Genomic DNA, 72,089 nt, shown 5'->3' with positions numbered 1-72,089 from the left:
CCTGCAGGTGAACGACATGTGGGGAGGACTCACTCTCTTCAGTCTTCCCATCTTCTTATTTCTCTGATAGCTTTGGATCAGCATAAAATTCTTGTCACACTGAGCATCTGCTGACCTCAGTGATCTGCTGAAGTCAATCAGCCTCTGCTGACCTCAGTGATGTCCCAAAGAACTATCATGTATATGGAGGCTTTCTTGTCCTTAAGACCCGTAGGTTAAGGGCCTGTCCCAAACCTCACTGAGTTTATGGCAAGCCTTTAACTGACCTAAATAGGCTTTAAATTTAGTCTTATTGCAGAATTTGCTAGTGGAATACTATGCGGATTTTGTGTCCTGGCATACTTTAAGTAGAAGTGCCTTTCTAATTCTGGACAAAGAGAGTAAAGCTTTATTCATGTGGGATGGGATCAGTGGGTCCAGGGAAGTACTTGTATGTAAGAGGCCATGACCAACTCTTCTGCAAGCACTAAGAATTGTTTAAAAAGCCACTTGACAGTTTTTAATCTAGTTACAAATATGTGTGCAAATCTTATTTCAAGATAAGTGGAAAAGAAAAAAATACTGAGCTATTAAATTTGATCTCTATCCAGAGCACCGTAATAAACAATGAAGGAAGAAAATACCTAACTGCCAAAGAACCATGCAAACATAAAAGGTCTTTGAAGTTCATGTTTGCCTGGACTACAACCAATGCTTGGTTGCACACTGTAAATTTGCAGGTTATATTTCTGTTTGATTTCATTCAACCTCCAAAGGTACCTCTTCTCTAGGTGGAAATGTGTGGAGGTGTTACTTTACTCAGCTATATGGGAAGGTCTTACACATGCACTTGGATGAGGTCTCGCTATAAAAGCAGTGATTATTTTGCCTTGTATGTATTGGTTGAGCGACAAGACCTATATAACAAGGTACTTTGCTCTTTTCGTTGTTATGGAGCAATTGCTGGCATGTTACAATGTGTTTCTATAGGAAGCCAAATTCTGATCTCATTTGTAAATTTACAGACTTTATAGAATATAAGATGCATGTAAATGAGAGCAGGAATTTACTTCATTTTCTAGAAATTTAAAGCAAAGCACAACCATACAAAAAAAGAGGTGAAAGGGTCCTCAACCTCAATTATCGGTGTGTAACAAAGCAGGACCAATTATGCCTGTGTCGTTCCTGTCAGCTGTTCATTTAACCTGTACTGGAAGGGAATTCAGTATGGGAAAATCCAGATTATATATTCCAATGATTCACAATTAGGTTTTTCTTAAAGCAAATCTGAATCTTCCCTACTGCAATCTTAACCCAGTTCCTTTTTATCCTGTGTACCATGCAATATCACATTCCTGATTTTTATATTGCTAGGAATATTTTCCTGTGTTGTCTACCTAGAGGTGTTCACAGACGTGTTTTCCAACAGAACAATTGTAATTTAATTAAGGTGCTATGAGGCAACAAGAATAGAAACTATTACATCTACTAGCAACAGTCATATCTCTGCTTATCAGCGTAATAGCAAAACAATTTAATTAAATGCATTGGCGTAGTCAAGTGGGTTTGCAGTCTGAATTTACCATTCCTGTTAATGGAGCCAAATTTGTTTATTTTTAGGGATTCCAGAAATTCATGTAACCATTTTCCAAGAATGGCTGTTGTCAGCAGACTGATAGTAACGGTGAATCATTTGTACTGGTTGTGACAAGGATTTCTATTCCTGAAGAGACAGCCACTGAAAGGCAGGAGTATGTACCGTTACAAACCATGATGGGCACATACAGTGCTGATGATGTGAAGAGGACAGAGGGGCTCTTAAAAGAACAGCCAGACAACAGAGAGAAGGGGATTCAAGGTAGGACACCCTGGACTTGGCAAAGGAGATGAAAACTTTGTCCCTGTAAAAGAAGCTTTCTAAAAATGCCTCGCTGTTGGCTCTGCTCCACTGACATTAGTGAAGTTGGAAGACATTGTAATAGACTAAAGGATCAAAAGCATGAGTGGGAGTTCTCTGCTGTGCCATACTGGTGGAGCTGAAGAAGTGTGCACCACAGTGGGAAATCCTTAGTGAATATCCTCAGTGTAGAAAAGACCCCATGGAGCTTTTAGGAGTTAAATCTGCAGGAAATAAAAAGATGGGGAGGGAGTGTGAGAGATGCAGCACAGACCATTCCTAACAGGAGTAAGACTGCACATAGCTCAAAATACAATATACGGAATATAATTGAAAAAGATGTTTCGAATGAACAATAACCTTTAAATTCTTTAGTGTGTGTTCTCTGAGCTGTAGAATATTCTGATTGTTAAGGCAATTAGCTTTTAAAAATAGTTATTTTTTTAGATTTTAATTACATGCTGCATTTTGCCTTTGTTATTAGATGAGGTCAGTAAGGTTACTGAAGTAATTATTGCGCTCTGCTTGGCACTGGTTAAAGCATAACTGGAGTAACTGCATTCAATTCTGTATGAAAAAACGTGGACAAATTGAAGAATTTAGAGTGGAAGAAAGATAGTAAGAAGTCTGGCATTCAGATTAAGAGGAAAGGTTAAGATAACTTGGCACCTTTAGCCTAAAGGCAAAAGTAAAGTGTGGGGAACATAACAACGGGAAACATAAAGGAATGTTATAAAGAGGACAAGGATCAATTATTCTCATTAGGCAACAAAGATGGGACAAATAATAATTGGCTGAAGCAGAAGGGAAGTTTTAGGTTAAATATTAGGCAAAACTGTAGAAGAACTGTTCGGCAATTGGACAAGCTGCCAAGAGCCGTTGGACATTCACTGTCGGAGTTATTCGAGGCCAGACACCCATCTGCAGGAACAGTTATAGAATAATTAGATCAATTCTGCCACAGACAGAAGGGTAGGCAAGGGGTCCTTCTGGCCTCAGTGACCAAGATTTTGTTATGGATCTACTTTTTCAGGATTCATGCCCACCCTCTATTTTGTAAACTATGGTGTCTACCACAACCTCCACTAAAGTTGAGGAGGAGAGCAACAGTTTAAAGCTGCTCTTCATAGGGTCAGAAAAAATGTGAGACATAAAATTATCCCTCGATCTGTGGCCATGTATTTCTTTTTATGGCTTCTTAGAATGAAACTTCCTCTCCTCTGGGCATCTCTGCTTTGTCTCTTTGAAAATGTGAGCTCTGGGATAATAAAGTAGTAACCAAAACAGAGTAAAATGGCTTTGGACTTAATCATTGCTATTCACTACTTTATGGCAGCTCTTAGAAGTTGAATTGTACATAACGTCTGCATTTTATTGACAATATACTCCTCATCTTCCCTACTACTTATATGGAAGAAACCAATCATGCCAAGCGCAGACTCTGCCTTCCTGGTATCAGCAGACCTCTTCCTGTGGATCTTTTGAGATGCTGAAAACAAAGCAAACCAGGAGTAACTCTACAAAAACTTCCTCTGCTATACAACATTTACCAGCTGGATTTGACCCAAAGATTGGCCTGGACAGGTTCTGCTTCCAACTACATGGTGAATGTCAAGGCGTGGCTCCATATACTGGTCACTCTGTTTGCAAGCAGAGCAGATAATTTTTAGAGGTACATCACACTGCTTCCAGCACATCCAAGATTAGAATCTGGCTGCATGATGGACAAAAAATGAGACGGCTTACGTGTGCTCTGAGAGGAACTGCAGAGATGATATAAAGGGCAGTGAGCTAATTTGTATTGCTAATAGTGGTCTTAAAGTAGTAAATACATATGCAATTATAAACCATGAGCCATATTTATTTTTCCCCTCTAGTGCAAATGAAAAACAAAGTAGTCTTAGGGTTTCACGAGACCCCAATGCAACGCAAGCAATCATTTGGCTGGCTAACTGGCAGGCAGAGGCACAGTATGACACCGGTTTTGTTAAAAAAAAGAAAAAAAGAAAAAAAAAGAAAAAAAAAAAGAAAAAAAGAGTGTCAGTGGCAAAGGTTTTAAATCCCCAGAATAATTGCAAAGTCATACATAATCCTTGTATTTGTTAAGCCTCGTAACAGTGAGCAACCCCTAGTGTCTGGAATGCCTTGGCCGGCTGTGCTGTGTCCACTTCTGGCTGGTTATGTTATCTCAGAGATACAGGGATATGTCTGCAGTGGAGATTATCCCTCTTTGCTGAATCAAGAGACTAGAAAACAGCCATAGAGCAGGAGATGCCATTGTAATGTGATGCATGAACCAATATGCAAAGTGAACAACATATGACTGTAACCACGAGATACCTTCACTGAACTTCATCGCTCTTTTTTCCCTCCCCATTAGCATTTCTCATGGCACAAAGCAAAAGGTGCTGAGATGCTTTGAGAGGGGTTGCATAGGAGGGCTCCCCTGTGATTTGAGGACCCTGGGAAGGCTTAGCAGGGAAAAGTCCCTCCCCAGGGAACCTGCAACGGGTCTGTGTGCTGGCTGGTTACTTCCAGTCAAAGGGTAGGAAGGGCTGATGGTCCCACAATTTGCTCCCCATCATGGCCCTAATACACCCAGAGGCTCCATGAGGACCCATGGCTGTCTCATCTCCAGGCTTCACTCTCCCTCACTCTGAGGGTGCTCATATCAGCTTCTGAAAAGCGTCTTAAGAGACAGCCTGTTTTATGCAGGCCTGGTTTTCTACCCTAGTAGTGTCGAAAGAGACCATTTCATAGCATTAACTCTGTATTTCTTTTCTAAAAGCAGATTGTACTTTTGATGAAAAACTAATATTTAACAACCATTAAAAACAAGCACACGATGGCCTTTGAATTTAGCTATCCTTGGAAAATATTATTGATACATATATATCTAACAGGTCGTGCATCTAAGAGGGGAGGAATGAACCATTTCTTCTGTAATGTCTATTAATGAGTCTACGTGCAAAACTTCATCCAATGGTTTTTGGAACTATAAACCCTTCCCTTCTTGGCTTAGTTCTTCAGGCTGTGTTAATGCCTTTTTTTTTTTTTTTTTGCTGCTGTGTTATCCTGGACTAATTCACATGCGAATGTGAGAGGCAAGAGTACCTTCACCACCCCTTCAGTGCTGAATTGAAGCAGTCTGGAGGGCCAAGAGGTCAGGCATTTCTACCTATAAAAGTGGCTGATGTAGTAGTATGGAGGGCAATGCACTCCTGACACTACCAGGACTTAGTAACTCAAAGCTGCTTGGTGTGGCCACCCCTTTTCTGCTTGTGGGTCTCCTTGTCTGCTAGAACAACTTTGTAAACTTAGGCACCCTTGAGACCCAACCCCCTCGCTTTTAATTCATTGGGGAACTTGTGACATAACAACATTAAGTCTCTGCCTACTCTGGCTTTTTCTGTGATGAGGGTGTTTTAAACAAGATTTTTGCCACAAAGTTGAAAGACTAGAGGAAGAAAATCTGACATGACTTAGGGATAGCGCAAACGAGTCATAGGAAACTCACTCTAGAGATATCTCCAGAGACTAGTCAAGACAAAAGTTACAGCACAAGCATTTGGAAGGAGGCCACTGCAAACAATTTGTCCTCATTCCAGTTGAGCAACTGTAAGCAGGGACATTTTCAACACAGGCCATTTAGGGACAGAAGGAAAGATTGGATGGCACTAAAAGAAACTACACAAATACGTGGTGATAGGATGACTCGGCCACCCGCCACACATACTCTGCTGCTTCGTTGTTCTTTCTCCTATCATCCCAACATCTGAACAGATTCCACCCCAGCACAGCAGCACAGCACAGTGAACAGCATAAATTAACTCCAGGTGACAAAATCACCTTCCTCATCTGTACTCTGTTTGCAAGAAGGGAGGGAAGGGGTCAGATGTGTGGCATGAGCTGAGGACAACGGGGTGAAAAAGGAGCTTGAGGACAATGGGGTGAAAAAGGATTTTGCTTGTCTAAGTGAGTAGTATATAAAATGTAGGGAGAAAAGATGTTTTGCTCTGCTGTGGCATATTTTACTCTCTGTGCTTTGGGTTTAAAGGTCTGCAGTCATCCTGTTTTTAGAGGAAATACTTGGATACCATTATTCCAATTTCTTTAATCCTTCTCTTCCCCCTAACTTACAAACTGTTCTTGCTCTACTATTTTCCCCAGCATGCCAAGGCACCATACCTTTCTGTGGAAAGTTTCTGATTTTGTATTCATTGCTGCATAAATAAGAACAAGACCTCCCTCCAGCACCTTGGCATGAGGTGGGGAGTTGGATGGGAGGATGGTGCGTGCTAGAAATATTATGTAAGCAAGGTCTGAATGTCTGTAGCTGTAGCTCTAGACAGTTGTTATCCACAGATATTTTAAAACTGGTTCTTTTTCTTTTATTCCCTTCTGAGCATCACATCACAATACACTTTCATTCAGTGAAGAGCTGGCATTCAGGGGCTGGATGGCATAGCTGGCCCAGATGGGGCGCCTTTCATCTGTAGGTCACTGCTTTGAATTCTGCCCACAATTTTGGCAACTAGGAGTCCTTCTCTTCTGATGGCAGCGCAGCAGCATATGCAAAATTGCTAGGAAGTCTCCGATCCTAGACACCGTGTCTAGATCATAAAAGCTACCATAACAATGAGTCTAAATGGCACCCCTCTTGGCAGCTGAAGCAGAGGCCAAGCAATAAAAGGGCTATGGAGAATGGGCTACTGTCTAGCATCTATAAGCTAAGAGTGAGTAACACTAGTGAGGGAGTGTGAGAAAGTATGCACAGCCCATGAAGGCTCTTTTGGGTGAAGAAAGAGAATTTCAGCCTCCTAGGCTGAAAGGCCCACACCTTTCAATAGCAGAAGACTCATTTACAAATGTGAGAACAAAACCATTGTTAGTCCTCGTGCCCTTAACAATGCTGCTTCCTGTTGGCATCTCCTGCTTACTAATAACAGAGTCCCACGATTTGTATCTTCATAGTTCTGCATGAGCACTAACTAATTAATCCTTTCTCACCCCTTTGAGGCAAGTAATTTTTTATTTTTAATGGTCTTTAGTAGAGACGTCTTCTTTAAAACGATTGCAGATATGTTTATAAAGGCTGCATTATACTGACTACACAGTGTACTCTAACCTTAGGATTTCTGCTTTTGATTCAGCTGTTCCAGTTCAGGTAGGCTACACCCAGTTATATGTTTTGTTAACTGAAGTCTTAATTAAAATAAATGAATACTAATTCTTGGGAAAAAAACCAAACAACTCAGACCAGGCCAGGGTTTCAGTATAATGACATGAAACAAACAAACAGCCCCTCCTTTCTGCCCCCCAAACAAATCAACTCCCCTTCGCTGGAATAATCTCTGGCTGTCTGACCTTATTTATTCAGATGCTGACATGAATCATCATCTGAGCAAGTATTCCCTCCTACACCTGCAGTTCTTGGGGTTATAGTTCTCCTTGGTTTTCTGCGGCAATAAGAGCTCAGTGTTACTTGGAGCCGTCTCCATCTGGCAGGCCATGGAGTCCACAAAAGCACAGAGGTCTTTCTGTAAAAATGGAGACAGCCCAGATTGCTTTCTCTTTACACAACATCTCAAGAGGACTCCAGGCTTCTCTCTTTTGCAGTTATAGTCAAGTGTGCAGTCTCTTTCTCTCCTATCTACTTTTTGTGTGATGACCTCTTCTTGGGGTAAAGAACTGCGTGGGTGAGTTTGGGGGGAGGGGTTGTTCTTCTCTGGAAAGCCAAATTGCAGGATGCAGCACATCTTGAGCTTGGCAGCCTTTCACGCTTCCCCAAGAGGCAGCTGAAGGGCCCAAGCAGGGGTGAGGCGTTATCAGCTCACTTCTACCCTGCCAGAGCATATCTTTGCACACAGATAGTGACACACTGCGTGCACCACAGTTGACCTTCAGGGACCAAAGGAGATCCTTCACTGGCAGCTAAGGGAATATCTCATGTCATCTATACGCTGTTACAAGGCTGAGTACAAACGAGTAGCTCTGCAGTGTTAGCCATAAATTGCATACAAAAGTGAAGGCAGAAGTTAAACATGTTATCTGCCAGTCATTCATTGTTTGGAGAGAATATCCCAAGAGCGTGGCTAAGCATTGGTGTCATAAAGATCTATATGTTGCTGTTGAAATGAGGTCATTTGTCACCATCTGGGATTATACCACTAGCAGTACATGAGTGTATTCAGCTCTATGTTTCAGCCATATGGAAAAAGTGTAATATAGTGAGAAATTCAATCCTTTAATGGAATCCAGAGCACCCTCCAGAATGTTTTCCTTAGTTTTATTTCTTTGCAATGCAGGTTTAATAACCACTGATGTAGCATTTAAATTGGAAGAGATGCGACATCTAGATAAGCTGGGAGATCTGCTGATACCAACTGCCTTCTGATAGGAAAATCCCTTGCTGTTTCAGTGGAAAAACCCACCAGGCTTACAAAAGCCAGAGGAAGGGTATGGCACAGCTGCTGCGTGCATTTACCTCTTTTGACTTTTGTCTCTGCTGACACCCAGAAGGGCTCCTTTATCACAAAAGAAATATTCTCGAGTAATTTTCACTCTGGAAATTGTCTTTGCACTCACCTCTTTCATGCATTAAACATGTAAAATTCTAAAAGTATAAAAAATAGTGACTTGTGACAGGATACTGATGGTACACAGGAAAATAGGAGTCCTTATCTCCTTCCTTATCATCTACCCCTCTTTGTATACTACATTTGTGGTAGAGTATTCATGTTGATGCAACCTCACTGCTTGTAGGAGACTAGGTTGGTATGTGCAAATCCATCAGCAGCTGCAAGACACCAAACTGGTCATAACTATGAACTCAAAAGCCAAAATTATTTTTCTATAGTCTTTTCTGGTGGTGCCAGCACAGCTTCCCCAATACGGGACAGAATATATGAAACTCGATGCTATCTTGTTAAGGGTTTGAAGTGATGGTTAAGCTGGGAGGAGTTCCTGTAAGCAACTAGCTCCATTGACTGAGCAACAATGATGTCTGGACCAAACTGTGCTGCTGGCTGAGCATCATCAGGATTGTCTGAAGGAATTTGGTATAATTCTGAGCTTGACATCTCCAAAAAGGCTGCTACTGAGATGTACCTGGCATGACATTGTAACCTAATACCAGAGAAATGCAAATGATCCCTGAAAGAAATGGTGGGGTTTTCTGAGGCGAGGAGCAAATAATACATTGTTGTCTGGGAAAGGTACAATTAGCTGCAGCTCAGTGCAAAAAACTACATTATGGCTATATCTGGCTTAAGTGCTACATAGCTCTGTGGGCTGTTAACAGATGTTGCCAGAGCAACTTGTTATGACAAGCTGTGTTGTATTTCTGAACCCAGTAATGTTACTGGCACCACCTCCTCCATCTGCCAGTGAATAGGAGTTACCTTTGGTTGAGATAGGTTCACAGCCCATCCCAAACAAATACCCTTGAAGCTTCCCATGTGGGTCTAGTGAGGCTCTGAGCTATGTTCGATGTGTGTGACAAATGATAGCCAAGTTTTCCTTGTTGTTGTACAGGTCCATGGAGGCAGTCAGGATATTTTATGAGCTACATATTTTTTAGATATAGCTAAAAAAGTCAGGATATTTTTTAGAGCTAGGCCAGGGGAGGAGCTGACAGTGAGGAGAGTGTATAGATTAGTAGAAAATGGGGAAAGAGGGATGGAAAGAGGTGGACAAGCTCTTCAATAAAGTAGTTGTGTGACAGCCCCACACCTACATCTATATTCTAAATCAGACAAAGGAAGCATCTGTACCCAGGTGGATAGCCAAGTTGCAATGCAATTAGATTTGGTTGAGTAGATCCCTTTGTCTCATTTTTTAAAGAAAAGTTTAAAACCATCACAATGAGTTTCAGGAAATCTTTTAGAAAATTCTAGGGTTTTTTGTTTGTTTGTTTGTTTTCTTTTTTTAAAAATCAATCCAATTACACTGTTTTAGCCAGGTTATTTTCTCACCTTATCAAAAGCCTGCAAGGAAGTTCTTTGGGAGGGTATATGAATCGTGCAGTACACGATGTGTCAGCTGTTCAGTCTAGTACAGGATGAGCTTTTCACACAGGGAAACAGATAAACCAGTGGCAATGATGTAGGGCAGCAGTAGTCTATGGGGAAAAAAATACTTAGCATTCTTTAAGTCAGAGGAGAAAAACCCTGTATTGTGTTGCTTAGTTTCTTTTCTTTCCTACTGATGCAGATCACCCTGCAGAAGATTCTCACTTTATTGGTCTTTCCTGGTGAGTAGCCAGAAGTGAGGAAAAATGAACAAGACTCCTTCCAAGGGACAGCAGTGGCAATGGGTGCAGCTCATGACAGCCATCATTGAGCCATCTTCCTTGATTTGTGTGAGTCAAAGTGAAGAGTAATTGTGATGTAGCCCTTCACTTTTTGATTTCTTGACAGAACAGTAACACTGAAAAGATAAACAAAGTGATAAAATAAACAAATACTCTAATACTTTTATTATCTGATTCTTTTCTCCCAGGCACAGTCTGTCCAGTAGCAAGATGGTGAATTGTAGTTTGTCAAAAGGAACAGTTTACTGGACCTGGAGAGACAAATGCTTTGAGCAAGACGAAACAAGCATTTCAATCACTTTGCAAAAACTGGGCATTTAGCCTCTCTGTGAATTTGATATGCTAAAAATAACTGTGTCACGTGGTCTGTGATCAAAAGCTGTGCTGGTCATGGCTGGCCAAAGCCAGCAAGAAATGGCATGGACCACTATTGCCAAGAGAAAAAGCTAATATAGACCACAACTGGCTTATTCCAAAAAGCAAACAACCTTGAGGATCTGATCTACAAAAGCGCTGAAGTAAATGGGAGTTGTGGTTGCTCAATACTTCCACGGGTCAGGCTGCTCTGTTCTCATTAGTCTTGCTGCTGCTAACTCCTCTAAACCCTGCCATTCCTTTTCATGCAGATAAACTATCGTGCAGGAGTATCCCAGTTCCCCCCACCTCGCCAAGTCCCACAGTCCTTCACCAAATGAAAGCCCCTGAAACACAGCACTGGTATTCATTTTTGGTAGCCTAACATCTGCAGATGCCTAATTTTACTAATTCTGCCTGTGACTAGCTCAGGCAGGCTGGCTGATGCATTTGCAGAAAGATGGAGCTCACATGTGCAAGGTCAGGAAAAAAGCCAAACCCTCAACAGATCTGCAAAGTCAAATAAGCAGGTTTCTGGGATATGGACATGTCATGTCTGCCATCTAGTTACTAGTCAGGGCTTGTTCCATGTGGAAAATGAAGAGTAAATAATCCAGTACCACATAAAAGAGGAATAAATTTACTGGGACTTTTGACAAATGAGAGAAAGACTTTCAATGGTATTTTATACGAGGTACTTGGAAAACAATTTAATTAATAATTAAAAATATATGAATTCCTGAACTTTTTTTTTTTGACTATAAAAATAGTCGTATATGCTAAACTAATAGGCAGAAATACAAGTGATGAAGTGTTACTGTAATAATGCAGTTGAAAGCTCCGGGTCTCACCCTCAAATGAGGTTGTTAGCATGAGGTCCCACTGGCATGAGATGTGATCTGGTAAAAGTTTGACCAGTGAAGTGGAAGCCAGGACATCATAAATTCTGGGCTATTTTGTTCTTTGATTGATTGGGAGAGGCACAAATTGGCACAAAGAATCACTTTCAGTCTTAATTTACCCATCTATAAATGAAGACATATATCACAGCGATGTTATCAGACAGTCTTAATTATTGTAATGTAATTAAAGCTGCTCAGGTGTAAGGTATTACAGAAAAATATAAAGTTTACTGTTTCTAATCTAAAGTACTATGTGAGATTTTCAGCTTTTATAATCTTCTGTATTCATATTTCATGGATAACTTCATCTGTGAATAATGTTTTCCTTTGTACGCACACACATGTTCTAGTTGAAAAATAACATTCTCTTTGCTTTCTAACAAAGTTTTCTGTAGTGTGGCTTGGCATTCAAGAATAAGGCTACGGTTCTGCTGAGCATTGATTTAATTTAAGTCTTCAATTTAGTTAATTTTTCTGAGCCATGTAAGATGCTGACTTGCAGATAGCTATAAAATAGCTAAAATACTGCTTAAAGATATACCACCGTGAATAGTTTAACCATGATGTAAAAGACCCCTTAACTTTACAAACCAGAGTTTTTCATTATAATGAATGCTAAATTTCTGCACAGGAACCATTCATCTTAATTTTAGCTCTTTTGTACATAGAGGATGCCCACAGCTATAGAAGCGCAAGTGTTTGCTGTGCATAAAGAGAAGAATGAGTTAAGGGTCTTCTGCTGAACATGCTACTGTTTTTGAAATAGTGTGGCTGTCTTGCTAGAACATGATATTGGGTTCATGTAAAAAGATATAAGAGAGCTGTATAGTAATACTTTCAGTGTCTCTCTGAGTTTAGAAGGTAGAAACAATCATTGAATAGGGTAGGGCATGGCTCTGTCAGCTGTAGAGTCTGGGTCATAGGTCAGTTTTCGGTTCCTGGTGTTAAATCAATGTTCCCTGACTTACTGTCAGATGGTGTCCTGGAGGGGATTTGTATGGTCACCTGTAGCCTTACTGTATGTCCTCTGCTACTCACAGCAGGAGGCCGTTATGAGGGGCTTTGTATTCCCCCCTGGACAAGCTGGGGACTCCTGGTAGCACCCTGCAATTAGGGTCAGGATCTTGGGTGAGCAAAAAAGGGGGACACAGCAGGGCAGTGCACAGAGCATTTGGTTGTGTCATAGTGGGGAATGTGACATTGCTAAGAAGGAGTGGAGCTGAATACTGGACTGAGACACATGCATTTCCACCAGAGGCTGAATAATTTATACGAGTAAGCTGTGTTAAAGCATTGGAGAAAAACTCGTCTGAATACCCTGCGCTAAATACTGGGAATTAGGAGCCAATGGCGGAAGCAGTCAATGCCTCTCCTCTGAGGGCAGCTGTGTTTATCACAGAGATAGGACAAGTGTCAAAAAGAGACCATATCTCCAGCATATTCATTGCAATCCGCATGTTAGCTCTACGGCCAGACAAACAGGCTCAGAACAGCCCTGTACCTTGGCCTGAGTCTGACCGAGGTGAGTTGGTGTCACAGTAAAATTCAAGTACCTGATCTTTCCTGTGGCTTCCTTTGGGGTGGTCCAATGTGCTCGGTTTGTCTCTGATCTCAAAACTCCCATTTTTTTTTTTGCCCTGAGCAAAGCTACCACAGACTGTATGACAGGAGGGCTGCTGCGGTCCCACCAGGGCTGGGGTCTCCGTGAGCAGCGCTGGTTGAGGTGGCCCTTGACTCAGATGGACAGTGCTGGGGACAGGTGACACCTTCTTCCCTTGCACTGCTTGGAGCAGTCCTTCTTAGGTCTAACTCTCCTCTCACTACTTTTAGTCTTATATAATTCAATTACTTTAGTGAGGTTGCGTCCTGATTTATGTTGGTGAGAGTGAAAGGAGTATCAGCCCTTCAGCCCTTCAGCCTTTTACTGAACACAGTATGGTGTTACACTATTTCTGGACATCATCATGTGGTGGTTGTGCAACGCTTGGTAAGCCATTAGTACTTCAGTTCAGTTTGTTCTAAAATAATCAGCTACATCCCATTTAGTTTCTAAAGCCTCCTCATTGTTGCTGCAAACATCAGATCCATGACCTGCTTTTCACTCTGTGAGAGAAGGATAAGTGAATTTAATGTTACAAAAAGTCTGCTGCTGTGCCCTTGAAATCAGGTGGTGTCTTATCATTGACTTCAGTGAAAGTAGGATCAGGTCCAAATTTCAAACGCTTAATTTTCCAGCAGAAGAGAGTCAAGCTTAAATTGCTGCACTTCATTGGCAAATCATGAATGGGACCTCATTATCTCCATTGGGACGTGACTTTACAGACGATTACATGCTGAAAGTATGCCACTGATAGACTGGCTCTGTCCTGAACTGTGAAGCTTGCTCAGAGAATCAGAGACTGCTGACTTTCAAGACACTTCATTCATTCTCATGTCACGAATGGTTTTGTCAATGAATGGGACTACTGACCTTGATGATCTAGTATTGGCATTTCCTGCTAGGTACAAGCACACAGTGATGCTGTGACTAATGAGCAATACTCCTGCATTCTTTTAAGATGAAAAGTCATCCACAATAGCATTTACCAGAATTTCTCTCCTTGTAAGGTATTATTGTGACCTTTTTGATTTCCAAAGATTTGATATCTCTTATGAAAACAGTATACAAATTATGAATCAAAGGAGTTACTCCACAAGTTTTACATAGAAAATCTTGGTCTGAGTTTCTAAACACATATTTGCTAAACTGTTATAAACCAAGAAATTAAAAAATTAATTTAATTAACTTTATCCTTATTGCATATTAAAGGTGAAATACAAATAGCACAGGAATAGAAAGGATTTGACCATGACAGATCTATTTGCTCCTGCCATGTGTTCCCTGAACTCTACTTTTTAGAGACACTATGGGGCTAAAATCAGTAGTCCATGTGTGCTTCTTAAAGTGTCTAAAATGGGTGCTGTGTAGAAAGCGTGTTGAGAGTACATAAAAGTCTTAATGATTTATGAATTTATTCTTACAAAACGTTTCTGAGTCAGATAAATACTGTTATTGCTGTTCTGCACATGGGTAAATTGAAGGACAGAAAGCTTAAGGAGCACACACGAGATCACCCAACAAGTCTAGAGAAAAAAGGCTGGAACCAGAACGTTTCATTTCTATTTTCATGTTCTGTAAGTGTTAGATCATCTTTCTCCCATGATTAGCTGCTATTCTGGCATGAACTCAGTACCATTATGATAGAGCTATTTTTCATACAATGGGATGAGACTGCCATGGCTTTAATTACAAGCATGTGTTCATTCTTTTATGGCATTGTGATTGTTATGTAAGGTGATGTGTAAAATTAATGAACTTTAAATTAGGAGTTTACATTGCAAAGCCTCTGGGGCAGGGAAAGTTTTCTTCCTCCTTGTTCATATAGCCCTCATTAACTTGGAGTGCTATTTAATGACTGGACCTTAGAACTGGTGCACCAATGCAAGACTAGAAGTAATTATCAGATTATTTTTATTCAAGATAGAAACTGCTTTACATAAATGAGGAGGAAATCCCACCTTCACAAATTTGCAGAAGAGTGCTTACTTCTGACTGAAAATACTTTTCACAGAATTCCCAGCTGGGATGGGACACATTCTCTTAAACTAGAGTTTAGTGGTAGGGGCATCCTACACATGTCCCACAACATATGCTCCTAAATTTTGTAAATTTAACCCGACTCTTTTGGAGAACAATGTGATGATTTCAGAAATGAATAAATGACGATACATTTATAGCTTCTTTTCAAAGAAAAGAAAGGTAGCCAATCCTTATGACTAATAACTATTATTTAAAGTACAATCTGAGACACTTGTAAAATTTCAGCCAGGGTCTTGGCATGACTTAGTGCCCAAGAAAAGGATATCTATATTGGGAATCAGCTGCTCTTACACAATCTTTTTGATGATTTGGAACCACATAAAAACAAGGAGTTGATGATATAATACATTCTTGGGATTTGGAGATGTTCGCCCTATTCCTGCTTTGAATTAAGAGAGTATATTGGTGGTTTAGTTAAATGTCTCTCAGTCAAAATTATCCGTCTTTCTTTATCATGCAGTTGAAGCCAGATCCAGCTCTTACTGTAAAAAGAAAAATACAGGTGTGAAGAATGTTCAGCTGCTCTAAGAGTGAGATTTCAGACATTGCAGTGGATTTCAAGCTGTGGTCTGTAGATCATCAAAGACCTGGGGAGTGTTTGCTGGAGGTCTGTGGAAGAGCTGGCTCACCAGATAGGATCCACTGCTTTTTTTTTTTGTTTGTTTGTTATTTTTGTTTGTTTATTTGGTTGTTTTTTTTTTCTTTTTGTCCCCAACAGCTTAATGGTGTTACAAGTAGCTAAAAATGCATTAAATATTTCCCAGTTAGCACTTTCAAATGTTAACAGTTGTACTTGCCTCAGGGTTGTTATTCAGCCACCAAAACCAGAAGGTTTCTGTGTGATCAGAAAGCAAGGGTGAGTCTCAATGATAAAATTTATGAAGATACTGTCTGTAGTCTGAAACTCTTCAAGGAATCTTTAGCATATATTATGCTTTAGAACCTGCTGGTAAATGCAAATATCTGACTTCACTAAGTGACTGAGATGTGCTTATATCATTGTAAGAGTGCAGATAGAGCTCTAATGCATTGTAGGTTTTTTTTCTGATCTGATACTGTCAGTATACAATTTTTTTGAGGACTTGCTGCTGGCAATATGCTCTACGGTAACTAATGATGACCAAATAATAAAATAAAGATATATTATTTCATCACTTAGTAGAACACATGGTCTAGATTTTTAATCTGAAAATCTTATAAAAGATACAAGATAACAAGTGCTATTTATAGAAGTGTAATTCATACTCTGCATTCGATCAATAACTGTAAAAACAAGATGAGTCAAAAGGTTAGGCTACATGTTGCTACTTTAAAACTCCATTCAGTGTGTGCCTTAGGTGGCAGAGAAATAAGCTGAAGCAAAATTTAGCCACCCATACATGTGGCATTTCCAGATCTGGTGTTCAGGAAAGACTTTGCTCTTGAAGGCGCTATTTTCCCACTAAATCTAGAAGAAAGAAAGCTGCTTCACTCATGTATTTTTCTGAGCCAGAGAGCTAGATACAGCAGGGAGAAGCATGGGTTATCAAAATATTTTTTGCTATGGAATATGCTTATAAATCACAGATTTCACAACGCTACTTATGCAGAGTTTATGATGGCAATAGTCTGTCTGTTACAAGTGGGACTACAAAAAGGATTTGTCACAGAAATTCTTGAGATGAGAATAATCTTTCTCCATTTTTGGGCTGATGCAACATAAAATTACAAACGAAAATAAAATACAGCTGGACCCTAGGCAAAGAAATAGACAGGACCTGGGGAGTCCACTCTAGGTGATTTGTTTAAAAGAAGAAACTGATTTCAGCAGCAATAGTAGATCAATCATTAATTGTTGAAACAATTAATTAAAGCCATTACTTGGGAATCAGTAGAAAAGAAAGTGTATCCATTTGCTCAATCCAGCAATTTAAATTTCTCAGGGTGCCATGAATAAACTGTGAAATGTATCTTTAAAATAAAGTTTTTAATTAGAACTGGTAGTTCTGAACCTGCTGTTGGCAGGAGCCAACCTACTAAATAGAGCCTGATGCAATAGACTGCAAAGTGTGTTTGCTTGCTGCTTTAGCATTTAACAATTAAAAGAGAAAGAAAAAAAGAAGTATCAATCATTAAAACTTAAAGCTGTGTTTCAGCATCAACATTAGAAGATTTTTTCCTCTGTGGTTGAAGCACTTTGGAATTTTCAACTATCTTTTCTTTTCAATAGGTAAAAATGTGCCAAATAGGTGCCAAATACAGCCAGTTTCCTGAAGGATGAAATTTGTTTTCCAGGAACACACATGAAAAAAAGAAAAAGTAAAAACAAAGGAAAAAACCTACTTGCTGTAGTAGATTCAGCAATCTAAGTGCCATCTAACAATCCACTGCTCAATTGCTGGTGTGGGTAATCCTTCCTCAGATGTGATCTGATTCAAGCAGTCATCCAAGCACATGCTGAATTACACTTTGCTTAAATTGCATTGTCTTTATTGGGACTTAAGCGTGTGTTTAAAGTTCAATATCTGAATTTTAAATAGGGATTATGCATGACACCTGCTTGGCAAAAATTACTCGGTTATTTTCAAATATGCCTCACTGCGTGTTCCTGAGAATAAGTGGTGCTAATGCTTTCAAAAATCCCATCCTAAGCTGAGGAAAATAGGTGAATTTGTTGTTTCTGTGAACAGTCATGGGGGAAGGGAAATAAAGGCTTATGTTAAGGGACAAAAGCTTAGGTGAATAAAAGGGCAAAGCGTCCCATGCCACCGGCCTCTGGTCATTCTTCTGAGGAGTATGAGTCCATCTGTGCTTCCCTTTCACCTCTGCTTTAGGGGCCTTGGTGGCTTCTGCATTCCTCTTCTTCTTTCATGTTGCTCTGTCTGTGATGCATTTAGAAAAATCCATTTTTTCTATAGTTGAAGCCCAGTAACCCTTGTCGCTGACCTCACCAGCCATGTGCTCAATGTGAGCATGACTCATGGTAGCGATGAGGAATCCTTATTCTCTCTAATTTGGCCTCCCCAAAGAAGGAAGGGGGGGTGGAGGTGGGGGAGGAGTGGTGGTGGCGGCGAGGGGATGGGGGAGATTCTGATATTTCCAAACTCACTTGCTGGAAGTGTTGTGTCAGTTATGATAATTTGGTGTAGCACATAAATCCTTAGGCTGACTTGCGATTCCCAGCACACCCCTTGTAGTCTAATTGAGAAATTGCTTTTCTGTCAGTTGCATACTGCGGTGGAAATGCAAGAATGCGAGAAACAATAGGAGTAGGCTCATACTGAGTCAAAACAGATAAAGCCAAATAGCTTGTTGGACTGAAAGATGGGAGCAAGCAAGTTGGTTAGAAACCCATTGCTGCCGCTGGTGGCTGTGCAAATGACACACTCCCCCAGTGTGGGGGCACAGCGGATGGACAGGCAAACCAGCAAGAAGGCGATGAATCTCCTCTTTATGAAAGAGGAAGGATAAGGGCATCAATACAGTACTGCGTGCTCCAGCCTGCAGGGCGAGGAGAGCACTCTACGGGTTTTTGTGGAGGTGAAAAGCAGCTGGGGTAAAACAAGCCCATGGACAGGTTGGGTGTGGGGTGAGCGGTGCGTGGACTGTGCGGGAGGGAGGAAGCCGGGCCGGCTGCGCTGCTCGCAGGCTGCAGGCCACGCTCGGGATCAGTTCAAGATGGCTGCCCAAGGGAGCACGTGGCAGGCTTCTCTCTCCTCTGGAGACTTTTGTTTGTTATTCCTTTTCTGGTGATTTCCTCTAATCTGAAGAACAAGATGTCCTTAATGAAAACAGATGTTTTGCTCCCTTGCATATGGAAAAAAAAAATAAAAAAATCACCCAAAATAGCATAAGCCCAAAGAATGCTGAAACCAGTGATGGGTTTCCATAAACCTCTTCATCAATGCCCTGATCTGGATGCTCATTTCCTACTGACAATCTGTGGAAGCTGTTGATGCAAAGGTCCAGGGTAAGACCTGGGTGTAGGAGTGGGTGAGCTGTGTGCCTCTGTAAAGTATAAACACCACACTGAGCTGGCTCACAGCTTTCCTCATCCATGGTCTCCCACTGCGAGATCCTGGTCAATGGCAGCTTTTGTCATTGGCTTCAGCATAACTAGGAATTGGTCCCAGTATTTAATTTAAAGCACAGCACACAAAACACCAAAATCATAACATCCCTGCTACATTTATAGAGCTGCATAAGCCACCGATTAACAAATGGATGAGATACTGAACTTTGCTTTACCATCTGTCTTTAATTACATAAAATAACTTGAAGCAATTAACAAGAAAGAAACACTGTGGCACAAATAAATAAATCCTATTGATAGAAACAGATGAGGGAATACTTAGGATATTTGAATATATGTATGAAAGTCACTAAAGCTGCATAATCCTCACCCAATAATATGACAAGTATTATCTAAAAGATTTACACTGACATTGCCAATTATTTTTGAAAAATAATAGTTACCTGTGGAGATGCAGAGAAACAAAAGGAAATCTATGCGTATGTGACTACAAAAGACAACATGTGGTCCATCCAACAGTCTAAGTTTTGTCTTTCACAGATAAGAGAAATTAATATCAACAGAAAAATATACAAAGCATGAGGTTTCATAACTGTGGACCTACAACCAGTCACATAAGTCTGCGTGTTTATAAGCGTTTAGGCTCCAGTAGGGATTAGGCTTTTTAACACTTTCCAGGATTTAAGTTCTGAATCCATTTTTTCAGCATTCAAATACACTTGTTTGCCTTTTCTGTTTAGGCACTTGGGAAAAGTGAGTGCTGTACAATAGTTATTGAGTGACTGCCGAGTGGATTAAGAACTGACTAACTGATAGATGTCAAAAAGCAGCTGTCAGCTCCAAATGAAAGCTCTGGAGTCAGTTTGCAGAAATGGGTGTTACGCTTGGCAGGCCACAGAATTGTCCTTAATGTTTGGGAGACAAGTACATCCCTAGTAAAACGATGCTTAGTAAATTAGGGAGGAAATTAAAATTGGTGGAATTACAAATAAATTGCGAAGATGGAGCAGCCCAAACTTGGTGAGAAGGACCTCTGCAGACAACATGAATTTTAAATCATGTGGTGTCTGCATTGATGCGATAGAAATCATATCCCAAGGGCAGTGCTTGAGAAGTCTTCGGTATCATCGTGGGAAAGCAACTGGACACAGGACTCAGTCTGATGGTATGAAAGAGGAATAATGTCCTCTTTGAATAAGTTAGCAGGGACATACAAGTTGACTATATGACTGTAGTGTGTTGCAGCGCAATGCGTGCTAGAAATCTGAGAAAGGGTGGGAGAAAAGGTGTAAGAACTGCCTGTAGGTTGGAAAGTATGTTTTGTTTCCCTTACCAAAATGAGACGAGTGGATTACACTGTATAATTACCTTCACAACAAGAAAAAAAGTCTTGCATCAGATTAATGTATTACAAGAATCAGTGGTTGGAAATGTAAGCCAAGTAAATTGAAGCAAGCATTGAGGCTTGGATCTGTAGCAGTAAGTGTGATGAACTGCTGAAACAAACTACCCAAGAAAGTGACTGTGCACATATCAAAACTGAATCCCTTTCTGGAAAACATGTGTCAGCCAAGCAGAAATTATTGGGCTCAGTATATGGGAAATGGGGTAATGTCTGTGACACAGAAGAGGTTAGATAGGATAGTTAATGGTCCTTTCTGACCTCAAAAGTCATAAATCAAGGTCAATGTTTTAAATATTTTAGGCCAAATTCTGTTTATTTCATGTAGCTAAGTCATCCAACTAATCCCAAGGAAACACTGAGGCAAATAATATCAGGAGCAGCAAGCGGTATGGTCTTGTAAAAGATAAAACATATTAAATGTGCCTTTCATGTTAATATGAAACATTATGAATTCTGTATATTACAGACTTGGGGGCCAAGGATGTGGGCTATGGTCAGGATGCTCCAAGCTGGCACTCAGCAAACAAGGTGGTATGCTCAGTGAGTGAGCTGATACACAGACTGGGTGGGAATGTGGGTGAGTGCCTATACAGAGCACTGAATATGTCACTTGACACTATTTCAGGTATTCATGTTGAGAGAAAGAACTTCAATTGTTTTGGCGGGGAACACTGCTGTGTAGACTGAAATGGGAGAAAGTATGTAAACAAAGAGCAATGGTCAATTGTTGTAGCTTGTAGAAATGTATTGTGGGTCATGGCAGGAACTTGTGACAGACATTGTTCTATTTAATGTCTCTATGGTAATCTCAAAGTAGAGGTAAACAGCACAATAGTGAAATGTGCTGATGATACTAAACCAGTAGTAGGAATGCAAACAGAAGACAGAAGACAAATGATATCAAAGGACTGGGAGATATTAGAAAGCTGAGTACAAAATCACCCAAACAACTCAAAGGAAGAAAGAAAGAATGTAAGAAAGAGTGTAAGAATGCAAGAAAGAAAGCAAGAAGGAAAGAAGGAAAGAAACAAAGAAAGAAGGAAAAAAAGAAAGAAAGAAAGAGAAAGAGAAAGAAAAAGAAAAAAGAAAGAAGGAAAGAAAGAAAGAAAGAAATGGCCATCACTATCGCTGATACAGTTTCAAGGTATAGGGGAGAGGAGACAAGATGGGAGAGAGTTATGCATTTATGTAATGATAAAGGCTGTGCACATAAAGACATATCACAATACAGGGTGGTGATAGTGGCCATGTAAAACTCTATGCAATTACATTCAACTCTGTGTTCAATATTGACAACCACTGACTGACTGGAAGGAGCTGGAAGAAATCCCATAACGATTCAAAGGCTGGAAAAAACACTTGGGGGAGAGAGTCAGGCTCAAACCAAACATCTCATTAAGCATAAACTTAACTTTAGGTGTATGAGCTGTGCTGCAGATTTACAACTCCCTTTACTGCCGTACTAGGTGGCTTTAACGAAGGAACTACATATCAAGCTAAACAGTGCGCATGTTAAAGCACTTCGTTACCCTGGAGCAGAAGGGATTTGGTTAGACCTGCAAGGAAACGTGACAAAAAGTCATATCTGTGAGCCCTTGGCCACTGAAAGGTGCACATTGGCTGCATTGAAATCAGCAGGCAGTCATTTATTTCCGTAAGGCTGGGCTGCTATATTCTTAGACATGGAACAAAGGTCTGCAAAATCCTAAAGCAGCAAACATTATATAATTGAGAGAGAGGAAGGCAACCAAATCATGCCTTTTGAGTATATTTCTTTTAAAGTGAAAATGGGAAGGCTGTTGCATGGTCTTTCAAGGGGAGCTCATATTGCTGGGGGTTTTAGGATAGATTTGAACAAAGCACTGGAGAATTTGTGTCTTTACTTTGGAAGGCTGGGAGTTCTTTCCTATCCCAAGATTTCCTGATCATATATGGTTGCCACAAAAGCTCCACAATTCAAGGTGGGAGGAATGGTTCCCTTCTGAGTTCTGAAATAATTTCTGTGACTGTTCATAAAAGAGTTCCTGTGAGGCTGAATTCCTGATGCTGATTTTCAAACCAAGAAAAATTAATCTTTAAAGAATAGGGCTGTGAAATGCTGAACTGGGAACACAGATATGGTTGAAATATCTCTTCTATGTAACCATTTATTGTACTTTTAACTGAGAATTGTATGAATTAGCAAGCAGTTTGTTCTCTAAGAATGGCATTTTGGGGGAGTTTGTACTCAATTCTTTTACAAAGTCAGTAGAGGTGAATACCCATCTCCTCAAACTCTTCATCATTGTCACAGATTGAAGTGGTTTCTTTTTGTAAATTTTACTCAGAAATAGTAGGAAAAAACCTGTCTTCTGGAAAAAATTAACACCTCAGTGTCTGCTTAAATAATTATTCTAGGCTTATAATGCAGTCTGTATCACACGATTTTATAGCTAGTATTAACAAATCACTGCATAAAAACACGCAATCTTTAATTTTATCGTTCAGAAATTTATTAGTGAAAAAAGTGTTAACTTCAGTAGGAATTTAGTCTTGGAAAATTAGCAGGCACTTTTCTGGGATTGACTACTCAATATCCATAAGAATTTAATAAAACCCCTGCGTAGATTATGAAATAAGTAACAGAGAAAGACCAAGTGAGTGACGATTAGGGCGGAGTTTCCCTTTACAAATCTTGATCGAACGAATACTTGAAAGTCGTGTTTGTCATCAGAAGATCAAAGCCAGGATATGGGATTAAATTATTCACGTGAGCGAGTACCTACAGATCCTTCTCCTTTTTCTTCTTTCTCATTAACCTTTATAACCCAGTTTTATATTGTACTACTCATTCATTCCCTAGTGCTTTTCTTCTCCTGACAGGATGTCTCCATAAGCTATTTAAGTGCCTAACTCACAACCTATTGCTCTCCTCATACATTTACTTAGTTCTACCATTCAGTACAGTCCCCTTTGGATGTTGAAGTGCTACAGCAGTTAAATATTTTATGTGTAGTACAATACAAAAGCTACCAAAAGAGGGCAACATATGAGCCAACAATAAGAAATACATTCTGACAAGTTTACGGTTGTGTATTTGTGACACCCTCCCCCCCCTTTTTTATTTTTAATAGAGAAAGAAATTTTAGCAGATCTGGTCAGTAAACAGAATTTCCATTCTATGGGAAATTCCAGCACTTGGGAAAAAAGTGAAGGTGCTGAATTTTTCAGGGATTGAAAATTCGAAGAAAATATATTTGGCATGGTGGAAGTGTTCCGTAAGTGTCAAATCATTCTCACACCAGAAAGCCCAAATTTATAATGACATTAAAATATTCAGTTTAGTAGGAGAAATGTTAAATGTATGAATGCTATATAAAGTTGAAAGCAGGATTAAAAGGAACCATGTTTTCACTTTATGGAAAACAATAATTTAAATATAATTTATTGTAAATAATATTTTAATTTGTCTCCATTTAAAATGTTTTCAAAATAAGTATGCTCTCAAAAAAGCAAACTGATTAAGATGAAGTTTTATTTCCTTAAAGAATGTTTCCTCTGAACATTGTTTAATTATGTTTTCTCTCCATGAAATGCCTGAGACAATTTCAAAATACTCTTAATAACCCTGCAACAGACTAAGGTAAGCTGGCCACGTTCCAGGACTGTCCCCAGCGCTCTGTTTGTGAAGTGAGAGAACGCCAAGTGCCCAAACGCCAGGCGTGTGAGCTCAGGAGGTACTATACCCTGGACAACATCGAATGTGCACTCATTGGCAAACAGTTTGTTATAAACAAAGTTCTCTTTTTTTTTTTTTTTAAACTATTCAATAGCACTCCAAGGAATTACACAGTCTTGAACACATGCCAGGATGGCAATGGGTACAATAAGCAAATATAATCTACCTCACTTAGGGTAAATATTTGGCTACAAATGTATTGGGAGCTCTTTAATTCTTTGTACACTTCTGTGATGAGAACCAGAGGAAAGGCAGTGGCGATGCAAGGACTGGAGGGTGATTTTTTCTTCTCTTATCAGCTGCCCAGATAGGCTAGCTGCCAGTCAAATTAAAAACCTCACTGGAGGAAATGAATGAAGACCTGTAGGTGTAGAAATCTGCTGTTTATACAGCTGCCCTAAGTTCTGCTAATGATTAACCAGAATCAACCACATCTTCACGGAGATATGCAAAATTCTGTGACAGTGTCCAGGAGATTAACTATGAAATTTAGGGCATTCTCAGGTTTTTTTTTTTTTTTTTGATTGGTTTGTTTGTTTGTTTATTTTTTCTTTCCTTTTATTTGTCTCATCTCTTTTTTCAAAACAAACTTCTATTTTCTACTTGCTTCTATTATGGCTTAGAATGCTGGAAAGTATCTGGGAAGGAGAGGGAGGCAGATCTATTGAACTATTTGAATGGCAATGAAATATCTGGGAAGTTTGGAAAGACTCACCCATTTTGAAGACAGGATGTTCTGCTCGCAGGAGCAATACCTTATCTTCTCTCATTTATCCATGTCCTGCTTTTGCATCTGTATTTCTGTGGATTCCAAAAGAAGGAAAGATTTATTCTTCCTAGTAAGAAACAAGCAGAGGTTTCTGTCTGGAGTGTTTCTCTACTGTCTGATCTATCACATGAACAACAACCTCACATCGCTCACCTGATGAAGGGCTGCAGAACCCCAGGGTATCAAATGAGATGTTCAGAATAGGAATGACAGCTGTGCACACTGTCTGTGTGGCTGGATCGAGTGTATTGACTCTAATCACAATGTTTTCAGGCAGCTCCTGTATTCTGGATACACAGGAAGATATTTATACTCATAAATATCCTTCATTTCCTGTACTGCTCATTTATTTTTGATTAATGGCTTGATACTACCTCCCAGGCACTGATGTTACTTTCGGGAGACAAACAAGGAACAGTTATGGAATATAACACATATATTTTATTGGCATTGAGAGGTGTGGTTTATTATCTGGTTGTGTTTATTTGTAGGAAAAAAGGTAACTTGCCTTAAATAGCCTTTCCTCATGGGTGTGAGCCTAAACGTCTGACTGCCATCATATATCGCCACTTTACCCAGCAGCCCAGTGACTGGTGTTTATTCAGGAAAGAATTGGCCCATGCACACAGGCACACTGATTCTCACAAATGGTTCTGTGTATGCCTTGGCTTCTTGACTTCTGCCAAATTCAAGCCTAAATTCTAGGAAGCAACAATAACACTAACAGGAATCACGTCAGACTTGAAAGGGATTGCTTTAGCTCTGTGAGCACAAAACGGACTTCTTTTTCTTCCTTAGAAATGATTTTTAAACATGCCTTGGCTTCTCTGAGCCAGCATAGTTTTACCCTGCCAGTCAGGTTACGCAGAGGAATCTGTTACCCCCTTTTGCAGATGTGGTATGTGAGCCTAGTTACATCACATTTAGAAGCAGATGGATCTCTGAAGGAAGCTCCAGTATCCAATTGTGTGCCTTCTGCCCCTTGCTATTGATTCTTGTGGTTAGTCTGTTTCTGATTTTATTTTTCTGTGTAGTTTAAGGGCAAGTGTGTGGTTTGCCCCATGTGCCCAAACGAGGGAGCAAGGGTGCAGAAGACTGCCTGAAAATAAGTAAATCAGAAACAGATAGACTAATTACAAGGACAAATGCCAAGGAATGGAGAACACACAGCATCCTCATGATCAGATATGCCTGGCCTGTTGGAGGAGAGACGGATGTTTCACCATGTGATGTAACTGCACCACACTGGAGAAGAGAGCCAGAGCATCGTCTTCCTTGCCTGGCTGAGCAAAACCCTCTCATGTGGTTTACCCACACGGCATGTCCCAGCATGGGGAGGAATGGCTTCCCTGAGGTAGGGGTGGGAAGGAGCAAGGCTGGGAAATGAGAGGCTGCTCTTGCCTCTCCAGTGCCTGCCCCAACAGCCAGCAAGGCTAAGCTGACACGAGGAAAGATGTAATCTACTCCTGGTTGTTTCATGGTCAAGGCACATTACTTCCTTCCATGGAATAAGAGGATAGTCATGGATGTCGTCGTGACTCAGTCTCCTGGGGCAGCATGGCTCTGTGCCATGCCTATAATCAGATGACCCGGGGGGTGAATTAGGAAGGCTTTTGATGTCATTCTCTGAGCGCTGCACCACAGGAGACAAAGACTTCTTAACGTAACATCAGGCTATCTCTTAAACATAACCATGAAACTAACTTTGACTTGCCAGCAGCTGGTACAGGCAGTGGCCTCCCTACACCGCTCTGGCACTTAGCATAAGAAATGTCATTATGTGGGTGGATTAGGCAGAACCTGTCAAAGTTGTGTGCGTGTTCTTTGGCTGCATTTCCCTCCCTGGGCTAATAATGCTGAAGAGGTGGGGAGTGGGTTGACACATTTTCTGGCATCTGTCATGTAACCTCAGTGAAGTGGAGGACACGCCAGTCACAAGAGTTTTGTGCTTTAGTAAGGTGCAGGCAGCAGTGACAAGCTGCAGTGGCTAGCAGTCTTAATCCTACGTGTATCCACAACATTAGTGCCTTCATCATGGTTACAGCTTCCCCAAAGTTCTCTGACAGACTCAGTATGTTTGGAAAAAAAGGTGAGGAAATGTATATATATATATAATGTATATATAAGGCATATATTGTTTAAGCGCATGTTACCTACAGACCCTGAAGCTCTCTACAAGTTGACTGACATGATCTCCATAAGAACCACTGAATTTGGCACAGATGTACAGGGGGAAATATTCAGTGACTCTTTTGCAGTGGGCAGAAAAGCTCTATACCAGTTCAGCAAAGGATATAAAAAATAGCCATGCCTGATAAGAAGTTTTTTAGGACAGAAGATTCTAAAGCAAGACAACCAGAGACTGATGAAATTTAGGACAGAGTCACTCTTGCTAGTTCCCTTAGCAAGTATTAAGGCAGTAGATATGAGAACTGGGGTGAGAGAATCTCCCAAGGTCCAGCACAATCTCAAGGTAAATCATCCTCAGGAGAATAGGGAAGAGCAGTGTATTCAGCGTCACAGAGAAGCCTAGTTTTGCACAGCTTCCTTCTTAACACCCTGGGCTGAGGCAACACGCTAGGTGGGTTCCTGTCAAATCACCATCAGAGTAACAGGAGATGGTATGAACATGTATACCCAGAGTAACAGAAATGCCATCTCCTGTCACTACCAGTATGTTGCAAGCTATGTTTGGTTGTTGGGAAAAGAGGTATCAGCTTGGGTGTCAGTTGCATACTGGTGATAGGTCTCATGTGACTTATAGAAGGCACAGCACCCAATTCACTGGCAAGAGTAACTGTTCTGTTTTCTTTGTAGTTCACAATCTAAAAAAAAAAAAACCCCAAAAATTAGAGCCAGCAGCTTTTGCAAGTAACTACATCTGAACAACAACTGCTACTCTGTTGTAGCATCCGTAGTATTTCAGGTTGAGGACTGCCATCCCCAAGTGCCATGTTCTCCTTCTGTGTAAAACTGAAGAGCAGTAGCTGCATAAGAAGTAAAAATATAGCTTGGCAGACACAGAGGCAACCTATGTAGACAGGGAACTGCACAATAGCCCCACAGGCTGGGGGTACCTCCTGTCTTCACTTGCTGGTGTTGAGTCAGTGTGGGTATTATGGGGGCAACAGAAACAGCCCCATCTCCTCCAAACACACATCATCGCTCTGATGGGGGTGCTCCCCTCTGCCAGACGCAGTTTGTTACCAGGTAGTCAGTTGGCACCTCGTATGTGGGGCTGAGGAGCTGAGAGGAGCTTGAGGGACTGCAACAGAATGCTCTGAGGGATGTCTTATGCCAATTCTGTCATAGGGGAGGAAGAGATAGAGGATAATGATGAGATGGGATATGACTCTGAGAATTTATTCTTGCTTGCACTGCATGATACTTTTGTGGAGTTGAGACAACCTGCACCAATGCAATGCCTGACACAGAACTTGTATTGTCCCTTGGCCAGTGTGACTCTGCTCAGATTGCCAGATACCGTCACATCTCCAGTTGTGTAACATCACCATGCTCTCTAGATCCTGGGCCTTAAAATGTTATTGAGCTGACTGTTTGTACCTGTGGAGGGAATTCAAATGTTGTTTATCAGTGGAAATGTTAACTATGTGTCCTTTGTTGGCAGTAAAGCAACCTGATTTCTCATACGTCCTCGTATTGAAAATAGGAACTCACCGGAGAGAAAAAATGTGTGCCAGCGGGACAAAGGAAGAGCTTTCATCTATGTGTGAGTACACAATGTGCAAGGTACACAACAGTGTTTTGGTAGATACCAGTGTTTTGTAATTCAAGGATCTTAAAAAAAAATAATTATCCACTCCTGCCATGATATTTTTCCTTTACAGACAAATAAAAATTAAGTTAAACTCTGTTCATTTATTGCTTTTATTTCTCCCCACCTTGTTTGTTTACCTGTTTTCTTGTATGATAATGAGTATGTGGTTTGGTTGTTTGTTTGCTTTTATTTGAAATAATTTTGCATGTAATTTTCTGAACTCTTGAAGAGCAGAGAGACTAGTAAATGTGTATGTTTATGCACCTTTGTGCATGTACAAAGAATGATAAATAGTTAATAAAATGCACATCTCTGCAGTCCTTTCATGCTTAAGATCCCGAAACAGAAATTGTGAGTATTCAAATAAAATAGAACTGATCAAAAAATGTACATATTTAGTTTAGATAATAGCAGTCCCCAGATATGTGCCTCTCTCTGCTGTTGGAAATCTGTCACTTGAACAAAGAGCAGGATATAGTGTGAATCAGGCTGTCCTAAAAGCTTTATGTGATAGACACACTTTATGAAGTTAGTTCCATTTCTCTCACATTTCAAAAGCAGACTCAGAGCCTAATTATCCTGAGGAAAAAATTCTACAAATTGATTTTTTGTAGTCTAGGACTGCAATGTTTTTTAGAAGTCAGAATACACCTTAAAAGAACACAGTTTGTCTCAAGGTTTATGGTTCAGCTGTAGGAAGCTTCTTCTTGATCTGTCCATCTGAAAAATTATTCCTGAAAAGTCATTCTGCATATGGGTACTTTTGCTGTTTTTCGGGGAGAAAAAATATAAATGAGCTGTAAAGCTCATGTTGTTCTGAACTTTTTCTCTTTTTCACCAATGAGTTCATCAAACAAAATTCCACAAGAAACAAATGTTATTATGAGATTAGTAGAATGAATGCCAGAGTTCAGATACTAAACTTTTTTTTTCAAAAACAGTGAGCTTAATGACGTGAAGGAAGTTGTAGTTTAAACATCAAGGTCAATTATTTCGTTAAATATTATTTAAAAGTTACTTGCCTTGAAACAAAACCAGAGCTATCCATTTCTCAAAAATGCAAAGAGATTATTCTGCCCTGTTTGTCAGCTTCACTAGATAACTTCTATTTGATCTTCAAATGAAAACAGTTTCTGTTTCAGATTTATATAACAGGCTGCCTCTAAAAAGAAAAAGATCTTAAGGTTGGACTGCTGTTTACTTTCCCTTCTAATCCTGTGAGAAGATTTGCATAAGAAAAGCAAGTAGATTTGAGTCTAGGTTTTGCTGTCTATATCTAAAGCATGAGCATCACTCAGTCCTCTCTATTTATTCAGAAAGAGAACGATTGCTTTTGTAAGTCAGGTGAGTAGGAAATCTTTCAGTAAGTTCAGAAAGGTTCCTCTAAAAGTAACAAGGGCTACTTATCAAGACTAAATGGAGCTTAGTTAAATAATTATAATAGTCAAACACTGAGAGTTTAACACCTAACCCCCCCAGTTGCAGGTCTGTTTCCTCATACCGTATACTTAGGTTTAAAACAACATCCAGAATTGGTATTTCCTGGATCTCGCGAAGCAGCCCCTTGTATTTGCAGATAGCCCTCTCTCAGTTCATAACAGCATAGTTTCACGGGGGACCTCACTGAGTAGAGCAGTGCTGGGTGGTGATGTGGGCTCTGGGTATCAGGACCGAGCAAGTGCCCCCAGCTACAAGTGTGACCCCTGGAGCAAACCAGTTAACTCCTCTGCAGAATGGGAATAGAGACTCATACCTACAAGAGAGCTGTGAAGCAGAATAGTTTAATGTGTGCAATGTACTTGATTTTTTTTTTTTTTTTTTGTATATAGAAGGGCAAGTTATTATGTTTTAGGGAGAGGATTAGAAGGGATGTTTTGGATCACGAGGTCAAGTCCCTTGCTGTGGGTGGTAACCACATCTCTGAAGCTGGTTCTCAAACCAGTCAAATTCCATCTTCCAGCTGCTTTGATTCCTTCCTGCCTGCGGAAGGCCCCTCTGGGTCCTCACCACTCTGGTGGGGTGAAGGTGCTTTTCTGTTTCCATCTTGAATCCCTTACTGGACAGTTTGTACCAATTCTTTCTCTCATAATTATTTTATTTGGGAGAAGGGGAGGGAAACTGTCTCATAATTTTCAGATTAATTTGAATTTTTCTCTGAGCCCCAGACACCTGGTGGAAAGACGCCAGCAATGCTGTAGGCTGGTTCGATGTACCAATAAAAATAAAATTAAATTAAAAAAAAAAACCTCGAGTAAGAAAAGCGCCATTCTTAGAAAGCCTCCAGCGTTCCAGCTAGAGCACAAACAGCTGCTTATTTGGGACTCTGCTAGGGTAAATCAACAGCCCCGGGCCAAAGGGGCCGCAGCTCTTGTGGTCTCGCAAAAACCCAGACCCACCCCGGTGGGGGAACACACAAGGGAGGGAGGAAGGAACGAGTAGGGAGAGAGGACCATCCTCAAACCGCGGTTGAAACCTCGCCCGGGGAGGGCCGACGCTCCGCTGGGGCGAACGAGAGCAGAGAACCCCCCTCGGGACGAGGGTCCCTGCACGGGTTCAGCATTACGCTCCCTGCCCGCCCTTGGAGGGGCGCAGGTCCGCACCCCCCGCCTGCCCTGCCGGGCTCTACCCCCTCCCTGTCGGCCCCTCTGGAGTTCTGCCCGCGCCCCCTCGCCCCGCCGGGGCTCAGCCCCGCGCCCCCGGGCTCCTGCCGCCGGGAAGAGGCAGCAGGGCTCGGCGGGGAGGCAGATTTCCGTTTTACCCCTTGGCTCGGTTTTCCCCCTGCCCAGGGAACAAGCGCCTTTGTTGGAGCTGCGCTCCCCAGGGCTGGGGGTGATTTTTTCGTTTGTTTGGTTTTGACCTTCCTCCTCCGCTGCCTCCCGCGGTCCAGCACGTCCCCGCACCGGCGGCCCCGAGGGCGGACGGACAGCGCGCTGCCGCCTGTCCCCGGGCGAGCCTCGGGAGCGAAGGGGCTGAAGGGGCTGAAACGGTGGCGAGTGGGAGGGATTCGGGGGCTCTTCGCCAGGGCAGTCGGTCCGTGTCCCTCGGCGACCTATGTCCCTGCTTCCCAATGGGTGAAGGCAGTGCGTGTCTCCCGTGGAAAAGCTGTGTGGCAGCAGCCCTCCGCTCGCACGCGGGGCACGGGCTACTGTGGAGGGGCGCGGGCTGGAGCCAGGGCCAGGTGTGCCATCGGGAAATAAATACCACTTCCAGCCCCGGATCGAAGAGCTTCCAGACCGTGGCTTCACGGCTCGACAGAGGGCCAAACAGCCTGTCCCCATCCCCCCTCCAACAACTACATCCCCTGCAGCCTCCAAGGCCATTAAGGCTGAAGCAACAGCCACCAAAAGCCCTCGAAAAGCCTCTGCCGAACATCTGCACCCCCAAAGAAAACTGAAAACCAAAGTGAGAGTAAGCCAACAGCCCCACCAAACGAGCCCCTCAAAACGGCGGGGCGAGCCAGCCCAGGCAGCGCCGCCAAGACCGTGGCCGGCTGCAGGGATGCCCGGAGCCCGGGAACCACCCTCCCCTCCACCGCCGACTGCGGGCTCCTAATTCCTACGAATTCAACCAGAGTCCCCAAATGATAACGGGGCCGGGATGTGGTCTAATGCCCGAGTCCAGTTGCGGTGTAATCACAAGAAAACAGGCGCAGGTGAAGGGCTGAGAGCGCGCCCGCAGCCGCGAGCGCAGCGGCAAAACTTGTGCTGGGTGGCCGGGGCGCCTCGCACAACGACGGGCGGCAACGGGGGAGCCTCTCGCGAGGGCTCCTAGAGCGGAGAGAGGAGCCGAGGAAGCGGGAATTTTCCCGGGAAGGGGGGGCGGGTGTGGCGGCTGTCGATGCGGAGCCAGTCCTCGGCGCGCACCTTCGACCCCCGCGCAGCTCCACCGGGACCTGCGGGGCTTTTACATGGGCGATCGCGCCCTGCCGACTCGCATCGAGCGAGAGCCTTTCCGGGAACAGGCTACCAAGAGCAGAAGAAGGAGGGGGGGAGGGTCGGTATGAAATAAAAGGCTAAAGAAACAGATTTTGGGACCAGGACCAAATCCTAACGTGTTACATAAAAGCCACGGGCGGTTCTTATCAGCAAGCCCGGCCTGAAGAAGAACGATCCCCAGGAGCGGCTCCAAAACAACCCTGTTAAAGGAACAATTGTGAAATGCCAACTTCCCACCAGAGTATGAACAGCAGGAGCCGGGCATGTCCTGTCTGTAACCGGGCTTCTGACAACCGACAGAGAGGGAGGGGACGGGGGACGAGGGGGGGGATCCTCTCTTGACAAGATTTATCAAGAAACATTTAACTGGGCTTTAATCATATTAGCAAGAGCCCAATTAGGGCTGAGAGCGAAGCGAGGCGGCCGGCGGGCTGGGGAGAGGAGGAGGAGCAAGCGATGGAGTCACTCGAGGATAAAGTCCTTTCATCAGGCTCCGCTCTCGGCAAGCAGAGGAGTGCGAATAATCATTGCCCTTCACTGGGGGGACGGGGGAGGGAGCGAGTGGGGAATGTGTGTAAAGGATCATTAAGGCCAGGCAGAAGGGGGTTTTTGTTGTTGTTGTTGTTTTTAATTATTACGGCTATTAAGGTGGTATTTGTGGGCTCCCTCAGGCGCTGCTCCCAGGGACGGCGCGGGGAAGAAGCGAAGGGGTTCAGAGGCACCTGCTGCACCGCGAAGATCTGATCTGCGTGTGCGGATAGGGCTCTCCCTACCGGGGCAAAGAGGGGTTCCGTTCCTTCCATCCTCTCCTCCCCTTACATCCCCGAGGGAGAATTTCCTTAAAAGCCTTTTCCCCAGGTCTCCTCTCCCTGAAGTCGAGCCCTTCCCAGGCTCATTCCGCCTCCCAGTGTGGCTCCTCGGGGGGAGAGCGGAGCCCTCTCCCCACCGCCCCCGCTCCGCAGGGCGCGGAATGAGGGCGCAGCGCAGCCCCCGGCTGATGCCAGCCCGGTAGCTAGAGCTCGTCGAAAGCCCCAGGAGAAGTGCGGCGCTGGGAACGCCCGGGTAGGGGGTAGAGGGCAGAAGATGTCCTCCTGGGGTTCAAACTTGCCGTACTTTCGCGTGGGCAACCTGCCCCGTCCTGAGGGACTCGCTTGCTCCAGCTACAGGGGATGGGAAGGGCGGACATCAAAGAAATAAAGAAAAAGTAAAAATGACAGGTGGGAGCAAAGGAAGAGGCTGGCTATGAGCCCATGAGCACCCCCCTCCCCGGGTTACGCCACCTCGGGGACACGGCGGTGGGAGCGCGGCAGAGGCCGTGACCCTGTCCGCGGCTTCCGAGACATTGCCAGCAGCTGCCGGCAGCTGCCCCGATTTCCTGCCCTCCCCGCGGCCAGGAACGGGGAGACAGGGCTATTGGGCAGCGAGGGACCTTTCGCCCAAGAGGAGCCAGGTCTTTGCACCGCGGGGCAGAGGATGCTGTTGTTTTATTTTTTTAACAGGGCAGGGCCCGGGTGGGGTTTGCCGTTCTCACCGACGAGCATTCCTGCTGTCGGGAACGATCTGCACCCTGCCTGGCGCCCAGGGACTCTCGACCCCCACAGCCCCCCTCCACCTCCTCCCCGCGCCCCGGGCCGCCGCAGCCCCATCCTCGGGAAACGGGCGGCCCGTGGGGCAGCCTCGCCCCCGCGCCGTGCCTTTGAGTGACCGTGCCCCCGCCACACCTTTGTTGTCCCACTCTTACCTTTCCGGCCCGGCCGCCGAGGGGTTGCCCCCCCCGCTCCCGCCCCCCGCCGCCCGTCTCTGCCATCCCCGCGCAGGGGTGTCGCACGCCGCCGCGCCGGCACAGCCTCGGCTCTCGCCTTGCGCGCACTCGGCTTGGCGCTGGCAGCCCGCCGGGTTCATCCGAGGACAGCAGAGGCTCCGCGCCGCGGCTCGTCTGGCTGCCAACGCCGCGGCGAGGCTTGACGCTGCCGCGGCCGGGGGTGACTCCACGGCGGCCCCGCGGCAGCCGCCGGGTAGCGGATCCGCCAGTCGAGCGGGAACTGGGCAACGTCGCGGCCGCCCCTCGCCCCCTTCCCCAGGCACCGCGGGCCACCCCTCGCACACATGCTCCCCATCTCCCCGGGGCCCCCTCCGCTTCTGCCAAGTGGAATAAACGCCCCCGGTTTTCCGGCAAATATTCACCCTTCAGACACCGAGCGGGAGGCCGCCCCCCTCCCGGCCGGGCCGGCACCCCTGTCGGAGGCGGGCCGGGGGGGGGGGTCGGTGCCCGCGGCCGGCAGCGCTCCCGGCGGCGCCCGCCCCCAACGTAAGTGACCGTCGGGCCGGGAGGGGGTGGCCGCGCCCTTGTGCCCTGCCCCGGGGCTGCGCTCCGGGGCCGGGGCTGGTGCGGGCGGGCGGGCCGGGCCGGGCCGAACCCCCGGCCGTGGCCCCAAGCGCGCCCCGGCGCTGTGCCCCCGCGCTGCCCCGGAGCTGTGCCCGGCCTGTGCCTGCGGGAAGAGCCGCCCGCCTGCACCCGGACAAAGGCAAACAACAGCCCGGAGCCCGCTGGACGGCGAGGCGGGGAGGGGACGCGGGGCGCAGACGAGGACAGGGACCCGGAGTCCCACGTGCAGGGCAGCGTCGGTGTCATCACCGGTATGCTCTGCCCCGCTCGGGAAACAGGCTGCAGGGTTTTAGCTGCCTGCGGTTTCCATGGAGTTCTCCTGGCACGTCCGAGCCAGAACGTATGGCAGATACCTTCACAGGCGAGGCTGCAACAGGTCTCCCGCTTCTGCTCAGAGCTCCCAGGTGGAGCCTTTTCAGGTCCATTACACTGCGTAGCTCAACACCAGCAGTGCTTTTGAGAAACATGCTTAGAGCATGACATTCCTGTTCTGAAACAGAATTTTGATGTGAAGCTGTGGCAATACACATCTCCCAGTCCACACTGTTGGCTGGATGCACAGTTTTAAAAGCAGAGGCTCCCTAAAATGAAGATTATTTATTAAGAAACTCAGGCCACGAAGATAATGATAATGAGTGCTACGTTCTCTGCATACAGGCTCAAGTTTTGGATATAGGATGAAGGCTTGACTGGGCCTGTACTTAAAAGTACTCTAAATCTACTTGTCAAAAATGTGCTAGAATGATAAGCCATGGATTTAGGGACATGGATTATGTTGTCAGTGCTTCAACCTTAAGTTCATTTTTAAGTCCAAATTTCAGTCCTTGAGAAACGAAAGGAGGAGGAGGAGGAAGAGACTACTATAATTGAAATGCTGACATTGCTAACTGTGGCAGTGTGAATTCACTACTATAATAAGACCTCAGCTAGCAGCCTAATTCCAAAGAGATGATGTTATCTAGTAATAATGTAATTACTTTGTTGGCTGTAACTGGCAATTGGTCTATTTTATTGCTATTTTTTTGGCAAAATTTAAAAAAAAAATCCATAAGATGCCAGGATTGAGGCAGGAGAGCTACCTTTGCTATTTAAAATAACAAACCAAAGTTCTTAATGAACATTTTTCACTTCAGTGCAGTTTTACAAAAGCATACTTAAAAAGGGACAGCTAGTGAGAATGCAAGCTTTCAAGCTAGGGATTGAAGGACAGAAAGGCCCAAGGGTGTAACATTGTTAAAAGTTTTCAGAGAGGTCCCGAAAGCACAATGTTCATTTTATAAAATAGAAGTTTTCTCCTGGGTAATTGCTGAATGAGTTTGCATTGATTTGCAGCTGCAAATTTAAAGGAAAAAGAGGGAAAGAAAATAAATGAAAAAGACAAATGTCCTGTTAGTAATTTAGAACTATGCCACAACCCTTAGGAAAATTGCAACAGATATAAGAAAATTGGAAATGACTGCTTAAGCTTTTGAGTTTATATATTCAGGATTCTCGAACCCTCATATCTTTCTTTTGATAGTTATTTTTAAGGAGTAGACATTCTGATAATTGTCTTGGCAGCTGGTTCTCAAATTAGAAATAACAGCATAAGTGATCTAACTTGTAAGGTGCATGTGCCAGTGAAATCTTATCTGTGAAATCTTCTACAGTGAGTTGGTCAGTGATGTTAGTGAAGTCAGAATTTCAGCCACTAGGAAGGAAGCCTTGTTGCAGAAAATTGCAAGGATAGAGAAATTCAGGTATATTCAGGTTTAAATTTTGCTGTTGCTCTTGATGATGTTCTGCATGTTTAACCTAAACCAAAATTCACTTTGGTCAGTGGGACTCTTTGGGTTGGGCCCATGAATTCTTTGAAGGAGCAAGTCTTAGGTTTCTTCATGTTGCTAGGAAGCCCAGCAGTATCAAGACAAAGATATGGGAAAGTATGTGAAAACAATGAAAGCAAAGTAATGGGTATAGCCAAATCATAACTGCCCATTTTAACAGAGTGGCTTGTAAATAACAGAGTCTTACAAGAATACTTGGGTGTGTCTGAATCAACCCATTCTGAAAACCCTATGATATGCAGCTGCAGAAATGACACAAATTCCGGAAAAACTGCCAACAAAATCTGAGATAACCCTGACGGGTTTTTATTCAGATTTGTTGAAATTTCTCGAAAATTGTGTTTCCTGAGTATCATAAAAGCTCTGTTCTGCATATCAATATATCACATGTTGTCCAGTAACTCTTGAAAAGCAGACTGAAATTACTACAGTGATTACCTTGTTCATCTGATATTCTTAAGGCAACATTAACATTCTTTTAAGACTTGTAATTTAAAAAGCATTATCATAAGCATTACAACCATTTGTGAATGTGTGTAGTCTGGGCTGTGGAAAATCAGGGGCTGACATTCACCGTCAGGCTTACATCCAAAAACATATGAGTTAATTTGCACTACGTGGCCATGGACACTACAGAGTAATGAACTGGAAGAGGTATTTTGAGAAATGTGGATGGTTCCAGAGCTGCCCTTATACATCTGCTTGAAGCTAGAAAACAGATGTGATATAATGATAGTTGTTTCGGTTTTATTGCGGAAGAAAATACCAGCTTGTGACTGCTGACTGGATGTGAAACAAACTTTACGGTGGTATGGATTGGATGTGGCACATCAGCAGTCATACAGGGTGCTAGTGGAAGCATCGCGTATTAGTTCCGTAACAGGAGTCACTAATTATTGTTTCTCACAGATACAAAATGAGAGGGCAATGAAAAATTAATCAAGGAAATTTATGTATGGATAATGCAGTATGGTAGTCTGGATGCCAGCTGCCACAAGGGAAATCCCCAAACTACCAATTGAAGGAAATTTTAAGAACTTAACAGGTTAGTCTCCTATGTATTTTCACTTTTTTATTTTTTTCATAATTATTCACTTTTGGCCACCACAGAGAGATTACATTAGCCCAGTATAGACATTTTTGCTTTCTTGGTGCATTGTTCTTGAAGTCCAGCCTCCTTCTTTGTCATTACTCGCAGTTACTTAACTTTTTATTTTTGATTCAAAAGGTCACTTTTTTTATTGAGAGATTGAGTATGATAGTGCAGAGGTAAGTCTTTGTGTATACAGGAGAAAAAAAGTGAGTGAAAGAGGAAAAGGGAAAGGAGAGGGTGCTTGGAGAGCACAGAACGAAGATAGGAAATGTGGGACTAGCAATGGAATGGCTGGTGGTGGGATGGGACAGGAGGAGCCTGTGCAGACAGCATTCAGAGTTTGTCATTTGACCAGACTACCCCTTATTTACCATGCCCTGCATTTCTCAGTGGGGATGCAACTTGGAATCTATGTGCAACACTGAAAGATTGAGAAAGTAAGGAGAGAATGAAAAAGCAAGAGGCAATTTCTTAATTTGTTTCTTTTCCATTTCTAAAGGCTGCCTAGCCCACACATCGGGTAGGGTACACTTAAAATCTTGGACAAAACTAAGCTGGAACTAGAGAAAATTTGGAAAGAAATTCCAGTAATTTTAAAGATGATAAAAATTATCTGATACCTCTTGTCCCTCCCTAAAAAAAATTGAAGGTACTTAATGTCCAGCAAAATCATCTGCCCCATGGTAAATGCCTGACAACAAGAAGACGTGTATCTACTCTGAAAGCAGAGTTCAGAGTATGCAACTCATATCTTGTCCTTCTGACAATATGTTGACCTAGAACTTTCACATTGTCATCTTTTTCTGCTTTCTTTTCCACTCAATTTTCTTCTTTGCTTTAGGGACAGAAAATCCCTCACGCAGTGTGGTCCAGGTTATACTGAACCGTGGATGTCTCATGCAGAGCAGTATCTTATTCTACTCGTGCCTTACTCATGTTGCAAAAGCAGGGTGAGTAATGGGTGCTGGAACTTAACTCTGTTCTGCATTTTGAATCTGAGGTTTCTGTAATGGGTTCATGAAGTTCAAAGACTACTGTTAGTAATTTTTCCTACTTTTCTACCTCCCACTTCTGCTTTTTCTTTTGTTTCTCCAGAGGTTTTCTGTGGCCCCGGAGGACTTTAAAACTTTGCAATATGACACAGAACTATATACAAATGCTCCAAGCATGGTGTAAACATACAGAGTGCATTTGTACAGCAGAAAGACCAGGGTCTGACTGGGCATGATCCCATATAGTTCTAGGACTGTGAGTCATCATTGCACTTTTATCAGCAGCAAGGATTGCAGTGACTGCAGGTCTTAGAGATGTGGGCATAGAGGAGAAGTAGTGCTGGACTATTCATATTGCAAGCGGGATGTTTTAAACAGCACCCTGCAACATCATCTTGAATTCACTGGGAGAAAAAGTGGTTTTGATATGCCAGTGATGTTCTCAAGTACATGCCATAGGACTCCAAGTAGAGGGGCAACTTTGAATTTAATAAGAAGCTCTCTGATGCACTAAATTGCTGATGTAGGACTTGCAGTGAGAAATATCCTGGTCCAGATAGATCTTTTGGGAGTACCTGCAGGTCAGACAAAGAGGGTCTCAGAAGGAATGGAAACCAAACAAACAGAAGTGTTCAAAATCACAAACAAGTCATTATCTGATCTGGAAAGAGAACTGAGGGGTTGCCTGTAGCTGCACTTTGTTCAAACTTCAGTTGGGCTTGTGATGTAACTTACCATCAGCACACACAGTTTATGTCAGACTCTGGACTGTGGGTTTTCCTACTGATGATTCTGCAGCCTCCCAGGGTTCCTGGGGCTAGTGTGCAAGGGTCTGTTTGCTCAGAGATCTCTATTCAGTGCAAAGAGGCGGTGACAGAAGTTGCTGTTAATTGTTGCCGTATGGGTAAAGGTTGGGGGTTGCTATGCAAGCAAGTCTCCTCTGCTCTGTTCCAGTTCAAAGTTGAGCCATCTAGATGAAATTGGGGAGAAGTGTTGATACAGCTAGTGTTAGGTCTCAAAAGAATAGAGACAAGGAGGAAGTAAATCATCCAAATGAGTACACAGCAGTGGTAAATCTCTTGGGTCAAGCCCCAGGTTCAGACCCAGAGGGTGCATGCAGTATAGATGTTCTGAGTCCAGCCTTGTGTCTCACTAAGCAGATCAGTCATTTGTGAAAAAGCATCTGATGCTTTCCAGGATAAGCTGGCTGTTTAGTTTGTCTTTCTAACTAGTCAATAAAACTCAGTGTTCTTCTAGAAATTATCTTTGTATTAAAATTGCCTTCTTCCTATGTGTCTAAGCCTATATTTGGATGTGAATTGCAGGACCCAATGTCCTACAATACGTACAGCCCAGTTAAATTTTGACACAGGAGCAACTGCATTATTTTTCTATTCATTTTCCTAATCTGTAAACAAGCTTTTGTGCAAGACTATTGGCACTGAAAGTCTGTTTGAAATTGAGTTGTGGAAGTGCAAGAGTTCATAACCCTTCTGTTGCAGCAACCGTCAGTGCAATCTGAACACCGAGTGCCTGCAGTAGGAAGTGGTGAGGTCTTTGCTACTCTGGCAGAGCCCTGGGAGAGTGCAGCAGTGTTGCCAGCTACATGTCAAAGGACAGAGATAGTGCATACAACATCCTTTTCTCACCTCTGCCAGGAAGGATTAATAAGACATTTTATTATTCAGTCACTTCCTGAGGCTGAGCTTCAAACTCTTTAACCTAAGAATGGATTCAGCAGCATCTAGTGAGCTTTGCAGCTCACCAGGTTCCACTTTTGACAGCAATAGAAGAGTTGCCCATTGTAACCTTTACTTTCTTGTTTATTTAATATATACAAATCATGCTGCTGGCTTAATATGTTAACAGTTATTGAAAGAATGATCTGGTAAATACTTCAGTTCATGTATGGGTTATAAAATATATTTCATTATATTGTCTGGTCACTAATTTTTTTGTTAAGATTTCATTAATATGCTTTTCTTAAATAACAAACAGATCCTGCAAAGCTGGTTAGCCATGTGAGGACCATGTGGTGTAAGCAGTTATAAATACACCAGTAAAAAACATTCCAGAGAATTATAAATCACTATAATGTTCAACTCCAGTGGGTTGATGAATAGTATCTTTATTAACTTATTAACCACTTATCAAAATGATTTGTCTTGTACTTAGACTTAGGTTTATGTATGGTGTAAATTTTATATAAAACCTGACTTTGTTTTCTTTTGCCAGACGTATTTATTTCTGAGTCAAAACTCAGACTCTTTTGCAAAAAGGAGGAAAATTGAAGAGGCATAATAATCAGCCTAAACTCATCCAAAGCACTTTAAAAATAGCCAGCCCACCTACTGCACTGGGAGATTTTATAGTACAGTGTACAGAAGCACAGTGTGGAGTAGCTAAGGAACTGTGCAATATGTAAGCATTTCAAAATGTACTCAAGGCAGAGTCTCTCTAACCAGTACCAGATCTGCTCCTGCTAGGGCATTTGCCTCTCAGACCCCCACTGCCTTTCAGATTGGTGCCCAGGCTGTTTAATTCTGCTTTCCATGGGAAATGTCCCTGCATGGATTTTTGTTTCCAAATCAGGGGCTCATCGTGGAGAGATCTGTGGCAGGAGGTGGTTGCAAAGAGCGAGACGGCATTGCTGCTCAGTCACTGGTGCAGTGGGCGGCGGTGCATTGGCACTGTCACTTGGGCTGCTGCACAGATGGCCCGTGTAAACTTGAGTAAAATTCTAGCAGATAGGTCTGCAACTGCACGCAACTGCACTGTGTGGGCCTTGCTAGGCTCCATAAAATCATCCCCAGCTGTCATCTCATTTTCTGAGGGCCTTGGCTCTGCCAGGGAGCATGTTACAAACTGCCTGCAGGTTCTGGTAGGGGTCTTGGGTAAGGCCTTTTCTGGACAAGTCTTCCCAACAGCGTCCTGTACAAAACTGTTGGACTGTTTGGGTCTCTGCTCATACAGGGATATTGTTTCTTGATGGATCCTATTATTATCATGGTGACATGTAAATACATGTTGCATACAACCACTAATTAAATTAAATTTTTCTAATTTTAAGAGACTATTTTTATCTTTTTTCCCGCTCTTCACCCATCAAGCTTCCTCTCTCTTGTTACAAACCCCCGCTTCTCTGTTCATCTAGCCAGCTTTTATCAGTGTTTTACCTTTAATTGGTACACATAGTTGGCCAGTTTACCTGATTTCCCAATAAAGGGTCTAACGGTGAAAGGCTGTTTGGCGTGTGAACACCATATATTGCAAAAGATGCTGCAGGAGGAAGGGTAATATGTATGTGTATTACCACACTATGGCTTAGGTCAGGTGGTCACATTGCTGTATCTGAGTGGAATATTGCACCAAAATAAACTTTGAGGTAGACTAAAAAAAAAGGAGATTTTCCCATGATAGAACAAATAGAATGTACTATGCAGGGAAATGAGGTAATTCAGTCTCATGATTTTCAGCATCATGCTTTGAAAAGAGAAGGCTCTGGGGACCCTATAGCACCCTTTCAGTACCTCAAGTGGCTACAAGAGAACTGGAAAAGGACTTTTTACAAGGGCCTGTAGGGATAGGACAACAGGCAATGGCTTTAAACTGTCAGAGGGCAGGTTTAAATTAGATATTAGGAAGAAATTCTTTGCTATGAGAGTAGTGAGACACTGGAACAGGTTGCTCAAGGAAGTTGTAGATACTCCATCCCAGGAAGTGTTCAAGGCCAGGTTGGATGGGGCTCTGAGAAACCTGGTCTAGTGGAAGGTGTCCCTGCCCACAGCAGGGGCTGGAACGAGATGTTCTTGAAGGTTCTTTCCAACCCAAACCATTCTTTGATTCCATAATTTTGTAAGGGTTAGCTACCTGCCAGAAACTGCATCCTATTAATGTAAGGCATACTGGCATTTACTTTGAGTATCTGTTACAGAATTTGATGAAACAGCTTTTGTTTGTTCACACTTTTCTGTCTTAAAATTTGTATATCATCAGTAAATGTTATTTTTTCTGCAACAGCTTGCACTTTCTTCTCTATGAAGACAGAAGTCGTCGTCCTATTGCTTTGGTTATCATTTTCAGCTTCATGAAAGATGTAAACATGTAGACTTTTACTGCTCCTGACAACAAGGATTGTAACTAGTTTACATGCTGAAATTCTTTAATTTACTGTCTGTATGAGTTGATCACTATAGGAATGGAGTATGATATTAGACCCTTAATACACTTTGTGGCAGTAGGAAAAAGCAATTGATAGAGAGAGTCCAAGCTAACACACGCAGTAGCCTTCACTGTTTCCAAAGGGAAGGAAATTCTCTACTTCTTTACAATGTTTTGCAGACTTTTGGTGCCCTGTGGTAGCAAATATGTTCTCAGGATGAGGGTTGTCTAGACTGTGCACTCCAGATTATCGTAAGCATTTTATTCAGCTGAGAGCTGGAGTTCCATAACTGGTTGTTGGGATTTGAAAAGACCTCAATGTGCACGGGGAAAGAGGAACCTGCTGTAGATCTTTTGGGTCCTGAGCTGCCAAGCATATAAATATGGATAAGCATGTCCCACTGACTGCAGCAGAATTTCAAATTAAGCTCTTTCAGAAGTTTTTCCAGAGTTGGGATTTAAGCAGTTTCTGTGTTAAGCTACAGTGTAGCAAAGAGTATGTGCTCTTACAGCGAGCTTCCCTGAGCCAATGCAGAAAATCAGGGAGGTTATTTTGCAATTATTGCTGTATATCTTTCTGCTTTTAAGCCTAAATTCTGCTCTGATTCTTTTTTTTGGTGTGTTTTTGTTTAAATCCTTGAAAAGATGTCATTCTCTCACTGAATGTGTTTTTCCTCCTAAACACAAGCTGTAAGTATATACACAGATAATATTATGTGATTTTTTGAGTCAGGTGCTTGCAGTTGTTATGTGTTTTATGCTAGGAAAATTTAGAAAATTATTATCAAACCTCATAAGCTCAGACATGGAAGCTCCTTGACTGGTCTTTACCATGGAAATTGCAAGTTTAGACGTGTAAGTGTATATGTAAAAGAAAAACCCCAGAGGTAACAGACAAATAGAATTTTGCAGGGTTGTTATAGACACAGTGACATCTGTTTTTTATTGCAGTTAATGATTCCTAATATTATGTGCCATTTTGTGTTATGTAACCATTTATTATTAATCTACCTCTCCTCTTACAAATCAGTTTTCGATGTTTTTTTTCCCCCGATCATATACTGAGAGAGTATGTGGGTATACATTTATGCCTACTAAAATAAAACTAAAGGTGTTCTTCTATATTAAGAATTTCTGAAGTACTTGGAGATGGATTCTGTGTTCTCCATGAAGTAACTGTTGTCCTAATCATTACCAGGAATTGAACCTGGAATTACCAGAGCTAGAGAATAGCTTGACAATTTGAGCTCAAAAAGGCTAAATCTTCTGGCTAACAGTTGTAGGAGAGTCATGTCTTTTGTGGCTCTGGCAGAAGTTACTAGTTGGAGAGGGAATTATGCTTGAGCAACTCAAAATTTTTAGTGAAATCCAAGGGAATTTGGGGGTTTGCAGGGAATGCAAAATTGGGCTCTTCCAGGAGCTTCCCAGTAAGCATGAAAGAGGTTTTGTTTTTTTTTTTTTTGTGTGTGTGTGTGATGGGTAGGGAGAAATCCTAGTGCCTGACAATGTTCTGGCTAAGTGTGCTCTTCAGTTTTCCATTAGTGGTGGCGTAGTCCGTCAGTGAATCCTTTCAGTAGTAATCATCTGGCATTTCCTAAACCCTTGTCTGTGTATCATGTAAAACTTAGTGTTACCACCCTAAAGAAAGACCTTGAAAAGTTAAATGCCATTGGAATTTAGTAATGTAGGCCACAGTGTAAACTGTGGTTAAGTTGAGCTGAGACCTTCTTTGGAGAAAGAACCTGTGATTGATTAAACCCTGCCTCTAGTTCAATAAAAATGAGTTCGAAGTAGATTAATATAAAAACAGTTAAAAGCTTCCTTTTTGTTTTCAGTTTTCAAAATTAAACTTGTCAAGAGTTTGGCAGAAAGAGTTCAAAGGGAGATCTGATCTAAACTGAGAAAAACAAAACCTAAGGAGTGCAGAGCAGTGTGGACCTTCTCATGTTTGGTTGATTTAAATGAATTTTCTCACTGAAGGCTGTGATCTTTAAGATCCTTCCAACTCAAATGATTCTATGACTTTATGGCCTTCATTTTGGCTCGCCAAGCCATTTTTCTCCAGACTACCACCCTACATGATTTGTGTGTCATAGCTTTGTCTAACACTGAAATTTCTTCTGTACTGCTTGGCCTATCTTCTCATGGCCTTCATGAATCTTCTCTGACATTTAATGGGTGTAATTATTATGACAACATAAACCAAGGGCAAAACTCAAAAGACAGTCTTGGATTCAGTAAGAAACTGTCTGAGAGAGAATTGAAACGGAGACAGCATAGCCTACCAGCTAGAATGATGTCAGACTTTTTGCTGGAATCTGCTTCTATCTGTAACTTTGCATGGTATGTGGCCTCTGTGTCACACAGTTTGTTCTACTGCAGGCACAGCTGCAGTTTGGTGGCAAGGGGGTGCAAATTTCTGTAATTGATATGAATATAAATTCTGCAGCCCAATGATGAGTGAAAAGTGAGACTCATAGACCATCTCCAACAAATCCTACCAAAGTGTTTATCAAAAAACCATGTTGATTTTACTTAGTGTCACACTGGAAAGTAATTTTAAAACATGTTTGGGCTTTGACACCCTTTCTTAATATTTTTCCCCCCATATCCCTTTGTATGTACAATTAGGTCATGTTAGTGACCACAGGTATGAGTCTCCATTCCATTGCATCAGTTTCATGCCAGAGCAACCCCACTGTTTTTCACAGTATAAAAGTTGGATGGAATGTGGTGAAAAATTGATCCCATACATATTCTAATCTCTGAGTGACTTAATATTTAGTGCTAAAACATTTTCAACCTTTAAAAACAACACTTCTATCAGTCATGTTACAGATTTAAAGTCTGCTGTCTCACGACTTGCCAGAACTGCAGCAAATGCTGGGAAGTGAGCATGTCCTTAATTACAGCAAATCATGGGATATTCAATGCTTACATTTGACAGTCCTGTTGGAGGGTTAGCTAGTGCTCCTGTATATTGACCTCGATGTTGAAATACGTACCTTTTCCCCCATCTCTGTTTTAAGGTAAAATTACAGCATAATTTCTATAGCTGTAGGCTATTTGTTCATTTTAAATGGTAGCAGTTTGAAATCTGTATCAGACTTGCAATCTTATGGATCAAGAGATAAGTTAACGGAGACCTCGAGAAAGTAAACAAGGCAGAAGTCAGATGCCGGACATTTTATGGGTCTAAAGGTTGTTCCATGACTACGGAAGTAAAACTTAAGTCTGTTGTTACAACAGCATATGTATTGTAAATATACGTTTCTGTTATTACATATATACATATTCCCTCTAATTACTAACTAATCTACTGCTCTATTTGCAATATGAGGGAAGCATCGTGGTATCTTCAAATTTCTGAAGTTAATGAGCCTGTCCCCATTAAAATTAGTTGCAAAGCTCCTATTTAGCAGGAGGAGCAATCTCATTACTTTGTATGATCATAAGCTAACACTCCTGATAACTAACTTGGGAAACAGAGACAGACTGTAGTCTCAAAGGAGAGATCATTGAGAAGGTATCAGTGTGTAAAAGGGATGTAGGGATCTGTTGGATTTGAGACTTACATCACAGATTTCCTGTATGACTTTTAGGCTAGTTAATAGTGTTCCCCTTGAATCTCTAAACCGGGCATAGCAGCATATCCTTGCATTAAAAGGAGTGATGTGCTCAGATGGGTAGCAGTACCAGATGTATCTGTGGCACATTTTGTGATTGAGAGAGATTTCTCATAAGACTCAGGCATAAGTTTGATCTGAAACAGTTAGGTAAATAGTACTAGTAGTTCATTAGTTATTAGTTAATTATGTTAGTTAATTAGTAGCTGGTAGAGTAACAGCTGTTGCTCCTGCTTTTTGTGAAAGGGAGTCATAGAGTGGCTTGGGAAAGGACATTAAATAAGGGACTTGTGAGCCTTGGTCTCATGTGGTGCTTCCTAATGGCATTGCAGTATCACAGCAAAGTCATGGTGCTGCAAGTCAATTATTGCCTCTTTTCTTGTATATATTCAAATTGCTGCAGATTAATGAGGTGTCAGACCCCTTCAACTTGAGATATTCTATGACTCTATAGGTGAAATGTGGTAAGTGTTTATACATTTGGGCTGTGGCTTACTTAAGGCAATGAAACTTGGTTTAGCCTGTGACAAAAATGGTTATGTCAAACCACATTGTCTTGTGCTACTTCAGGGCTGAGGATGTACAAAACTGCTTGGCTCAGCTGAGATGTGGCAACTTGTTAAGCCCTGGTAATTTGATCTGAGCTCATATAAAGGTTGAGATAAGAAATTGCTGTTGTTCCTTCTGGTATCAGCATCTTTGACTACAGGAAAACAAGTCTGTCAATATAAAGGTCTCAAGAAGATTTATACAGGTTAACAGTACTCCTTCCTCATTTTCTCCTTTCCACTTTTTACTGATTTAAATTGGCCAAGGAACAGAAATTCTGGTTCATAGGAAATCTTCTTTTCTTTAATTTTTACTGATTTTTTCCTTTTTTTGGTGGGAGGGGTTTTGGTCCAAATTGATCTGGGAAATAAAAAGAAATTTTTCTGCCAACCAGAAATTTTTTGATAATTTGCTTCTGGAAACATTTTACATGTTCAAGAAACATTTTATTTCTGGAATTCATGTGCTCCCTGGTTCCTGCAGCTTCTCAGTTAAAATGGCATTTGACAGGTGACTTTGACTATCAGCTCTGTAGCGTGGTTGTGGAGCTATATGCTATCAGTGATGTTTTGGCAGCCTTGCTCTGTGGACTGACTGGAAGTCTGTTGCAGGACTTCCAGCTTTCAGTTGGCATATACTGTTAGGCAAATAGAAACTTTGGAAAATACTGGGATTTCCACGTTTTCTCTACCCTTAGCGGGAAGTTACTCCTTTTAAGGTCAGGGTTTTCAAGACTTCCAGCTTAGGAGGCTGAAATCGTGGAAGCTTGGTGTTTTCCCTCTTTGAGACACTCCATTGAGCAGATCTGCCTCCTGATTCCTCACTAAACACCCTTATTTCAAGTGAGCCATTTCACGCCTTGTTATCCAGCATCAGGGTCGTGTTCTGTGTTGTAGGATGCCAAAAGAAGGGGCTCCTGTCTGAAAGTTTCATCCATCTCTTCTGGCTGGAGATGTATCTACCCTGCTTTCAACTAGCTTGCCGTAGTATGGGTAGTAACCCAGCTGTGGAAGCATGGAATTTAGCGTGGGCTAATTCCTGCATGCAGTTTACCCAGCTTCTTTGGGTGTGTCCTGCATGGGCTGCTAGACCACAATGGAAACTACCCACGCAGCTTCAAACAGCTAATGAGGCGACCTCGCACCCACCACACCCAGCGACTGGAAGATTCTGGCCCATCTTGCAGAATAGCACTGTGCAGAGTTACAGCATCTGGCTTTGGCAAGTCTGCAGGCACAGACAGTCTTTGAAACAAAAACAAAACCATGCATCCTCACCACTGTTTATTCCCATATTTACATGAGTAAATGCTGCAATGCACACATGTGGGCAAGAGCAGGAAGAATGCGCTCCACCAGTGATTGTGAAGGAACTGTAGCGGCTTAGCACCCTGCAAGATCTGCTGCTTGAGCTGATCCACAGCTTTTTCTAGCCACATCAAGGGTTTCACACATCTCAAGCAGAGTCGGTGCTTGCAATGTGAAAACTACCTAAAAGGTGTCATATTTGGCCTTCAAAAATAAAGTTTATCAGACATTCTAACAGATTGCAAGTGCACTTATCCTCAAACCCCAAATATCCATACATTTCACCAGAGACGCAACTCTTTTCTGAATCTCCTTCCTACAAGAATGATAAGGATCTTCTGTGACTGACATGCAGGTACAGAAAAAAATGGATTTTTTGTAGTCTTGCTTGTGTTGCTACAAATATACCTCTCATGCTAAAGAACTGAGCACCTTCAACTCTTCTATTGGCCTCAGCACTCTTGGTCTGTGGATAGCTAGATATGGCAGGAGATAGCAAATATTTTAGATGAAAGATGATAGAAGAAAGCAAGAATTGTCTTCACTCTTAGTTGGCACACCACACTGTTTCTGCATTTCAAACACTTTTGCAGAAAGGCTTATTCTGGCAGTGTGAACACTGAATGTATCTGATCTTTCAAAATTTAAATGATTTCTGCATGAATGCATTGTGTTCTCCTCGTGTGAGTACCTGTGTGGGTGAACAGATCTGAGCCCATAAAGTCTGTTGTGGCTCTTCAGTTCATCTTTGAAGATGTCTGCCAACCTCAGACTTTTACAGCAGGAATCTTGCGTAAGACCACATGTGCAAGAAAATCATCCGTGCAACATTTAAAAGCCATTGTTTCCTCCATTAGTTAAGAGGAAACACAGACTAATTTCTTACTGAATGTGTTTTTTATGGCCTTCTCACAGCTTTGATTATCTCGTGGGAGCATGTAATCATAAATTATTAAAAGGAAATTTAAGCTGCTCAAAGCTAAACACATAAGTTATCTTGTTAAGGAGGAAAATGTATGTGAATGGATCAGTAGGATTAAATCCCTGCAAGACATTATAACCTTCTGTTGTGATTGCACATAGGGAACCTGATAATCTTAGTTATCTCTGTCATAAAGGAGTAGAAAGGTATTTTTACGCATGCATTTTATTGCAAAATAAAACACAGTGCTCTAGGCACAAAGTGGAGCAAGAGAGTGCGTGTAAACACGTATGTACATACTTGCATATACACACATGCGTTATTTTGGTACGCTTCCTTCCAGATGCAGTTGGAGTCCTGGCTGCTGTGAGGGTTTGGCAGCTTTCTGGTGCAGTGTGGGTGTTTATCATTCTACTGTGATTGTTCATGTTGTGATGAGTTTCCTCTTGAGTGCATTTTTCAGGCACATGTTCCTGTCATCCAGGGTCAATGCTGAGCCAGAGAAGCACTGCACAGGTGCAGTTAGCCTCTTTATTTTGGCTGCAGATAGTGGCACTTCTCAATTTAACTTATGATTAAACCATTGCCCTGATACAACACCAAATAGAATCTTTCTGCATGGATTTCAGAAAAAAAGGTTCTTTATATAAACAAGGGAAAAAATGAGTGATTTCATAAAAATAGACTCTCAAGACATGACCAAGAGCCTGTTAAAATTGATGGAAAGACTCTTTGGATTTTAGCAAGCTCTGCTTCAAACCCTTAATGCATGTTCTGGTGTGAATAATCCCTGGCAGGAGTAGCTCCTTGTTAGGCAGGAGATACTCTTACTCTCACTTAGTGCTGGTACTAAGATGGGAGAGTTCATGACAAAGAATTATTTTTTCTTCTTGGGTGGCAACCGACTTCTAAACAAAAAAGCCCTAAGGGGAGAAATGCATTAGGGTCATTACAACTGTCATTTGGCACTTACTAACATGTATTCTTGAAAGAAACTGTTAACACAATTTTGCTACTTCTTGCCAAACAGCGAGGGCAAAATGGCAATATTTTGAAGCCAGAATTGGACTGCAGGCTTTAGAGCTCCTCTCTAGGATCAGCCAAGCAAGAAATATGGGAAACCAAACATGACTAACCCTTCTACCTGCAGAAATCCATGCTTGCCCACTCACAAACATGACCTGTGTTTCTGTCTGACTTCAGAGATGGTAGCAGAGGTTATGGAAAGGTCCATTTGGAATCAAATCTGGCAAGGGATGCCAGGGACAACATGAAGGGCTCCTTCAAGTACATCAGTAGCAAAAGGAAGACTAGGGAAAATGTGGACCCGCCGCTGAATGGGGTGGGTGCTGTGGTGACGAAGGATTCAGTCAAGGTGGAGTTACTGAACTCCTTTGCTTCAGTCTTTACTGCTGAGGCCAGCCCTCAGGAATCCCAGACTCTGGAGGCAAGAGAGAAAGTCTGGAGAAAGGAAAACTTTCCCTTGGTTGAGTGGGATTGGATTAGAGATCAGTTAGGCAAACTTGACATCCACAAATCCATGGACCCCAATGGGATACACTCATGAGTGCTGAGGAAGGTGGCAGATGTTATTGCTAACTCCTCTCCACAGTCATGGAGAATAGGAGAGGTGCCTGAGATTGGACCACTCTCCAAGGCCATGCAGAACAGGAGAGATGCTCAAGGAATGGAGGAAAACCAATGTCACTCCACTCTTCAAAAATGGCAAGAAGGAGGACCCAGGTCAAGGGAGGTGATTCTGCCCTTCTACTCAGTTCCAGTGAGGCTGCATGTGGAGTTCTGTGTCCAGATCTGGGCTCCTCTGCTCAAGAAAGACAAGGAAATACTGGAGCAGGTCCAGTGAAGGGCTACAAAGATGATCAGGAAACTGGAATGTCAATCTTAGGAGGAAAGACTGAGGGAGCCTCTTTAGCTTGGAGAAGAGACGAGGGGATCTTATCAATGTACACAAATATCATAAGGGCAGCTGTCAAGAGGATGGGACCAGACTTTTCAGTGGTATCCAGTGACAGGACAAGGGGCAATGGGCAATAACTGAAACACAGGAAGTTCTATCCAAATATGAGGAAAACTTCTTTATTGTGTGGGTGACAGAGCTCTGGAAAAGGCTACCCAGAGAGGTTGTGGAGTTTCCTTTTCTGCAGGTATTCAAAATTTGTCTGGACACGATCCTGTGCAACTTCCTGTAGGTGAACCTGCTCTAGCAGGAGAGTTGGACTAGATGATCTCCAGAGGTCTCTCCCAACACCAACTGTTCTGTGATTCTGTGTTTTTTGCCTTTCTTTCACAGTAATAATAACCTGTGATGAGGTAATGCTTTAAGATCAAGGATGTTGGTATTAATTGACCTGGAAGGAATTTATTCAGCTATTTAGACTGTATAGTGGTTTTGATTTCACTTAGGAGCAGATAAAAGCCAGATTTTCACTAGGAGTGGATAAAAGCCAGATTTTAGCTTTGTTCGGTCAGATTTTTCCCGTTAGAGCAGCACATACTGTCCAGAGTAAAGGAGGAGTTGCTTATTCCTCCCAGGACCTTGTTGTTTCTCTTTGTCCTGTTTTGCCTGGAACAAATGGTAGAACTCTCCTCTCACTGTGTCTAAATTGACAAGATCCATGATGTGTGAGAAATTCAAGGCCTGAGAAGGGACACCAGTCCCAAGGGTGGGACAATTTGGGGTTCACTGGGAGTCCAGTACTGCTACTGTGCCATGGCTGCATCAGTCTTTTTACCAGGGCTGGTAGGTAAGCAATGGTAGACTGGAGTACAAAATCAGCAATAAAATATGAAAGAGGGACAAAGCCTTTTTTGTGGCAGTTGTGGTTTAATCCCAGCTGGCAACTAAGTATCATGGAGCTGCTTGCTAACTTCCCCCTCTCCCTGGAAAGATGGGGAAATTGGTAAAAGGTAAAACCTGTAGGTTTTGACAAGAACACTATAACAATTGAAAAAATAAGCAAAATATAATAATAGCAATGAAAAGAAGAGAGAGGGGAATAAAATGATCCTCATAGGTCCCTTCCAACTCAGAATATTCCGTGATTCTGTAAAATCTGAGAGAAACAAGTGATGTACAATACAGTTGCTTACCACCCACTGACCAACGCCCAGCCCATCCTGCAGCAGCGATCGGCTTCTCCTGGCCAGCTCCCCCCAGTTTGTATACTGGGCATAGTGTTCTATGGTATGGAATATCCCTTTGCCCAGTTTACTTCATCTGTCCCAGCCATGTTCCCTCCCAGCTTCTTGTGCAGCTCCTCACTGGCAGGGCATGGGAAACTGAAAAGTCCTTGGCTTCTGGTAAGCACTGCTCAGAAGCAGCAAAAACATTTGTGTTATCAGCATTATTCTCATATTGAATCCAAAACACAGCTCTGTACCAGCTACCAGGAAGAAAATTAAATTCATGCCAGCTGAAACCAGAACAGTAATTGTAATGTTCTACTGAAGCTGGACAGAGAAGGGTATAAAAAACGTGGGCTGGAATCTAGCTCACTGTGTTTTCCCATCTCTGCCGTCATTCATTTTTGCAGTTTAATTGTGATTCTGTGTCACTGGGTTTCATAAACCAAATATTACTTAAATACTTGACTTCAGCAAGTTCAATACAATCCATTCCATTCAAAACAGTAAGAAACTTCCCTGCAAGCTTATAAAACAGTTTTCTTATTGGTCTGAGGCACTTGTTTTATTGATACTAAGTTGGTACTTTTTAATGTGCTTCTGAATTTATTTGGAGCATTTGACTGTGCCAAGCTCTGCAAAATTTTAGGAAATGTAATTCAATGTCTGTACAGTATAGAATTTCTTGTATGTGCTGTGAATGTTGGCACAGATGGATACTGGATTAGGTGAACACTGCTGATCTCAGAGTATTTGGGGTGTTTTTTCTTGCACACATGAAGAAAAATCTCATGAACTTCTTTGCTTGATATCATTCTGGAATAAATCCACTTTAATAAATAATGTTAAACTACTAAGGTGTGCTACTGATATGGCTGCATTTTATTACCTGCTTCATGTAAACCATGAATGGCAGAGAGAATCAGTTAAGTGTTTTTAGTTTCAGATGCAAGATGTGTGATGCAATCCGCTACAGGGTTTATGCACTTATGCACAGAGCATATTTTTTAGCTACTGTACTTTGAAACCTGTGCCAGACATCTATGCAGCCAGACAGTAAACAAAGGAAATGATACCTTAGGCCAGGAACCTTCAACAGCGCAGAGGGTTTTCCTCAGAGATTGTGAACGGGAAGCGTAGCATATGCAAAGTCACAAAGGTTAGTAGGCCAACCAAGAGCAGCACTGTGCCTGTGAGCTGCATGTATGGGGTCTGAAGTCAGTGGGAGTTTTGTAACTAATTTCAAAAGAGGTAGGACTGCCCCAAGTGTTTTGACAGCAGTTTGATTGCATTGGTATCAACCAAATTACTACAGAATTGGTCAAGGACGTACAAGGTGAATTCCATCTGCTGTCGAAGAAGGTTGTGAAATTTTATATGTATTGCTCAGTTAAAAAAGTATTTTGCTCTGACTGTCAAAGACTCCATGAACATTTTACCTTAATCTATGTAAAAGTGCTTTCTAACTGAACCACTTTGAATGCAGATTCTACTTCAAGATAAAGAATTCTAACTGCAGTGAATATTAACTGCAGACACTTCCAGATCCCAAAATGGGATTTTGCAATTTAAAGTTTTGATATGTGACCTATATGTTTCTGGAAATTCTGTAAAATTGAAAAGATTGAAGTATTTGGTGTTTTGATTTTTTTTTTTTCCCGAAAGCCAAATGTAGGGTTAAAAGCTAAACTTGAAACAATTTGGTCGGGCTGCAAAATTCATTGTAGACTTTAAGGAGGATTGAAGAACTATTTCACATTCTTCAGTTGCAAGTGAATATAACAATGAAATAAAAATAATTCTGGAAATGGAAAATTAAGCATAAAGTGTATTCATTGAAAGCAAGGCTGCTGAAGTATGATAATACTACTGCTGATTTAGGTTTGGTTTTTGAGGTGTGGAGATTTTTTATTTAGTTAGTTTTCAGGTGATTTATTTTTGATCTACTTGTAATAATGATTATTATGACATGAGTACAGTAATATAGTGGCTAGCTAATGACAGTCTTCTGCACCATGAAAATCAATTTGTGATACTTCCTGAGAAATGTAGTTTTAGGTCTTTTCTCCTCACAATAATGAAAAGTTCTCATGGTGTCAAAAGTTACTTTTTTGTGTGTCAGTATGATGGAGAAATTTGGAGAGTGTTTTGAGCTCTTGGCTTCTTTCTTTGGAATATCTGAACACTGGGTCTACTGAAGCAGGAAAACTAATGTTCTTTGGGTGATAGAATGGAGACTGAGCAGCAGAAGACACTGAATTGCAGAGCAGTCAGATAGGAGGAAAACTACAAGATGGGATTTCTTCCTGTGGATATTTGTAGTCCAGAAGGTTCAATCTCTGAATCTCATCCAATATCTGAGGACACTGACAGGAAGTCTGATGAAGGGTTTGTACCAGTGATATGCTGTCTGGGAAAACAAATATTACCAAGAATTGGTCCTTGTATTTCAGTGGTGGTTATGCAGAAAGAATGCTCAGACCTGTAACTGACATATTTAAAGGTATTAATCATACTGATATTGCCCTGTCTTCTCTTTTCTCCCTGTATAATATAATTGCCTGAAAAGTAAAGAAAATAATAATCATGGCTCTATCTTCCTGCTTCACTGAGTAGGAGTGTGCTATAGTCCAAAGACTGCTGCAGTGCTGTACAGAGTACAGAGGAACCAAGTTTACAATCTAATCTTGATCTACTAGCTCTTTTCTAATATAGAAAAGGAAAAGAATTTTTGCTTTAGATTTATCCTCTGATATGAACTCTGAGTAGAGTTTTGTGTTTGCGTTTCTGCATTTTCTTCAGGTGTGTTCAAGGAGTCCACAACACATCCACAACCTGCAGCAGTAAATAGCTGGATGAGACCTGTTAAATCCAAGAATTGGGTTTTGTCAGAAATATAGAAGTTCATATTATGCTCAAGACCAGAGAGGTGGTTAACTTTCCTGAGATTTTGACAGCTGCATGGGAGCAACTGACTCTCATTATATGAAGAAGAGATTTGCACTTCAAGGGCTGCATTTGCTCCCTCCAGTGCAAGCTAATGGCTAAAATTATTTTGCCAAGTTGAGAGCAGAGTTAGTCCTGAATCTGCAGCTTCCCTGCACTTTATATACAATGGGTTATATGGTGGTCATATGTGTGGGTTGTAGAAGGATGATTAAGGATTTTTAAACAGAATATAAATAACAGAAAATTAAGGGCCCATTGACTCTTTACAGGAGGCCTATTTAGCTAATACTAACAAAGCTTTTTTCCCATTTTAACTGCCATGCATTCAAGTTTTTTTTAGCTACTTTTGTTGTAATTCACTCTGGCTTTCTCTCAGCCGTTGCTCTTTGCCTTTATGATCTGTTTTCCTTCCATCCAGAGTTTCCTTTTCTATGCTTTTCCCAAGCAGATTCCTTCCATCCACTACAAGAATGGGTACTCAAATCAATTGTTGATTGAAATCCTGGTTCCCCAGTGTTTCTCTCTACTGCCTTTAGTTGTGTCAGGATTCAAGATACATTTGTTTTTCTTTCTTGCCATTACACAAATAGTGCTCCCCAGTAGGACTTTGAAGTTCATATTGTATTCATTAATAAGATTTTAAATCTTTTCAAGACAGTCCCTCCTAGCCCTTCTCCACCAGCAGGATATGTAGCCCATTGCATATGAATTGGTTCCGGGAGTGGGGCCAGGGAGCAAGGGAATGGGGCTGGGCCAAGAAGCAGGAATAACTGCATCCCTAAGCGTAGGAAAAGGGGTGTCTGGGTCCTAGCTTGTGAGGGTTGAGGAGGTGAGGAGCGCAGTCATCTGTGCTGAGCATGGGTACATCAGCTTCTTAAAGAGCTGGCAGCAGCAGCAGTGAGTGGGATCTGCTAAGACCCTCAGAAGCTCACAACTGGTGAACCAGCTGTGATTTCAGAGGTTGGTTTGACCGAACCGGGATGAACTGTTTCCAGCACAGTTTTGGCTACCCACAACCTCTGTTGGCTTAGGCCTGTATTTCTGATGCCAGCGCATTGCTTAATGATGTCAGCGGGTGTTTTTGGGTTTGCAAGGAATGCAGGAATGGGATCTCTGAAAAACAGAATCTGTATGTAGAAATGTTCTAAACCAGAAAGATGTTTTGCAGAAACTTGCCTTAAGAATTTTAGCAAGAAAGCTGAGCTCCTTCAGGCTCTTTGCTATTGCTTTTATGAATTATCCTTGCAGGTAGCTCACATTCTTCCAAGCTGTCTTTAGATGCTTTCGTGAGATACTTCTGAGGGCAAATAATTCAGGAAAATATTTCTGACCAGTGTACACTAATTGCCTGGATACCACCGAAGTTTGCAAGACTTCAGAAGCTTAAGTACTTTCCTGAATTATGCCTTGTCAGATCATCACAGATATTCCAGTGGATCCCGTGGAGATGATAACATCTCTCAAGTGTTGAAGATTTTAACTTTACTTGATTTTTGTCCTAGAATTGAACAGTGTGCTATTGTGCCTGTGCAGGCCTTTGCTGGGCTTGATGTTTTCATTCATTATTTAAGTGGAATGGAATCACCACACTTGTTGCTTCCAAGGGTATTTCCTACCAAAGCCAGTAGTATGGATGTCTGTAACATATTTGGGGATTCCTTATTAAGTGTCTGACATGCTTAATAAATTCACCATGTTTATCAGTTATAAGTATCCCCTGGTAACATTAGGATGACAGCTTCTGAAACATATCAGCTAGCTAGATGTTAGTTTTTATACTCAAGATGTACTGGACACCCAGGACTTCCTGCTGTACCAGTGTGTTGAATCAATTACTGTGTAGCCTTCAGCCACTGCTGTGTGTTGGTTTTTGTCAGCCTGTGACAACCCCAACTGTGTTGGGATTCTCTTACCTTCTGACAGAAATGTCATTGGCCTTTTCTGACCTTGCCTTGTGGTCACTCATGAGATTTTGAAAGGTCTTTTGGAAGTAATTGGCTTCTCCCTTGGTACGATAATATTGCAGGGTACTACTTCCTGGATTTTCCTGCTAGAACATAACAGTTTTTACAGTGGTAAAGTTTTAAATAGAGTTTGAAATACTTGACATCAGGATAGAGGTTTTTGCATGCAATATATTAGTCAGTGTGACTTACTAAACCCCTAAAAAGAGTGGCTTGTGCAAGAAACTGCATATTCCCTAGTAAATCATAGAAATGTAGGAATGGGAGGGAGCTCAGGCGATCAGTCCATCTCTCTGTTTTGTGACTGAACCAAGGACTGTTTTTGACAGTGATTTGTCTAACTTTTCCATAATGGACTCTTGTGATGAGGATTCCATGACAAACCTCGGTGAACTGTTCCAGTGTATGGCTGTTTTTGTTAGTTATTTTGCCCCAATAGCTAACAAATCTTCTTTTACCACATGGTAAGCGGAACTATTCTTCTAACCTTGCTGAACCTGAAGAACAGTTGATCACTGTCATATTTATAACAGCATCTTGCATATTTGAAGACTTATGTCTTTCCTCAGCCTCTTTTCTAGACTAAACAAACTCAAATCTTTCAGCTTTTCTTCCTAGATCGTATATTCCAACCCAGTGTGTGTGGGTTTTTTTGGTTGCTCTTCTCTGGACTCTTCAGATGTCTGCATAAATCTTTAAGCATATAGTTCAAAACTGGACTGTATTTTTGATTTTAGGCATCATTAATGCCAAAAGGTGTGAACTAGTTACCTCTCATAAAACACCGTATTTGCAAGAGAATCATACTCCTAACTTAGTTTGCACCTAGTTTATCAAAGATTTTTCTACATTTCTGTAGCTAACTTGCTTTTCTCTACTTTGTAATTGTGCATTTGATTTTCCTGCAGAAGTGCAGAACTTGTCTTTTTATTTCATTCCACCAATTTCACAACCAATGATTAATTGACAACCCTTTTGACCTGTCCTGTGGATGTTTTTCTATTCTTCACAGCCAGATGCCCTGCAAATTTAGTGTACCTTAGTATTCCAGCATTCTGCTTCTAGCTGGACTTCAGTCAATCCTTTCAAAAAAAAGCAACAATAATAGTATTCATCCAAGAATCATATAGTAATGTGTTTTGAAGAACTTTCTTCTACTGGTTTACTAATGAAAGCACTGAGGACATATTGTGCAGCTTGTGCCACAGTCTTTCTAAACTTAATATCCTATTTTCTGTTTCTCCCTTAAGCTGTGGACTATAAACATGGAACAAAATAGAAAGGTCTGACATGATGTATTTTTCATCTCCATTAGGAAGGTTGGCCAGAATACTACCTGTGTTCCTGTTTCCCCAGCCCTTCCCTAGAGCCAATAGCCACTCTGGTTGGTCTGGTCTGAGTCACACCTGACAGTTTTATTAGTGCTCATGAACAGCACTGGGCAACGACTGGATCGCTAGCTGAAGCTTGGCACTGTGTCTGTAATATCATGGATTTGGGCTTCTGGCAGGCAGGCAGCTGACACCCTAGGACACTGGTTTGACAATGGATGCCTCTGTTCATCTCAGAAATAAATGTAACAGAAAAAAATAATCTTGCTGTGATAGTCATCAACAAAGCAGAAAAAAAAAAGAAAAAGAAAACATAACAATTTGCCTAGTGTCTGGTGTGTTTAATAACAGGTTTCCCCACATTGAAATGGTCACTCTTTGCTTCCCAAATTATTTAAGAGCAATAAATACACTCATCAGCTGACTTGTTCTCCAGTGGCTTTTAGAAAGTTTTTAAAGGGCTGCTTTATTTCCCCCCCCTTTCAATCCTGGCAAATGTACAAATATCTGACTGAACTCACATTACTTAAATAGAAACTAATAGAAGAGATGATTGTACAAGCAGTTCAGGACCTGATCACAAATATGCACTAAGCTGCTGGTTCTCCTGGGGTGAAATTCACCTAGAACAGAGGCAAGAATTGCACCTTCTTAGCTCAGAAAAGGTAACTATTCTTCTTGTATTTTAGTCAATCCAGCTGTAGAGCGAAGTGGAAAGGCAGAAGAGGAATCTCAAGAGCGTTGGCCTGATAGCTAGAGAGTTATTTATAGCCAAAGAGAATAATCATAAAATAAGATAAAAATATTTTGGTTTTATATTGTTATCCTAAAGTGAATCACAATCTCTGAACCAATAAATAATGGAGAGAAGTGTTTAAAAAGGAAAAAAATATTAATGAAAACATGATTTTATTTTTGTCTCTTCTGGAAGAGTGCTGTGCCAGGTGCAGTAGTAAACATATCTCCTTTGAATCACTGGAAATGAAAAACGGGCATATATTTGAGCTTAGGTTGTTCATATGGGTTTATAACTGTTTTGGATCTTTTGAGCACTCAGGAAAATCCAGCCCACAGATTTTTAAACTATGATTCTGGCTACAGAGGCACTACACATTCTTTTTCTGTTTTTAATAAGTCTTTCTCTTTGTGCAACAAATCCTTCTAAAAAATTGTACCAGCAGAGCTAACCAATGGGTAGCAGCTAGAGACTGAGGGGAGAGGAATTGCTTTGGCTGGACAGAGACTAAGGGATCTGTACACCCAAATTTCTATTGTTTTTAATAGGAATTTGGCTTCAAAAATCATAGCTCTCATATGTATTCAGTGTCTAAGAACTGGAGGTCTCTAACCATGCATTCCTATCTTGCTGGATCCAATCCCCCACTTTCTGGTACACACAGCAGGGGAGGCAGGTATGTCATTGCACGCATCCTCAGCAAGACTCCTCACTTGTCAGGTGCACATTGCTGTTTTTCTGGTCCAGAGAACCTACCATCTGCTGGCTGGAGCTTATAGCTGAAGGAAGGAGGAACCCATGCCCCACCAGGAGTGCAGAGGTTACTTAATAATCTTAAGAAGGTTTACTATGTTATAATGTGGATTAGTTTTTCCCGTTCTTTCAGTGGCTTTTCAGAAGATTAGGGGAGACTTTATGAAAATGCAGGACACTTGTGTATTCTACCTGTATTACATACACTCTGGCATACTGTCATTCTGATTCTCCCATGCAAATAACCAAAGGAAACGGAAAAATAATTTAAAAAAATTCCTTTAATAACAACTGAAATTGAATATGTCATTTCAGTTCAAATGGAAAACCTGAACCTGGAAGCTTAAGTATATGACGAGGGGATGCTTATTGATTTTCTGAAGACCTTTATGATTACTGGGAACTCTGTGATTTAGGATTATTTACAAGAGGGCTAAGTATTACTGGTACTTTTTTGCAGTCAGTTCATCAATAACTGATGAATAAGGCTTATAAGTAAAGAGTGTAACTTGGTAGAGTGGTTGCAAGTGAAGGGAACTTTTGCAATCGTGTTTCCATTTCCACTACCTTTTCAAGAGACTCTTTAATTTGTGCTGAAGAGAACTAGCTATACAGGGACAGCATTCATTACTACGTATGCTGATGAAAAAAATTGCAAAGGAGTAGATTCCTGAGCAGAACTTCAGTGACGGTGCAGTTAGATAAACACATGTTGACTGTAAGTTTGTTAATGTTGAGGATGTCAGAAAAATGAGAAACTCTGAAACCTTGATCAAGGCATCAAGACAATGGGACACATAATTTTGACACAGGAATCATTATGGATTGTATGAGGCTGGCTGTGCTCCAGAATTAGCTCCAGACTGAATTTTAATTCCATTCTATATCTTCCTTAATATTAGAAACCCGAGTAGTGAGTGGTTATTACTCTGAACTGTATTACGTGCACTGTTTAAGCACGCTGAGTACTGTACATGATTGTGACTTTATTTTTAAGTACACTTCTCTTTTATGTGTTTTTACTTAGAATGGCTCTGTAGGTTAATGTTGGACTCAACCCATACACACAGTGCATGTGGTTCTAGAGGGAAGTCACATTATCTGCCAGTGCTGAGCATAAAGAAGAGGGGAAGTGCTCTCCAAACTATATGAAGAGAATGTATCAACAGGCATAATATTTTTACTTTCCTGTCCATTATGGCTGCTGCTTTTGTTCCAAGAAAATAAGTGATCAGTGCAGACAAGGTGATGGCTGAAATTCTCCATCTCTTCCCATACATAGGCAGCTTTCTGGCAGAATAGCACAATTAGTTTTGCAGGCAACTAAACCCCCATAAATAATGGACTAGATTAATTTTATCTGAATTTTATCTGAATACCTCTTTAACACTTAGGATGTCACTAGGTGTCACTGACATTCACTGCTTTCCCATCTACCTTCTCTTCCCCTATGCCAATTCTTTCTGGGCTAGTTTCTGCTAGTAAAACATCTACAGAACTTATCAGTCTTGTTTCTGAGTCTGTGCCACCTGCCTGTGTCCTGACCACATCAATCCCTGGCTCTGCAGCCCACAGCTTGAAACTGAGACAAATGTGTTCTCATCCTCTTTCTTTTCTGTTCACTTGTGGTTAGAGAAAAAAAAGCGTATAAAGAATATGTACAATTTCATCAGAAAAAGGTCTGTTTTGTGATGTTGAATCAAACATTCCTTAGAGTTCTTACCTAAGGAGATATTGAGATTTTTTCACCTGTTTTGGTGGACGAAAAGACCTTTTACCCATGAGAATGCTGTAACACTATTCAGTGTTAGGGTTTTTGTACTTGGTGCCCTCCTACTGATATTCCTGCTGTATTTTCCCTATGCAGTATGCAGAGGGTAAAAAAAAGAATGATTTCTAGAAAATCTGTTTTAGGACACTTACTACAGAGGAAAGAGAGGTAGGCTTCTGTCCCCTGAGACTAATAGACATCCAGAAAGTGGAAGGGTATTTTTTAAAAAGGAAGAAAATAAAAAGGTGTGTATGTATGGATGATGGGCAGAACAGTGGGAACTTGCTGTGGCATCTTGGTGACTGACATTCTTCTGGAAGATGTAGGTTAAACGTCTGTCACCAGAGGAAGAACAGAAAACCAAGGCTGAGATTGATGAATGTCCTGGTGTTTGATTTACAGAGTACAGTCTCCAAAATAGTTTGTAAATTTGTATCTGTGTTTGTGTGTGTGTGTTTGTGCAATTTTATACTGCACTTGCCTTTGTGTTTCCCACTGGCTAGCTTAAGCAGCTTCCTGCTTAGTTTGCTGGTGTCTGTGTATCCCATTTCAGTGTGCCTAGAGGCCTCTGACTGATTTATGTGTTGCTGTGAGCTTGAGACAGCTAATGTGGTTATCACCTCTAGCTGTTTACCCCACCCTAAAGTGTTAAGTAACTCCAGTGGTTCAGCAGCTGGTTTATGAACAGCTCAAATATCAGTGCAGGGGGAGTTGAGGGGGACACTTGGGCACAGTAACCTCATCATCTGTCTGGGGCTGAGCCATTTCTTCTTGTCCCCTTGCATGGCACAGACCAGGTACAAAGTAGAGTTTCTGTGGCCCGGTCCCCTTTTGAATTTAGCTTAGATGCACAAGAAATGTATTTTATAGTGCTGAATGTAACCTTTCTAGTACAGTCTTCTCAACCAAATGCCTAAACTCTGTGCATAATGAGGAGCCTCATTTGACAAATGCTAAATTGGGAAGCACTTTGAAGGCTAGGGAAGCCCTTTCTGACTATACCTGGAAGTGGTTACCTTAGGAATGTCACTTGTAAAGGAAGACATCAGAGACTGGGATTCAGTTAGGTAATTATGCCTCTGCTTCTGGACCAGTTTTTTAGACTCTTATAACTCTAACTGGAGAAATGGACACTCTTTTAGAATAAGCAGCATCTCTGGAAAATGACTCAAGTAGGCCAAGTGAAGTGTGTCTGGAAGAGACCCATTTGCCTGTTATGAGCCTCAGGTGCAGACCCCCAAAGTGAGATGAGATGGATCTCTGCTACGGGAACTGGAACTGAGCTTGGCAGAAGCTTATCTGGAGATTCAGTGGGTCGAAATGTCTGTTTTGATAGTCCTTTCTATCCAGGCACAGTTTCTCTGTCTATCCAGGGCTTCACAGCTTGCACCTTTGAGAAAGACATAATGTTTCTGAGTGCTGGGATTACTTGCAGCAGCATGGGTTTGCCTTTCTGAAGTGTATCAGGGGAGGTGGAGGAGGGCAGCTTTCCTGCTCTGTGGCACGGGAGAGGTGTAGGGTCTGTCCTGAGCGTTTGCACCTGCTGAGCCTCTGCTGTCTCCCTTTGCTTTGACCCACACAATTAGATATTAGGGGCATTAGGACATGGCTACTGCACTGCTCCCTGGATTTCCTTTTCCCCTCCACATTTTAAGTACTGTTCAATACGAAGTGCACTCTGGTCTGACTGGGAATCCTAACCTGTTTGTTCATGGCCCATTTTTGCAGCTGCCTCCAGCTCATACAGAAAAAGGCACAGTTCCTCTTAGACACCCAAATAAAAGTTTATTTCTCCAAAAGCTCACCTACTCCTCAGTGGTTTTTTGTTGTGTGTATGTAGAGTCACTTGGCTTAGGGTTCTCAGCTCAGCATTATGATTTAGAGAGAGAAGAGAAACTTTTGGTAGAGATGTCAACAGTATCACTTGCTCTGGGTTTCTGGGAGAGGTCTAGCTGATGTAAACTGAGAAAACAAATCTCTGTCAAAAGCTGTTTTAAATTAGAGAATTTACCCAGTTGAGGGAAAACTGAAGTTTCCGTTTTCTGTCCAGGCTAGAATTACAAAGGTAGATGCATACAAATAATTTTTTCCTTGAATTTTTTTGTCTAGTTATTTTCCATTTGTTTCTCTTTTTTTTTTTGTTTGCAGTCTCCATGCTTATATAACAGCACTCAAGAGGAAACTACTAACAAGCCCATCTGATGGTTCGTGCCAGCTGTTTTAGTGGAGGCATACTGCATGCAACTGAGCTCCACCTTCTTTGTCGAGGTATATTATACAAGTGACACCATAATATATGGTTCAGTCAGAATGATAGCTACTTAACCTCTTGGTACACTTTCCATTAATTTTTCCTTGGATCAGTTATTGTGTTTTGTCTGTCACAGAACTGGGTTGAAAACTGCTCTGGGCATGGAATGTGTCATTCATTTAAACAACATCAAGGCACACTGTTCATGTTTAATTATTACTTTAATGCAAGTGCTAAACTGTTTTCAGTCACATCTAACAAACATGTTTTCTGGGACTGGTTGCTGGCTGACCTCAAGTAAGGGCATGTTAGGTTAAGTCTTGAAATGCTGCATCAAGCTGTCGTCTCAAATAGAAGTCAGCTCATTCATCCTCCCGTGAACTATCATTTAGATGAACCAATGGAAGCAGGATATATTAACTGCCCACCAGAAAGGACATTGCAGTATGCTGATGAGAAAATTCTAGAGTAATACTATTGATGATGTTTAAAAACATCTGTTCAAAATGTTGCAGTAGCTAAGTTAGCAACACTGTGTGGTAGATGAAAACCACCTGTTGATGCAGTCTTTAAAAACAATATATAAATATTTCTATTGGTGCTGTTGCATCAGTTCTTTTCCAGGATATCTATTATGGCATGACACTTTTATTTGGAAATGGTCAGGATATTTATAGGCCCAGTTCAGCAGACCATGATCTTGCTTTCAGTTGCTCAAAAAACCAGTTTGATGCAACATTTAGAAGTGAATGTCATGCTAAGTTAATGACTGAGAGAAAAAAAATCTAAGTAGACGTTTTTCAGGACAAGGTGTTTGTAGAAAGCAAGGTCTAAGCTGTGTGTATTTGGGAGATCACTGGAAAGGATTAAGGACAGAAAACACCACGATACCTAATGTCTTGTTAAGGGTAGGATTTGCTGGGTTTTGAAGTATTCCAAATAAATTACATTCTGAGCAATAAATTTTGAGACATCCACAATCACTTCATAGGGCTGATGCATTCCAATTTTAAACTAAGTCAGAAGGTACATCCACTTTAATTGATCTTCCTTTCACCCTGGATCTCATCATTACTATATATTAGCAGTTGACTAATATAATGACAGCACTTATATAAAGATGCACACCTACTTAGAACTTCCTACAGACACGATCCTAAGGCCTGAGAGTCTTGTTTAGTTCTAAGTAACATCTGTTGGGAAAATCCATTATATCTGCCAGTGGATTTGTTTTGACATCTGAGACCAAACTTTTCCAAGTTCTCCTTTTTCTTTTCTTCTTTCCTGCCAATCTTTCCTATTTTTCCACTGAACTGATGCTCATCACTATCCTTTCTTCCCGCTGGTGGCAGTGAGAGCAGCCAGCAGGGCTTGGCTTGACAAGTACCAAATGAAGTTTATATGTGCCAGGAATGTGTACCCATGTTAGTGACAGCCACTAGCTTACCAGTTATTGTACAGGGATCTTTTGAAAAAGGACTTGCAAGTGGGAATGACTGTGAAATCAGTTGTCTTTTGCTGCCCTTAATGTAGAACCATTAAGAGTTTTAAAATTTCAGCTTAACTTTTGAGTTTGAAGAAAGCTTTCTTTGTAAATTTCCTGGCCCAGACTGCTCTTGCTTCATGCTCTTGCCACGGTACTCTGTTGGTTTGTCCTGGTTCGAAGGAATAAATCCTGTTTTAAATTTCCTTGCTTTCTTACAACAAAGGGCTCTGGAGGAAAGAAAATCTTTTAATCCTCCCAGCAATAACCTGACATGACCTTCTAAACACACTATTAACTAAAAAATATTAGCAATATTTTGTAGCTGTCTTAAGAAAAGCTTACAATAGAGATGGACAAAATACTTAGAAGAATAATTATACTTGGATCTGAAGAAACTAGTATCCACAACACAATTACACGTTTAAAAAGAGCTAAATGTTAAAAACTATTTAAAAAACCATGCAGTGGGGTATTGTTCAGTAGCATTGGCAGAATACAGCCAGTTTTCTGCATGGTCTTTCTAGGCTTCTGATTTCCTGACTGCCTTAGCACAAATTATTTGCCTGCTCTATGTTCTTTAGTTACTCCAATCTGTTTTTCCTTTCCTTCGTAACTGCTCCACTTTCAGAAGATGTTCAGAGCTTCTTTTGAATATGCTCAATATGGGATACTTTTGGAAGATCTGCAGGAGGAGGCAGTTTTCTGCAAATCTGGTCTCTGCTACGTCAGTAGGCTGCCAACAATTGCACACAGTTTAAATGTCAAATAGGTGTTTTCTAAAAAAATTGTATAGCATTGTTCTGGTATAAGTACATTAACCTAACTTGTTTGGAAAGAAACTTATGGCACTAAATCATCACAAAGGTAACAACTTAAAATTACGTATCCAGCACTCTACTCTGACTGGGGTCAAAGAGAGATAACATAGCGTGGGATGCATAGTAGAGAAATTCAGGGAAAAGTCAGTAGGAAAAGCTAGAGAAAAGAAATTCAAGCTTGCTTTCTGTCTCTTGGATTAAAATACCTAAATTCAGAGATAAAATAGAGATTTGGAGGTAGAAGTTTGTTTGCTACTCTATGCGCCTCATGTGGTCATTTTGGTATGCAGCAGGTAGCACTTGTGGATTCCCTCATGAAAATACTTGTTAAATCCTGCTGCCTTTAGTCCATCATTCTCCATTACGATTTTCCATCAAATATCTGATCTAAACCTAGTGAAGTCAGTGAGAGTCTTTCAATTGCATCAAGCACAAACTGCACAAAATAACGGCTAGACCCATGGAGAGACATGAGGGATATGATGCCCCAAAGTAGGATGCACACAGGTACCCTCTGCTGCTGTGCACCAGCTGGTTGCCTCAGAGCCGATAATAACTATGTTCACCCTCTGGAGAGAAGAGTACTCCAAGGGTGGAGTTCCCACTTCAAATTCAGATTTGAACCCTGATAAGCAGATCCAATTGAAGCATATGCTCGGTGTCAAGTTCTCCTGCTGTGAGAACATTTTTGGGTCAAGAAGTATAACACAGAATAGGTAAGGTTGGAAAGGACCACTAGAGGTCATATTATCCAACCTTCTTGCTCAGGCAGGGTCCCCTGCAGCCCATTACTCAGGATTGTGTTAAGACAGCTTTTGAATATCTCCAGAGAAGGAGACTCCACAACTTCTGTGGGCAACCTGCTCCAGTGCTCAGTCACCCTCACAGTAAAGTTCTTCCTCATGTTGGGGGAACTTGCTGTGTGTCAGTTTCTGCCTGTTGCCTCTTGTCTTACTGATCAACACCACTGAGAAGAGCCTGGCTCCATTCTCTTATACAGTATGGAGAAGTGTAATGGCAGGAGAATTGTGGCAGGAATGGTCAGGTATGAATTACCTGTGTCTTTGGCGTCCCAGTTTTGCAGCCCAGTCCCTCTCTCATGGCAGAAAGAACCACTGGCACTGTGGAGGCTGGAGCAGCAGCTCCACTGACTATCCTGCTGGCTCTCACAGAGCACACCCCTATTGTGGCAGGCAAGGTAGCTGTAGTGTCCCTGGTCACAACTGGGATTAGCACTATTCTGTTTGCCAGGGTGGCCCCTATTCCCTCAGGCTTGCCATGGGCTTGTTCTCTTGCAGGTAAATCCTGAGTGCAAGCAGGATTAAGTCTCATATTTTCTTGATGGCTGGGGCCTTCTTCAGTACCTAGCTGGCACTACTACTTGGAGAATACCTTACTGAACACGCTAAGAGGTCATTTAGAGGAAAGTGTGTCAGGGAAGCATCTCTGCCCCACTGACATTAACTTTGCAAAGACCTATGGGGTCTTACTCTCCCAATTATTCCCTCTTCACCCTAGTAGACACCCTGTGCATGAGCCCCACAGGTTGCTACTGCAGGGAGGAGATTGTGATAACTGTCAGATATGTCCTTTACACATTCTTGTTTAATTAAAATAATATTCCATTAGTTTTAAGTTCTTTGAACACCCTTCATTCAGTTCCAAGTCCTCCAGCAGCCATCACTTTGCCCAAAAAGCTTTCTGCTTTTCTTTGAGTGTCAAACTGCTGTCTTCACTAGCCTCTGCGGACCCATCTCTGCACTGTCTTCTTGTGTTACTGCATGGGTTTTTTTCTTCTGAAAAGAAGTAGTTCTTATAACAAGCAAGTCCAATTCCTGCTTCTGCATTTGACTCTGGGGAAGATCCCTCAGGCTGCACCGCCCAGCTCCTCCTCCAACCTTGTCATGCTGATTCGTGCTTTAGCCTGTAGCTTCTATTGTATTTATTGCTAAACAAAAGGAGGGTTTTTTTGCTCCCTCATTTTGGATGAGTAGAAGATAGTTATGTTCACCAGTTTCCCCAAGCTTGTGGCTGCCCGCTGATAGATGGTTTGCTTGCTGAGCACCACCTCATCCCCAGGAAGGTAGTGTGCAAGGAGCCTAATGGCCTGACAAACTCAGTAATTTTGCCCAAGTCCATATGGATCTTATGTTATTCATGGCTTCTGATGAACTGCATATTCCTCACTGATTTAGTGGTTGGCTTGTGATGTTTTTCGATGAGTCAAATCTCTGTAATAGTGACCGTACATCCATGTATGTGGTAAATGTGAAAGAAAACAGATGTCTATAAAAGTCACTGAGTCTGATTTGGAATGATGAACAGTATTATGATTAATCATAGCTGTACAGCTAATGTGTAGTATTTTTACAGGATAGGGTGGAAATTGCTTGTTTCACACCTGTATGACTTCTATCTTAATATTTGAATTCAGCCAAACAAAGTTAAGTACAGGCTATTTATTTGAAGAGTAAAGGCATAATTACTACGGTGTTTCAGAAGTTCTAGTACAGTCTTGCAACCATAAATTCATTCCAACATTGGTTTTTTTTTCCTGGCAATATCTACGCTGTGTTTATATGTAAAAAGAAACAAACAGTAGCCAATAATTAACTGTCATCTAGAAATGTGGAGAGAGAGTGTAGCAGTTGTTCCCCCATAGATTTCTTCCAATACAATGAAGATATATTTAATGTTGTTCTTATAAATTGTCTTATATCAAAGCTGAAACATTTGTTGAACTCTAGATTAAGGACAGAGTCTTAATCCAGATTTAATCAGACACTCTGAAGCACAGAGTTTCAAAATTCCTGAGATCAGAAAGCAAAGAGTTTCGCAAAAATAAGTATCAGCCAAGTCCTATTCCTGTAAGACTGGAGGTTGAATAATGAAAGTGCAGTGGCAGAAAGTAATAGCTGAACACAGAAAAATGAAAGGTCTGACCCTGTGAACTAGCTTTAAGGTCATGAACAGGATCTTACAAAACCAACATAAATTCATTACTGGAAGAAGCTAGAATAAAGTCTTAAATACAGAGCAAGTGTGATGAGTCAGATCTGGTCAAGTGGCGTATATATGCAAAATTCTGAATAAAAATAATCAAATTAACATGCAGTGAAGAGAGAATTTCCATAATGAAGCCTGTAATTTCCTGGAGAGACTTCTCTAGATTGCTAAGTATGGTTTGGACAAGTCATGAGACAAAAGAACTCCTTTTTTTTTGGGAGATGGACAGACAGTTTGCAGTGCAGACATATTATTTTCTTGGATTACCTGCTTTGGTGTCATTACTGAAGAACTCTCATACTCTATAGAACCCTCTTAAGACCTTGTCCTCTGGCTTAAATAAAGGCTATAGAATGCTGTAAATGCAGTAATAAATATTGGGGTTTTTTTTCAGAAGTAAATGGACACTGAGTGTAGGTGGAGATATCTTCCATTTTTTGTACTACTTTTTGAAAGATGGCATTTCTCAGAATAGTGTGAGAAGGCTTGGAGCACTGATTTACTCCTGTTGTAAGATCATTCTGCAAATGACTCCAAATTGCAGTAATTTAGAAATTTTGAGGTTCTGTCTATATTTGGATTTGTACATTCGGCAAGCTTTTAATGCAAATATATGAATCTTTGGCAATTACTTTAATTCATGAATAGAAATTTAATTGAACTAAATACATGAATGTACCTTACACTGCTCAGGCTTTGTGAGACATTTCTGCTAAATCGGCTTATGAATTTCCTTTTGATGAGCTTAATTGTTGACAGATTTTTCAAAAGCCAACAACAGCTTGCTTTGCTAGCTAGTATTCACATGAACTGGATAGTCTTGTGAAGTCCCTTATGCAATTTGCATAATATTATTCTTCTACTGTAAGATGAAATGAAATCCTTTGTAGTGAACCTAATAATGTTAGACATTGTAAAGACATCAATCCAAATAAAATTTAAATACCAGAAAAATCACCCTCCCAGCTTGTCCTTCAACATCTCAGAATATGCATAGCTAGAAAAAATAGACTTTTTTTCTTCTCTTTTTTTTCCCCCAGAGGACTATTTAGAAAAAGGGTCCTAAATAATGAGATGTGATCTCTTAATGAGGGTATTATGAAGATATTTTGTTATTTTTTTCAGCAAAGCTGAAACTAGGTTTTTCATCCGAGATCCCTCAAGTCAGAATGCATTACATATGCAAATATATTAATTAAATAGGTTGTATTCATTCATACTTGATTCATTAAATCAACAAAACAAGTTAACCATTTTGTCCATCCGTGTGAAACATAAATTCTAGATATCTACCCAGAAATTTTTGTTGTTGGTGGTAATATTTTAGAATTCTATTGTCTGGAAGTAAGAGGAGAATGAAATGTAAGCTAAGCAGTAGGATCTGTAATCCATAATGACGGCTGTGGATGTCTGAGTGAAGTGAAGCATATAGAAGCCTTGAAAACAACTGACCCTGTTTTCCTCCAAACATTTCTGAAGAATTTGGCTCCGTTAATAATGCCTTAAAAGTAATAAAGGCTGGGATCTGTGGATTCTAGCTAAATGAGGTCACATCCTACAGTCCTTACTTTGTCTTACTGGAGTAAATTTCCCATTTACTCAGGATGAGATGGGGACTAAGCACTGAGTAAGGGTGGCAGGATGGGAAATGGTTTGTCACCTCTAAGACTGCGTTTGCAAACTGCTGGAACCACAAATGAGCTCAGTGTTTAGCAAGATGGTGGACGCCAGCGTGAAGCTTGGAAGTGCCAATTTTAATTAAAAACTGCATCTTCAAATCAAGTTCCTAGTTAACAATGGGTGGGAAATTCTTCCCACCATGCAAGCTTTCTGAATGCCGTATTGACTGGCAAGATGGGTGCAGCTTCCTCTTCCACAAAAGTCCTCCTACCATCATCTTCCCCTTCACCTCCCCCTGCCAGAAGAAAAAGACTACATTGTTTATGGAAGGTCTCCTTGTTCATATCCTGCATCTAGGCCAGAATAGATGGATTTTATTTTGTCCTCCCCATCCCCCTTCCTTCATTGTTAACAATGGAGTGAACACATGAGATTAACATGGCTCTTGACATGGCTCAGTTGTTTGCCATTTGAAAATACTGATTCTTCAGTTGTGTAATTGTTAAAATAAAAAAGTATAAAAAGACTCAGTCGTTTTCTGTTTATTCCAAAGACAGGGAGAACAGAATAGTAGGGGAGAGATGGGGGAAACCAACAACAAAAAACAAATTAGTTTAAGAATCAGCATGTTCCCCTTACTTTAAGGAACACAGTAAACATTTCAAAAGTGCATGCCAGCTCATTATCTAACTCAA

The sequence above is a fragment of the Manacus vitellinus genome, unplaced genomic scaffold (assembly GCF_001715985.3).
Source record: "Manacus vitellinus isolate BGI_N305 unplaced genomic scaffold, ASM171598v3 scaffold_6_pilon, whole genome shotgun sequence".
NCBI lineage: Eukaryota > Metazoa > Chordata > Aves > Passeriformes > Pipridae > Manacus > Manacus vitellinus.
This window is presented reverse-complemented; position numbering follows the sequence as displayed.